General features: G+C 37.7%; 4 protein-coding genes across 4 annotated transcripts; 1 reads left to right on the top strand and 3 right to left on the bottom strand.

Moving 5' to 3' along the window:
- Positions 1-3,162: 3,162 nt before the first annotated feature.
- Positions 3,163-7,181, bottom strand: tafazzin (tafazzin, phospholipid-lysophospholipid transacylase). Its single transcript, XM_059527140.1, has 11 exons — positions 7,098-7,181; positions 6,489-6,617; positions 5,295-5,423; positions 5,095-5,140; positions 4,922-5,007; positions 4,314-4,394; positions 4,183-4,224; positions 4,040-4,102; positions 3,884-3,936; positions 3,715-3,792; positions 3,163-3,612 (listed from the first exon to the last, which is right to left on the bottom strand). Exons 2-11 carry the CDS (start codon positions 6,595-6,597, stop codon positions 3,511-3,513), a joined length of 789 nt encoding a protein of 262 aa, XP_059383123.1. The 5' UTR covers positions 6,598-6,617; positions 7,098-7,181; the 3' UTR covers positions 3,163-3,510.
- A 2,596-nt stretch (positions 7,182-9,777) lies between these two features.
- On the bottom strand, positions 9,778-24,734 carry si:dkey-150i13.2 (mitochondrial carnitine/acylcarnitine carrier protein). Its single transcript, XM_059526972.1, has 9 exons — positions 24,530-24,734; positions 23,894-23,968; positions 23,029-23,156; positions 22,672-22,762; positions 17,135-17,252; positions 16,927-16,999; positions 16,739-16,848; positions 15,432-15,553; positions 9,778-9,904 (listed from the first exon to the last, which is right to left on the bottom strand). The coding sequence occupies exons 1-9, from the start codon at positions 24,659-24,661 to the stop codon at positions 9,842-9,844; spliced, it is 912 nt and encodes a 303-aa protein (XP_059382955.1). The 5' UTR covers positions 24,662-24,734; the 3' UTR covers positions 9,778-9,841.
- Positions 24,735-25,434: 700 nt separating this feature from the next.
- On the top strand, positions 25,435-30,793 carry ndnl2 (necdin-like 2). The gene is made up of 11 exons (XM_059526971.1): positions 25,435-25,578; positions 25,799-25,860; positions 26,313-26,426; positions 28,048-28,111; positions 28,263-28,342; positions 28,421-28,515; positions 28,810-28,889; positions 28,983-29,025; positions 29,119-29,181; positions 29,573-29,687; positions 30,533-30,793. The coding sequence occupies exons 2-11, from the start codon at positions 25,810-25,812 to the stop codon at positions 30,602-30,604; spliced, it is 777 nt and encodes a 258-aa protein (XP_059382954.1). The 5' UTR covers positions 25,435-25,578; positions 25,799-25,809; the 3' UTR covers positions 30,605-30,793.
- Positions 30,794-32,267: 1,474 nt separating this feature from the next.
- On the bottom strand, positions 32,268-60,041 carry si:dkey-96f10.1 (6-phosphofructo-2-kinase/fructose-2,6-bisphosphatase). Its single transcript, XM_059527165.1, has 14 exons — positions 59,884-60,041; positions 57,794-57,919; positions 51,548-51,644; positions 49,457-49,523; positions 48,446-48,520; positions 48,005-48,061; positions 47,648-47,769; positions 47,335-47,542; positions 44,343-44,489; positions 44,088-44,192; positions 42,483-42,612; positions 35,586-35,648; positions 35,429-35,493; positions 32,268-32,729 (listed from the first exon to the last, which is right to left on the bottom strand). The coding sequence occupies exons 1-14, from the start codon at positions 59,936-59,938 to the stop codon at positions 32,670-32,672; spliced, it is 1,377 nt and encodes a 458-aa protein (XP_059383148.1). The 5' UTR covers positions 59,939-60,041; the 3' UTR covers positions 32,268-32,669.
- Between the last annotated feature and the right edge of the window lie 343 nt (positions 60,042-60,384).

The following is a 60,384-nucleotide window of genomic DNA, read 5'->3' as shown; positions in this document are numbered from 1 at the left end:
TGGGGGTTCATTACATAAACAAGACAGTTTTTTATGAATTCATATGAATGGTGGCTTAAATGTTTTGGACTATGCTACAATAAATAATACATGTAAAGTTGTGGCTCAGTGATAACATTGCGTTTGCAAGGTCATGGGTTCAATTCCCAATGAACATATGTACTTACTGATAAAAAAATGTATACTCTGAATGTACTGTAAGTTGCTTTAGATAAAAGTGTCTGCTAAATGCATAAAATATGAGGTTAATTGGCTTAAAAAATTGTTACTAATTCCATTTGGTGTTTTATTCCATTTACATTTACATTTTACATTTATTCATTTAGCAGACGCTTTTATCCAAAGCGACTTACAGATGAGGACAGTGGAAGCAATCAAAAACAACAAAAAGAGCAATGATATATAAGTGCTATAAGAAGTCTCAGTTAGGTTAACACAGTACACCTAGCATGGGATTTTAAATAATATAATAACAAAATAAAAAAAAATAAAAAGAAATAAAAAGAAAAAAAGAAAACCGATAGAATAAAAAAAGAATAGAGCACGCTAGTGTTAGAGGTCATTTACACATACAGACACACACATACAATTGCATAATAAATGAAAAGAAAATATAATACAAAAAGATTAGAAAGGTAGTTAGATTTTTTTAAAGAATAGAATTAGAATAGTGAGTGTTAAAGTTAGGGGGTCAAATAAAGATGGAAGAGATGTGTTGGGGAAGTCGTGGCCTAATGGTTAGAGAGTCGGACTCCCAATCGAAAGGTTGTGAGTTCGAGTCCCGGGCCGGCAGGAATTGTGGGTGGGGGGAGTGCATGTACAGTTCTCTCTCCACCCTCAATACCACGACTTAGCTGCCCTTGAGCAAGGCACTGAACCCCCAACTGCTCCCCGGGTGCCGCAGCATAAATGGCTGCCCACTGCTCTGGGTGTGTGCTCACAGTGTGTGTGTGTGTGTTCACTGCTCTGTGTGTGTGCACTTTGGATGGGTTAAATGCAGAGCACAAATTCTGAGTATGGGTCACCACTTGGCTGAATGTCACGTCACTTTCACTCACTTTTTTTTTTTTAAGCTGCTCGGATTGAGTTGAGGAGGTCATTCCACCAGGAGAGAACATTTAATTTAAAAGTCCGTACAAGTGACTTTTTTATTTATATTGGAATCAACTAACAGACAATATGTTTGGAAAAAAAGTTTAATACATAATATTTAATTAAAAACAAGGTTAAGAAAGGATCATTCAAAATTGTACACAGAATTTACCCAGCCAAATATTATTTGGTAAAATTTCAATCTGATATTGATTTTAGTTGCTCTTTTTGTGTCAGTTGCCCTGAAACTGTGGTGCATTTGTTTTGGCATTGCCCTTTTGTAAAACTGTTTTGGCAAAATGTATGTGATTTTATTGTACAAAATATTGATAATCATTATGTTTTTTAATGGAAATACGCAGTATTTGGCATATTGGAGAACAGCAAAGAAAAGCACAGTCACGTTTACATGATAAATCTCTTTTTTTTTTACATGCAAAATTTCATATTCACAGACGTAAGTTTTCATGCAAAGGAAAATGGAAGGAAATGGAGCATTATATTGATACTTTATGATTTTCTATGAAAGCAAAAGCAATTAAAACGGTAAGAGTTTGTAAACGCTTTAATATTTTTATATAAAATTGTATTTGTATACACCCCTCTGGTGTGAAATTGTTTATTTCTTGTATAATGTTTATATCATGTATAGTGTTTAATTTTTGATTGTTAATAAAAAAAAAAACTTTACGTTAGCACTTTACCCAAACATCACTTTTTTTTAATGTATGGACTGTGCCAAATGCAGTTTTTTAATAATAAATTAAAGAAATGCATTTTAAAATCATTCATCATTACCCTTGTAATTAGTATCTAAGTCAATTTAACCATATTTCTCCACTCTGCTCTTTCTGCCAAGAGGAAAAAGTATCTATTTCACATTTACTCGATTTCTGTTAATATTCTTAACAATTCTGGCTTCAAATATCAACTTACCTATTTCTCATTTTACACCAGCTATATTTCCATTTGTAAGGTTCTTTTCCATTCTGATATTTCTGATAATAAGGAGTTAGATGATGTCTTAAAGTTTATATGTATGATGGGTAAATACCAAGTCCACAAATCTAGATACCCTCCATTTAAACCCAGCTGCAAAATATTGACTTCTGATCTATATTTATTACTGCAATCACTTCAAAATTCTCCACCAATAAAAAAGCTCTGATGACATCTATTATAGAACTGTAAAGGAGTAAATTGGATCATATTTTTCTCTTCTGTATACCTTCATATGTTCTGTTCTTTGGTCTGAATTATTTGTATATTTTGCACTGTATATTATAATCTATGTTATTGTATAGTGTGCATTGTGCAAGAAGGATGTATGCCATGCCTTTTAGATTGATCAGATTTATCTAATAATAATATATATATATATATATATATATACATACATACATACATACATATATATATATATATACATATTTACACACATACACATTATATTTTCACCCCCTGGCTCTTAATGCATGGTGTCTCCTTCTGGAGCATCAAGTGAGCGTTTGAACTTTCTGTAATAGTTACATACAAGTCCATCAGTTGTCCTCAGTGTGAAAAGATGGATCTCAAAACCACACACTTACTGTTGGAAAGATTTTAAAAATATTCTGTCTGTTTCATCGGCTGACATGGTAAACGGAAATTATTATATCCCGCAATGGGCACTAATGCCTATAGGTCTATTCTGAATTAATTCTGTATTTACAAGGTATTTGCATTCAAATAGTGCATCAAATATAAAAAATCTAACAGCTAATATCTTCCATTTAAAATGTCTCAATCTGTAATTTAAAAAAATTACTAAATGCTTCAGCAGTCCCACTTCAAATCAAGAATTTGACTTTGTTGTCACTATAATCACTGTTCCAGCTATGACAACTGTGCATAGAAATCTAACAGGATCAGATGTTTCGGAAATTTCATACAAAGAAAAAAGAGAGAATGACTCAATGACATGCTAGGATGTAAAAAATAAATAAATAATTACTTTCATCGTTCTAAATGCTAACGCTATTTTTGATGGGTGAAGGATTCTGTACAATTAAAATAAAATAAATGACTGTGTAAGAATGCAAAATATCGTGTTTCATAGTCTACAAGGCATTTCCAGTCACTGATATACACACAGCATGTCTCCTGAGGTCCTGCACATTGCTCAAAATTAAATTTACTTTCTCTAGAGGTTTATCTCCTTTACAAAAAAAAAAAAGATCTCTGTCCTCCTTTAGCCCAGGTCTGACTGTCCACATATAAATGAACGGACGCCCATGGATATAAATGTACTTAAAAGGATGCCGTAAACCTCTTATGGTGTAGTTTCTCCTCAGTGTCTATGCTGAGTTGTAAGGCCCGGGTTAGCTAATGGGTAATGTCCTGTATAGCCCTTTAACCTGTAATACGTCCCTTCATGGGTCACGAGTGTTTCCGAATCCTGTGATGAAGTGCCTCCGCCTGGGCTTTCAAACTGAGAAACTCCCCTTGAATAAAGTCTGTCAGTGTTTTCCGCATTTCCATCTGTAGATAAAAACAATGTCTTACTCAACTGTAAGACTACTACTACTATTAGTATTAGTATTATACAGTAATTATTAACTTTTTAAACACTCAACCACCTACCGGACTTGTGTTTTCAGCTCTCAGGGCATTTACCAGATGTCTGACAGTGAACGGCTTTCCAACTACAACAGTTATTCGCTGCAAAAAAGAAAAAGTACACTCAGAGTCAAAACTGTGACAGTGAAAAATATCAGGTATGACACATCACTCAAGCAAAATATGCATTAACCTGTCCAACTCGAGGGACGTATGGTGTTTGATTTGGTAAAACATCATTCATACCTGAAAAAATATTGTACAGAAACATGTGCTCAAATATGAATTCATAAAGATATGTGCTACGATAACAGCTTATGTCATCTGAACGTGTATGTGCCTAGCTTACCTACATGCCACATAGGTAAAATGATTGGGTGAAGAGAGCACTCAGCAATCAAACGCCCGACTCCTAGAAGGATTTACTTGATTAACAACCAAACAAATCAGGCTAAAACTAACGATTTGCTATTACTGGAGCATATATCTTACCCCATTTTATCCTCATGAACTCTCCAGTCATGTTAACTTTACCTGGGAGGAGAAATGTACCATATTTCCTTTAACTTGTTCCACAAACAAATGTTGAGGTTAAAATTATGAGTGTCCTCTGCTGTCTGTACCCTCTGGAAATATGTGTACCCATTCCCCTTGATTCAGCCTTTCAACCAGGAAATCCATTCCCTTCTGATATACTCCATCACCTAAAAACACAGGACAGTTTAATGCATTCAATGAAATGTACCTTTAAAAAAAAGGTAGACACACACACACACACATATATATAATAAAATTGAAAAAAAAAATCATATAAACCTTATCAACTCCAGTGTCTCATCATATGTTTTTTATACTTGGTTAATATATAAATTAGATGAAAAGAAAGCACTGACAACTTTTATTATAATATTATTAAGCATGTGTTCATGATTATAACATCTAACAGTCAGCTGCAATAAGATAAATTCCTCTTCTTCTATCACTGTGCATTTCAAAAGCACTGATGAGTTTAAGATTAAACTTAATCTTTCTTTACCGTCTCTTTCAAACCATAATTACCAAAATTATCCTGCATACATATTAAACACAGGTACTTGTCTCCAATGGCAGCCAAATCATTTTAAATACTTTATATATATGACAGTCCATCCATTTGTACTTTACTTTTCGTTTAATTTAGTCATTTAAAAAAAAAACCTGTGGAAAATAACATGGGCTCAGATGAGTTCACCTCTAACAACAGGCACACATTTCCCTCTGCTGAAGAATCTGGAGTGTAGCTCTCTTGTGAAACAGATGTCAGAGGCAGCAGGTGTCCTGAGCACACACAGATAACAAATGATACCATATAACACGATGCCACACCTTTACACGAGTCTCCAGATTCTGCTTTCATCCACTCACCATCTCATCCTGTTCAAGTTCCACAGATGCCGGAGCTTCAGGACCCCTGACATCAGAATGTGAACAAACACTATAAATGCATTTACATGTTCAACTGCCAAATCTACTCTAAAATGCCTCAGTTATATAAAATGTGGATTTTTTTTTTTTTAAGCCATGATTTTATAATTCAAAAACCAGGTATCTGATGCTCTGCCCACCCCAGATGTGTGGATCATCCATACAGGACTGATGATTGCACACTGTGATCAGAGGCGTGTCCTTAGGACGCTCATCAACCAGGTCCAACAAAACACCCTGGTTGTGCACCACCAAAGAGTTCAAATAATCTGCAGAAACAGATACATTAGGGTAAAATTAACCTTTTTTATCATTTATAATACACATTATTCAAAATCTGGATGTGGAGAAACAGGTCCGTAGCCAGCTTTGAGGTCACCGCTGTAAATGTTTCATGTTCAAAAATGTAATTTGTCCTCTGAATTATTAATTTGCTGTTTAAAACTCCTCACATGAATGTCTGATTGTATATTTCAGTTTAGAACGTTTGCAAGAATGTTTAGCATTTATGGTATGAAAATAATCGCTGCCAGATGGAGGATTGAACGAGTCTAGAGAGAGTTGTGAGTGAGGGCGACAGCGCCCAGATCTATAATATAAAGTAATATAGAAAAGTAATATAGAAAATAATATTAAAGTAATTCTAAGTGTCTCCGTTTTGGACTTGTCTTTTCCACTTAATTTGACACTTTAGAAAGTTTATAATGTGGGAAGTTTAGGGTCAGCGATATCTTATTTGCAAAACATTTGAAATAATATTGGTTTATTTATATTTGTTTTATAGCAATATCTGGCAACAGTGCATCACTGGCACTTGCTGACAGAATAACACATTTGGTAAGGGAAACGCAAAAAATATCTTGGTATTATCTCTCAGAAACTTTAGCAACGCTGCCAAAAACAGTAGCTTTTTAACACTAGTACACTCATATCTGTAGAACAAGTAGGTTACAGAATGAAATGAAAAAGCCTATGCAAACACTAGCCATGAAGAAGTCTATGCTTTAATCAATATAGTAGTTACATTTTCATAAGAGCACTCGACAAAGTTATCATCCATACAGGAATTATTATTCATGAAAACTATAACAGTTATATGTACCGTTGCATGAATAATAAGCAACTGATCAAATTATCCACCCCAGTTAAACTATTAACACATTTTGTCGCAATGAATAGGGTACGATTTAAAAATTATCATCTCTCCGTAAACTGGGAAAATATCTTTCACAAACATCTACATCTCTGTCTCTTTTTAAAAAAAATAGTTTTATAAACAATTTAACGCCAGTTTAAAGCCAGGCTACGTCCATGTGGAGAGACGTCATACTCACTGGTCCACAGGTAACTGTATGAGCCCACCATCCCCATGATCACTCTGCTGGATATTCTCCAGCCCAGGCGGGGGCATTGTGGGAAGGGCCACGTCACCTCCAAGGGCATCGCCACAGCATTCACCAGCTCTGAGATATTACAGCAGAGAATAGACAATACACTGATTTTGATCTACTAGCAGTGACACAGTTCAGCTGCGGAGTACGTTATGTGTCTGCTCCAGACGCATCAGATATAGCGTGTAATACTTTTGGGATAGATCTGTTAAGCATAAGCAAGAGCTTTATGTCCAAATAAAAACAGAGGAGCAGCGTGACAGATGTTTACACAAATCACACAACCTTGAGAAATAGTGTGATGTGTGAAAACACAAAACACTGATAAAAAACAAACACGACGCTTAAAATCTGCTGAATGCTCAGTCAAACAATGAGAAACTTCCTGATTTTAAACTTGAACTTATGAAAACAGGGTAATTGTACATGACTAAATTTACTTATGGACGTAGTTAATTGTACTCCGCTATGCTGTAATAGCAACGTTAAATTGTAATGTGAATTTGATCCATTGTAAAAAAAAGTATAATTGAGAAAATGTAACCCTCCCACCTTCCGTCCCGTCAGCCGATGGGCGCAGAGATGCAGCTGCACCGGAAGTACTATACCATCGCGAGCGCTCATGGGAGCTGTAGTTTTTTAGTCGTCATGGTTCTTCTTCTTCTTCTTCTTCTTTTGGTGTTTTATGGCGGTTGGCAAACAAACGATAGGTGCATTCCCGCCACCTACTGGGCTGGAGTCTGGACCATTTTTATCGGATAATAAAAAAAGATTTAAAAAAAAAAAACTCTAAATCCTGTTAAACAGATCTTCTTAAAAATGTGTCATTAAAGCATTATATGTTTTACAATGATTCAAGCCATTATTCAACAGAGTTTAAAGTGTACCATTTTCTATCTCCAATTTTTTTTTATTTTTCCAACAAAATTGACCCGTATGCCATACGGCCATATTAATTACTTTTGGGTGGTTTGGGGAATTTTGTCAAGGCTTATTTTCTAATGTAACCTATCGCTGGGCTAACTATGATTAGCAATGTGTATTATTTTAAGAGACCATTCAAAGGATGGCACACACATCTATCGCTGTATGTTTGTTTAACATTTAAACTAGCTAGTGCGCTGAAGGTTGGCGACTTTTCACCTATAAAACAGAAACTTGCTGATTTACTGGATAAAACCAACACACCAGTTCAATTGCATAGACCTGATATGAAGTGTGCACTGCAAACACGAGCATACATCATATTATTTATGATCATCTCCGTCCAGTCTGTACGCAGTATTGCATGCAACCACAATTGTCTTCTTGATTTCTGTGAAGGAATGTCTGCTGGGATCCGGTAAATAATACAGATAATACATGGACAGTAGAAAAAACATTACGTTTACATTTATTCATTTAGCAAACGCACACACACACGCACACACACACACATACACACACACACACACACATACATACATACACACACACACACACATACATATATACACACACACACACAATTGCATAATTAATGAAAAGAAAATAGAATATAAAAAGATTAGAAAGGTAGTTAGATTTAAAAAAAAAAAAAATAGAATTAGAATAGTGAGTGTTAAAGTTAGAGGGTCAAATAAAGATGGAAGAGATGAGAATGAGATGAGATCGAGAAGATGGCTAAGGACTCAATCAGCTGCCCGGATTGAGTTGGGGAGGTCATTCCACCAGGAGGGAACATTTAATTTAAAAGTCCGTAAAAGTGACTTTGTGCTTCTTTGGGATGGCACAATCAAGCGACGTTCACTTGGAGAACACAAGCTTCTAGAGGGCACTTAAGTCTGAAGTAACAAATTTAGGTAAATGGGTGCAGAGCCAGTGGTGGTTTTGTAGGCAAACATCAATGCCTTGAATTTTATACGAGCAGCTACTGGAAGCCAGTGCAAATTGATAAACAGAGGTGTGACGTGTATTCTTTTTGGCTCATAAAAAATTAATCTTCCTGCCGCGTTCTTAATTAATTGTAAAGAAAATTGTAATTGTAAAATCACATTACGACTATGAAATGTCCCAATAAAACATAAAACTAGTGTGTGGCCCTTATTTTTGGACTTTTGAATTCTTCTGCTCTCACCCTCCCAGTCAACTCTCCTAAATGAGAAATTGAAACAAACCAAATTTTGCTGAGATTGGACTATGTTTAGGGTTTGCTCAACAAAGTTGAAATACTTAATCTTAATGACAATAACAGCACGTAATTAATAATTATACAAAACCATTAGAAAACTGTGAATTATGTTAAAAACGAGAACACAGAACACTGTCACCATAAACTCACTCACATTATACCTTCAGGGTTTGCAGTAACAAAAGTGGCATCGGGGGAAAAAAGATGTTTAACATCCACTGGCAAACCAACTCCTTATTCTAAAGTATTCTACGATCTGTTATTGATTTTCATTGTTCAACTCTTTATTCCATCTTTATTCCATTATTTAACTCCTTATTCTAAATGATCTATTACAATGATTCTTAAATCTGTTGCTTTTGTAAATGTCCCCCCATCTAGACCATACCAAAGGGGTTATAAAACCATAAAGTCATTGTTTTTTATTCAGAACTCCAGGTGTGCAAAGCTTGAAGCATTGCACCCAAAATAATAAAGAGTCTGAATACTTACATCAGAGTAATATTAGTTTTTCATTTTTAATAATTTTGTTATCATACAGTTTACATAGAGATGCAAGTGACCTGTTGTAAAGGTAACCCGCTATATATACAGTACGACACAGAGATTGTGATTTGCACACATAGTAATTGCTCTACAATTACTATAATTATTTTTATACACAGAAGAAGAAAATAATCTCACATGAGATTTAATGCATGATTTTTTCTTCTACCTTTTTATGACAATTTTAAAAACATGGTTTTAATGCGAATCCAATACATTTCAAATTTAAACTGACATGTTGTAAGTTTTTATATTTGTATTATTATAATCATTAAATTGAAAATAATTAGCATAAGATAACAAATAAGAGACACATGTAAGAGAGGATCATTCAAAAGTAACACGTTACTGTAAACTTGCTGTGGATAAGGCACAGAATTCTGTCATCTGTTCCAAATTAAAGGGAAAGGAAAAGACATACAAATGAAAAATGTATAAAATGACACTAAAAAGGCTGTAAAACAATGCTATATATATATATATATATATATATATATATATATATATATATATATATATATATATATATAAAAGTATTTAAATATCAGTTGTGTAGTAGCCCTCATCGGTAAGTGTGAAATCACCAGTCTGGAGCAATGTAGTTTAAGCACTTTAGTGCAACCTCAAAGCCTAGAAAACAAGCCTGCAAGCAGGAAAAACAGAGAGAGTTACACCATTAAGAAAATAGCATTTCAAAACATATGAACTCTCATTTTCACATTCAGAATCCATTGAATATCAAAATGTAGAATGGAAAATGCATCATTGACCTATTAAAAAAATGCAAACTTGTAAGACAATATTTAATTTTAACAATTTAGAATTGTCAGTATTTCAATGTCAATGTCACCTGTACATGACAAAATAATCCTGGAACAACAGTAGTGCTTATGTTTTTAAGATTGGCTGTGTCCAGTCCCATCAATTCTCTTCTCCCTTTACATAGCCTGCCCAAAAGAAGTTGCGCACTCTTACATTTCATTGGACCACCTATAGCTGTCATAACATTGTGCTTTGTTGTGGCATTGTTTAAATAACATTATGCAACATCACAACATTTATTTCCATCAAGAGTTGCTTTTTTTGGCCTGGATCTTGTATTGACAATGGGAGAGTTTAGCCACTCCAGCACAAGTAAAGTGGACTCCAGCACATCCTCAAGACATTCAGTAGAGTTCAGCTCGGGACTGGTGATCATTTCATACATGAAAATGATTCCTCGTGCTCACTGAAGCACTATTTCACAAATTGAGCCTAATGAATTTTGTTGTTGTCATGGTGGAATGTGTACATTGGTACATCCTCTGACATGGTTGTTTAAGAAATGGAAAGCTACACACTGCATCAGTTTAGGCTAAAAGAATAATTGCCAAACATACAACAAGACGGAAACATAAAAATCACTGCAATAATTAATCAAGATTCTTCAATATTTGCTTATTTAAATCCAAATAGTGATTTTTTTTTTCTTTTCTTTTTTTGACCAGGCAGTGTACATTTGAATGAGTCTACATATCCAAAATTTCTAAGTTTGTAAACAATGTATCCTTAAAATTTCTGAATATGACACTGTGACCGGCATTGGAACAATATTCATTCACTTTGTTTACCTGCAGAACTGTGAAAGTGCAGATGCTTGTTGTTGTTGTTGTTGTTGTAAAAAAAAATAAAAAAAAAATATTTCTGCAGAATGGTTGATTGTGGCAAAAAATTTGGAAAATAGGGTTTAATCTTAATGTGCATGTAAATATGAAGGCACTTTTTATTTTTTGTTGTTGCACACAAGTGTATGAACACTGTAGTATGTCTTGCTAGCTCATATATAGCCAAATCCTTTTAAGCATTAATAAACGGCCAATTTGCATCACATAAAGTTTATTAGTTTGTTTAGGTTAAAAATATGTAATCAAAATGGACGGAACTTTTATATGCAATTGAAATACATAAATCTTAAGAATTAGGCCTACCCGGTAAATATTTTTTTGAGTGTATCTTGAATTTTGGGTGCATGTAACTGCATTTTCATAGGCTACACCATGCAGCCTTTCATAGTTCTGCATCATGTTCATGCCTTATTAACTTCTGCAAATGAACGCATTAAATCGACAGCTCTAGTGCCAGCCCTTATAAATATCCAGTGAACATTTTTCACTGATTCAGCTGTCATTTTATGGCAAACCTATCGTAAAAGAGCAAATATATATATATATATATATATGAAATAATATAACTATTATGATATGATATAACCACTCAATAGCTGAAAAGGCAAATGGAGCTCTCGAGTCCATATATTGTCAGTTCATAAGAATTTATGAGTCAAATAAAGCTGACTTGAATTGGCTATTACAAATACAGTGATAAACTGTCTCACATGAAAGACACTGGGCCATAAACGTACTCGGTTACTAATGTTAAGCTTAGATATGGAACGAGTACTGCGTTGTAAGCCATTCAGGCTTAGACACTATGGGGAAAAAGTAATTTTCTCCAATTTATAAAGTCTTTTTCAATCACGCAGTGAAACTGCAAGACCATTGGTTCTTGGAGTATGATAGAAATGAACCAATGGCAGCGCGAGCCTATGGTGAGTGCGCCCGCCAAAAGAGGCAGGGCATTTTGCTTTATAAGCAGGTGTCTCACCCACGTAAACTGATTTAATTAAACTGAAGTGACAACATGAGGTGTCCCTGCGTACAACACGTTCCCTTTCGATACTACACTCGGACTGCGTGAGATGGGCTTGTAATGAATACGTAAAGTATGCCAGACCAACCGGGGATGTAGTTACATCAGTCATCTTGCTGGCCTCCTACAGTTCAGGCGCCAAGGGGCCTGAGAAGGTGTAGGGGACTTAAACTTACACCAAGGACCAGGAAGCAATCCTAGGCTGGACAACAAGCTCAAACCGACCAAGATGGCAGGCTTATGCTGACAAGACCTGCCTTTGCAGTGCAGGAATATGCAGATTGTAGAACCTGACAAATGTGGACAGCGAGGCCCAGCCGGCTGCCGCACAGATTTCTGCAATAGTCACGCCAATGGGCTAGTTTGCTTATCCTCGCATCTTGGATTTCCGGTCTTGCGAGTGTTTGCATAGATATTTCCTGTTGTGCTAAACGCCAGTGCAGAGAACCGGAGAAATCCAAATATTACCTTCTATATGCTTACAGGATTTATAATATCGCTTCAAATGCAAATAGGAGCCAAACTGCTATTATTACTATAAATGTTAACTGAGCCAGTGCATTTGAAACTTGCGTATGTTTGTGAGTGAATGAAATACACTAATGTTAATCCCTACTGTTCACAAAAATAAAGTTGAACTCATGGTGTGTACTCGTGTGTGGTGTGTGGGCTGCGATTTATCTTCATAAATGTCCTCTTCTCAATCGTGCATATAGTTTGTTTCATCATTATTTTCACAACATATTTTAATATTTTACACAGTTAAACTCATATCAAACATATTTTTTTAAATGAAAAAAAAAGTGCTGTAAAATTATACAACTAATATGACTAATTTTTAATATTTGTTTTGTCTGATAATAATGCAAAATAAATCATAAAAATATACATGCGCTGCTTATAGACAGATAATGATTTATGCTGCAGATCTGTCACAAAACAGATATTGATAAAAACACACAAATGCAAACACTGATCTTTTAATTAATGCAAACCTACCATAATTGCATTATGTTTAAATGTACAGTCACAGTTATAAATTATGTTATCAAATACAGTTAATAAAACTTACATGATTTATCAGAAATCTCTGTCTCGGTTGAGAGTCGGAAACGATCGTAAAGATAACAGTCAGAACAAAATCAGCTCTCCAAAAAATGTAAAGTGTTGCACATTTAAATGTTTTGTGTTTGAATCAAAAGATCCCTGTGTACTGATTAACCACTGATGCTGATCCGCATAATTAACAAAAGAATAAAGCAATCTCCACATTGTAGCTTGATGAATTTCCACACAGAGGTATGCAACAACGTAGGGAGGATGTTTTGTCATGTCTTTGATATACCACTATCCGCTGTTTAATTTGAAAACATTAATGACATCCATCTAGCCAAGTTTCGTATGTATGTTACCCTTACAGTAAATGCGAGCATCGCAAGACCGGAAGTAAGTACACACTCGCTTCGTCAAAGCTCACCGGCGCCATCTTGTGCATAGACACACGAGGAGGCCATGCCCTTTGTGGAGTGTGCTCTAGCCCCTATCAGACATTGGAGCCCGGAGGATGAGTAGGCGAGAGCTATTGCACCCACTATCCATCTGGATAGCCTAGGCTTCGAGACCTTGGAGGAAGTAAAATATTTTAAGTCTTGGAGGAAGGAAAATATCTGAAATATGTCAAGGATCTTCACCCCGGGTTGTGTACTAGGCAGTGAAAACCGACAATTTAAGGCTATAGAGGCAGCTTGTCGACAGAGCTCTAGCCCCCAATATGGTATTCATGACATTCTCTGGGAGGTTTACTGACTCCCGTCGAGAGGCCATGCATGAAGAGACCACAGCTTGGGTCTGGGGTGGCATATCGTTCCGTTCGCTTGAGAGAGGAGGTCCCGTCTCAAGGGGATCGGCCATGGCTCTGCTAGCAACAACTACGATAGGTCCGGGAACCATGGTTGGGTCCTCCACAGAGGGGCTACCAGGAGGACCTTGTGGGCATCCTCCCTGATTTGTCTGATGAAGAGGGAACAGAGCGATTGGGGGGGGACATCAGAAAGGAGGAGACTGGGCCAGTCATGGGCAAAAGCATCCTTGACTTTTGAAAAATAGATTGAATGAGAATTGTCTTCAAAGGCAAAGTGGTCGACCTCTCCCCTCCCAAAGATGTTTCAAATCCTTTGAACAGTCTGGGGATGTTCAACTCCTCCAAAGAGAAATTGTCCCGGGACAACATGTCCACCCCTGTGTTCCATACGCCCTTCATATGCGCTAAGCAGGTGGTGCTGGCCCCACTCTAGGATGCTTTTCACTAGAGTGAATAGGGGTTTTGAGGAGAGCCCGCCTTGGTGATTTATGAAGGACAGGTTCCCTTCCAGGAGTGGTCAGAAAGCGTAGAGCAGTGGTTTTCAACCTGTGGGTCGCAATGGTATTGCAGGTGGGCCCTAAGTTATAACATAATTTCATATATATAATTAAATAACAAAAAATAAATATTAAACTGTAACTATGCTTTCACTGTTCAAGCTCACTGATTGCTCCCTCCTGACTGCTTGCTCCGCTGATTGTCTACCCGCTGCCGAGTTCTACCTGGATTTGGTTTCCCCATTTTGCTGAGCTGTGCCAGCCTGAGTTATTTTCTGCTCATTGCCAGTTCATTCAATGAAAACTTAGGTTAACAATCTAGCTTCTGAGTACTAAGTTATTAACCCAACAATAGCGGGGTCAGATAATTTTTTTGCAGTGGGCCGCGCAAACATATGTGTTTGGTTGTGTGGGCCACGAGGTGAAAAAGGTTGGGAACCACTGGCGTAGAGAGCTCGACATACAGCCACCATTTCCAGGCGGTTGATATGGAGCTTGCTTTCTGTACTCGTCCAGATGACAAAGGTCGGATGGCCTTCGCACAGGGCTCCCCAGCCCGCCTTGGAAGCACCTGTGGAGATGACTTTCCGCCCACCAACTATCCCCACAGCTGCCCACTGCCTGTACCAGCTGGGGTTCTTCCAAGGGGCCAGGGTTGAACTGCACTCCTGGCTCACCTTGATCATGTGTCGACCGTGCCACCAGGCATGCTGGCCACCACCAAGCTGGCCATCGAATGCCCAATAGCCTAGGCAGTGGCCTTAGTAGCATGCAGGGCCAGGTACGTAGCACTGCTCAACTCCTTAAATGTGGCGCCGTCTGGCACCAACAGCCATTCCACGTTCGAAGTCACTTAAATCCCCTTTCTTCCCCATTCTGATGCTCGGTTTGAACTTCAGCAAGTTGTCTTCACCACATCTAGATGCCTAAATGCACTGAGTTGTTGCCATGTGTTTGTCTAATTAGCCATTTGTGTTACCAAGCAATTGAACAGGTGTAACTAATAAAGTGGCCATTTACTTTACAACTTCTACTAGAACTCTGTAATAAACATTTTCATGACAACAGGCAAATTAAGTGCTGAAATTGAAAAATGTATTGGTAGCACAAGTATGTTTTCTCACCGCATTAGCAGGAAATGCTCGTAACATGACTGCACTCAAGCCTTTGTAGAGAGCATGGGCTCCTTCCTCCCGTAACAGTGTTTTTAACACATCTCTCAAACCCCGGTAACGCTTGTCAGTGGCTGCAGGACAGAAGACAGAGCATTGTCTGCATTTTCTGTTAATCACAGACTACTACAACTGCTACATGCTTTTGGTATTAAGTGCAGCACTTGGTAATTGTGAACAAAAGTGCATGATTGGTAATTGCGAACAAAACAAACTGTGAAAAAAAAATGTTAAAACCATTAATTGAAGTAAAAATAATTTAAAATACAAATATTTGGCAAAGAATGAATTTGCATTTTCATTAAGTCCGCCTGATTTACGCAGCAAACATATTTTGTTTGTTATCAAAAAAATATCTCCTCTACAGAGACTTTGCTGTTATTATTGATTCTATTTGAAAGTCTACCGGGAGTAAGGGCTACAAAAGCGTGCATGCGCAGTAACGTTTGTTTATGTTGTTGCCGTTGAAACCGTCTATAAAGTGCAAATTCGTATTCTCATGGGAAAGACATGAGAATACAGCAATGAGTGACATTAGATATTGAGCCACACAAATAAGGAAAAGGCTATTCTGCAAGATAATGGTTGCAACATAAATTTAAAAGTGATTAATCCATGAAAAATTATCCATCACTTCAATCAGACACCACCTACATAACCATAAACTTATTTGAGAGGGTTGCATAATTAGGCCTTTGATGTCACTATACAGCAAAAGCACTAGAAGTTTGCAAAACATTACTGGGATTTTTCTTTGGAACCATTGCCATCGCAAAACAAAGCTTTTTTATGTTTATTTTTTATTTTATTTATTTATTTATTTTTTAGAAAAAAAATTGGTTTTGGTGACCAATAATTATGGCACACATACAGTATATTTAAAAAAATATGTGTTTTGTATTTTTAAAAAAGTGCATTTTAAATGAAAAGCCCAATAAGATAAACAGTAAAGACATTTTTCCTAAGACTATTTGTTCAAATTTACCAAGAGTGCATATGTTAGTAAATGACACAGAAAAACGCATTATACTTTACTGAGGAAGTAGATGAAAATCAGTGTTCAGAACACATTCGTGTAAATTCTGTGAAGCTAACGTGTTATTCTTGTGTTTATGCCATGCCCGTAAATATAGAAAAGGAGGTATATCTACACTATACAGTGTGTTTGGCATATATGATACTTACTCATATTTATTTTTAAATATACGATAATACTTTTTTGGTAAGACAATACTTAGATGAGAATTTGTGTGGTGTACCTGTTTGGTAGTTTGATTTAAGCACATCTGCAGGCAGAGCAATCAGCCAGTTTAACATGCCAGCAATCCCACCTGCAAGAAGAACTCTGGATGTGCTGAGGTGATGAACACTTTAAAAAAGTGAAATGAACATTAGCTCTAAATCCTGATAGTGTTTATAGCTAGATCAACAAAGTAGTGACTCTCACCACTCTCCTTCTGGGGTCAGAAACTTTTTTAAGTATTCATATGTTAGAAAGTATACACCATTTGAAGGCACATCTAAAAGAAAAAGAAAAAAAGATGCATCCATAAAGGCCACCCATTATTATTAGTTTACATGTCAGGGAATATATCATGACACACATATTTCACAAGATCACCTATTTAAAATATCACACACATATACACACACACCTCTGATTAGGGTAAGAACAGTGCCCTTGTAGACACTGCGAATTCCCTGTTCCTTATAAAGTTTTAGTGCACAATCCACTGGTCCAGTGTACTTAAGCTGACTGGCCGAGGACTGGATCTAAAACACATATGCATATGTCAATAAACAAAAATCATAACATTACAGGATTTTACATGATTATAGGGGTCATAACCTGAGAAATCATAAATCCCTTGATCTTTTGACAAATAAGAGGTCATTGTACTATAAAAAACATCCTGTAAATTTCAGAACTTGTTACTTTCTCATTAGTCTAAAAACAGCTTAGATTTAAACCAATCTGCCAAGACTGTTCTATGATGTAAAAGTGTGGATAAGCACCGCCTCCACAGAAGATCAACACCTACATCGCTGCTGTTTAGCCCCGCTCACCGATTCTAGATAACTGTCTGTTTAGCCCCGCCCACCGATTCTACATCACTGCCTGTTTAGCACCGCCCACCGATTCTACATCACTGCCTGTTTAGCACCGCCCACCGATTCTACATCACTGCCTGTTTAGCACCACCGACCGATTCTACATCGCTGCTGTTTAGCCCCGCCCACCGATTCTAGATAACTGCCTGTTTAGCACCGCCCACCGATTCTACATCACTGTCTGTTTAGCTCCGCCCACCGATTCTACATCACTGCCTGTTTAGCACCACCCACCGATTCTACATTACTGCCTGTTTAGCACCACCCACCGATTCTACATCCCTGCCTGTTTAGCTCCGCCCACCGATTCTACATCACTGCCTGTTTAGCTCCGCCCACCGATTCTACATCACTGCCTGTTTAGCACCAACCACCGATTCTACATCACTGCCTGTTTAGCACCACCCACCGATTCTACATCACTGCCTGTTTAGCACCGCCCACCGATTCTACATCACTGCTGTTTAGCCCCGCCCACCGATTCTACATTACATATGCATATGTCAATAAACAAAAATCATAACATTACAGGATTTTACATGATTATAGGGGTCATAACCTGAGAAATCATAAATCCCTTGATCTTTTGACAAATAAGAGGTCATTGTACTATAAAAAACATCCTGTAAATTTCAGAACTTGTTACTTTCTCATTAGTCTAAAAACAGCTTAGATTTAAACCAATCTGCCAAGACTGTTCTATGATGTAAAAGTGTGGATAAGCACCGCCTCCACAGAAGATCAACACCTACATCACTGCCTGTTTAGCACCGCCCACCGATTCTACATCACTGCCTGTTTAGCACCGCCCACCGATTCTGCATCACTGCTGTTTAGCCCCGCCCACCGATTCTACATCACTGCCTGTTTAGCACCACCCACCGATTCTACATCACTGCCTGTTTAGCTCCGCCCACCGATTCTACATCACTGCCTGTTTAGCACCGCCCACCGATTCTACATCACTGCCTGTTTAGCCCCGCCCACCGATTCTACATCGCTGCTGTTTAGCCCCGCCCACCAATTCTAGATAACTGCCTGTTTAGCCCCGACCACCGATTCTACATCACTGCCTGTTTAGCCCCGCCCACTGATTCTACATCGCTGCTGTTTAGCCCCGCCCACCGATTCCAGATAACTGCCTGTTTAGCCCCGACCACCGATTCACACATGTGTAAATGATCAGAGAGGCAAACCCAGGGGCCCGTTCTCCATACATCGCTTAATACATCTGAGATGATTTGAAAGATGCCAGATCTTCTGATCGTGATAACTGATCTCTAGCTAGTTTGGTTCTTCATACTAATTTGTGGATTTTATTAAAATACCTGGATTAAATTGTCTAAGATTACTGCTCATTCTCATGTTCCCCATTAGGTACAGATTATTGATACTCAAAAGCACGATCAGCAATGCAGCGATTGGCTGGCGGCAAGACAGCAATATAATGATGTCATACAATTAAAAAAGACACCTGAAATTTCTGGACTTTTATAAGGAAACATATTATTACATGATTCACGATTTCTAGTATTTGTACAGCTGTTACATTTTTATTTCAATGTTGTAATTAGAAATTCATTACATTTTATCTTCAAAGCAAAGTAAAAGTTCCTTAAGGGTCAAGATCAAGTCATCTGCATCTCCTGCGCTCCATCAAGCCACTCCAATAATATTTGTCACCACTCAAATTAATGCACTCTACATGATTTGTATAGCATGTGTGTAAGACTCTAATACAATTATAAATTTTATGACAAATAAATCATTCACCAAGTAAAACTGTCTGTGTCTATAGTAACCCATAGATAACACAACATAACAATATTATTTTTAAATACATTTTTTTTTATTCATATTATTCTAAATTATTGTCCCTGGATTAGTAGGGTACTCTTGTAATGAAGTAGCAGTGGCTGGGACAGATTTTAAATAACAGTTCCACTTAAAAAGATGCAATCTAATCCTGTTTACATGAAATGAGATGCTCTCAAGCAGGTTTAAGATTACGGACCTGTTGCTATGACAGCAAGTCCAGGATCAGCTTTAAAGAACCATATAATCCATGATCATGCCAAATTGTCAACAGTCAAATCCAGTTTACTGAGTTAGTGATGTATGAAGAATGATCCTCTGCTCTGCACAGAAACCAAACAATAAATAGGCTGCGAACACAACATGATGCTGTGCTGTGCCAGGATGTGGAAAAACACAATTTAGCATTGCCTTCCCTCTGATCCTAACATTAGGAAAGAGTGGACTTTATTTTTAATTATCCAGATTTTTCACGATCCAGACCATGACAGTAAGAACTTGGTCCTTTGTTCACTTCATTTTACCATGGATTCGTTTACAAACAAAGCAAAATTTGATGCAGGATTTTCAGAAAGATTGAAACTAAAAGACGATGCTGTGCCGACTCTATTGGATTCGACAGTTATGTCACAACACACAAGTGTGAGTAACTTTTTTTTATGTGATCACTATTGTTTTGTCTGTTTTACATATCGTTTTTTACCTAAATTACAGCAGCATTCATCTATGAAGGATGCACACTGTAAATCTAACACAACTATTAGCCAATCATAGCAGTGGGTGTTATCGTTCCTCCAGGCCTATTCAAATAGCGTTTTAATGGGGGGGGGGGGGGGTGAATGAACATGTAATATGTAATAGTTGGAATGTAATATGCAAAGTGACAGTGCAATATGTAAAATGGCAATGCATTTCTGTATTTACATTTACATTTTCCAATACATTTGTGCAACGTTTGGTGCAAAATGAAAATGAAAATTAAATTACATAATTTTCATTTGCCATTTCACACACTAGTTTTAATATGTAAAATGAATACTAATTTTAATGCTTTATAAGTTGCAAAATTAAAATTAAAATGTATTACAGAAATTATTAGATATGTATAAAATGTTCAAGCAAAAACTGTTGGCAAAATTATTATTCAAATGCTATTTTTCTTAATTGCATTAACACTCACAGTCAAGACACTTACGATTGCATTTTAATTCAATGCCCTGCAATGAATGTAGCAAAATTCCATGTGCACATTGAAAATGCATTCCGAGCCGATCACGTGTAATGTCTGAAACCACGCTCACTGTTAATTAGCATAATATTTGAATCAGATGTAGCTGGGCACATAATTCGTGCTGCTGAGACCTGCAAATTATTTCTAGGTTGTAGTATTGTATGAATATTGTGCACTGATAAATACAGTGCAAATAGTTCTGTCTCCTTGGATAACAGTGAAGTGGAAATAAATGTAGTTAAATTTAAATAGGATTTTTTGGGAAGGTAAGTCTGGCCAGTTATACAGCAATACGAGTCAAACGAGTCTGAAGATCTGAGCTGAATTTGGTGAAACATTAAAGTTCTAGTCTGTGTCAATTACTCTCATAATAAATAATAATAATAATGTTACCAGTATTTTTCGGACTATAAGTTGCATATTGCATATATGTATATATGCATATATACATATATAAATCGCACTGGACTAAGTCGCATTTATTCAAAACCAAGAGAAAACATTACCGTCTACAGCCGCGAGAAGGCGCTCTATGTTTTCAGTGTAGGCTACAGGAGCACTGAGCAGCACAGAGCGCCCTCTCACGGCTGTACGCTGTAGATCTTGGTTCATTTCTCTTGGTTCATGTCGAATTCATTTTGATAAATAAGTCGCACCTGACTGTAAGAAGCAGGACCAGCCAAACTATGAAAAGAAGTGTGACTTATAGTCCGGAAAATATGGTAAATATATGTTGTCTTTCTCAAGCCCAACAAAGAAGACTAAAAAGAGAAACATCATTCAATTTAGTATGTAATAAAACGAATATTACTAATTTATTTAAGAAATGTAACTATATTAATTTTCACAATTATTTATTAATGTCACACACACATACCTAGTGCCTTATGACTTAAAAGATGAGAGTGGTAAATGTTACAGACATGGAACTGATCAGTCTATTATTGATTTTTATTTCCACTTCACTGTTGTCCAAGGAGACAGAACTATTTGCACTGTATTTATCAGTGGGACAATATTCATACAATACTACAACGTAGAAATAATTTGCAGGTCTCAGCAGCACGAATTAAGTGCCCAGCTACATCTGATTCAAATATTATGCTAATTAACAGTGAGCGTGGTTTCAGACATTACAGTGCTTCACTCGCACTGACTCTTATTCTGCCTGAAAGAATGAAAAGACCGAGTTGAAAGTGGAGCGATTCGACCAATCAGATGAAAGCAGCGTTTCAGCTCCGCCCACAAGTGCGAATGAAATATTGAAGCCATAAACCGAAATGATCAAAACGTACACGGACCAACGGTCTTGTCCATGTTCTCTCACTTGAATCCTCTTCTTGAGATTTGAGTCTCTGACCTTCTGCAAGCCCCGCCTTGCTCACGCAGTGATTGACGTGGCGGGAGGGGGCGGAGACATGATCGGCTCAGAATGCATTTTCAATGTGCACATTGAATTTTGCTACATTCATTGCGGGACACTGAATGAAAATGCAATCGTAAGTGTCTTGACTGTGAGTATTAATACATTTAAGAAAAATAGCATTTGAATGATAATTTTGCCAGTTTTTGCTAGAACATTTTATACATATCTAATAATTTCTGTAATACATTTTCATTTTAATTTTGCAACTTATAAAGCATTAAAATTAGTTTTCATTTTACATATTAAAACTAGTGTGTGAAATGGCAAATGAAAATTATGTAATTTAATTTTAATTTTCATTTTGCACCAAACGTTGCAAAAATGTATTGGAAAATGTAAATGTAAATACAGAAATGCATTGCCATTTTACATATTGCACTGTCACTTTGCACATTACATTGCAAATTGAATATTGCTACCCATATGCTTCCATACAAGTGAGCTAATACAATGTGGCTATGGTAATGTGATAATTGTTTAAAAATGTGTTCTTTTGTTTGTTGTTTTTTCTTAATTTAAGTATCTTTTTTATTCCCGAGTCTTGTTTGGCCATGTGAATGGTGTCTATGGACACAGGTGTATTTATGACAGTAGTGTGTTTGCCCTGCCTGAAGTAAACACTTGATTCTCTCGCCCGGGGCCACGATCACAGTGGTGAATACTCCTGCCAGCATCCCTGCCAAGTAGATCTGCGTGTTCCTGACAGAGGGTCAAATCAAGTCATAAAAAGGAGAAGCAGAAAAGAGAAGCATCAAAATATTTTGTCTATACAGCATTTATCCACATACAGAATATAAAACTAAAAACTATATGAACAAGCTGCTGTTAACATAAACATAAAAACAGCCGCTAGTTTTTGTTGAGACTATACACTTATAAATTTAAACTGTTAAATGTGACACATATTCAGCAGAGCTGACATCACAAACATCCCCTTTTTCTCATCGCCCCTCTCCTGTACTAACGTGATTGGTACGGTGGGGTCACTTTGCAGAAGCTCCTTTCCCAGCCCAAAGCCAAAGAAATTCAAAGCCATCATTGGGGTAACCCCGGCTAGCGGGACACCCATCCCTTTATACAGGCCAAATATTCCCTGCAGACATTAAAACAGGGTAAAGGTGATTGAAAGTGGGGCAGAGAAAGAAAGAGTGTATGGTAATCAAATCAGTGCTTCTCAACCACAGAGTCACATGCCTGTTATGATAACTTTGCGGAAAGAAAGAAGTCAAAATAAACATGCTTTTAAAATCACTTCTTTTATCTTTTGTTGTTGATTCAAAGTATTTTTAGGCAAATTCATCTGTCACTCATCATATCCAAATAGGTTTATCCCAAGAGTTGTTATTACTGGAATAAATGTACTGATAATTTAAGCTGAAGACCTTTCTTGTTAAATTATGATAAACAAATTCGGTACTGTGCCTGGTTCCCAGCTGAAATCTGAAACCTGACAAACATCCTGTAGCAAAACCAGCTGAGAGTCACTGAACAAAACTGCTCAAACTTGGTATCAAATGTCAAGAAAAGGGTATTAAAGGTGTTGTTTGCGAACTTTCACTGGGTTTATCTAATGAAACAGACACATGCCCTCTCTTCCCAACACTGCCCTCTTAAAACCAGTCCACTAATCTAATGCCGGTAAACTCTGAGGATGCCAGGCTTTTTGAGTGCGTTCTGTTAGGGGGGGGGGTTAAATGCATGTGCTCCTCCCCGGACTCTTTACAGAGTCTAGGGTTGTCACAGTAACAGAAGTGATATCCATGACACCTATTTCATGTAGTATAGACACTTTATGTGTGCTAAGAGCTTTTGCTTTCAAAAAGCTATTACCTCTTTGGACACCGTCTTTCGTAAGCAGTCATATGTTCCTCTGTAGACAGCACATTCCTGTGTTTGCAGACGGACCTGTCGAAACATGGAGATTCACATGGTATAACTCACAGCAATGACACTTTGCTCTTGGGAGTGTCTTAACATCAATGTGAGATAAAGCATAGTCTAACAAATACTGATAAAGCACTATGTCAGAAGAAGCAGCCGTTATCTATGTCATTTGCTCCCTGTATGTCTTTAGATAACATATCACTATAGTCTCGAAAGGTCTCATTGCTGAAACTTATGTGTGACCATATAACTTCATTTGTCTTTGAAACATTAACCATCACAAAAATACAAAGCCATCAATTATTGAACGCTTTGTGAAACAACACACATTTTTAAGTCCATGATGTTAATATTTGACAGCTGAGACAATTCTGTCACATGAACCAGAACATAATTAATGTTACATAATAATTGTGATGTATTCAGATCTTGTAAGTATTTTCCTATTTACTTCTTATAGTGAAAAAAATTATGCTAAAGCAGATAAAAAGAAGTAGAGTATTATGAATTACACCCTTGTCAATTCATCCTTATTTTCATGACAATTATTATGCAGCTTTATCCTCTTGGGTCAAGTTTTACCTTGATAGTGTCCAGCGGGTGTCCAGCGAATAAGAGACAGACACCACCGACCCCTCCAGCCAAAAAGTTCTTCAGAGGAGAAACCCTTCTGTCTGACTCTACTGCATCCATCATCACATCTGTGCTGACCATTCAAGAAACCGTCGGAGCTGTTTGCGCGCTCTCTTTTACGATCATCTGCTTTGAGTTAACTTTTACCACTGTTTCCTTGAGCTTGCAGAAACACATCCAATCCAGTTGCCTCCTCTAACGGGCATAGATGTGAATTGCATGATCGTATGATTCACATCCATTAGCTATTGCTAATAAACTGGATGCATTTTACTTGCTTGCTTTTATATGAATCTTTTTTTTTTTTTTTTTTTTTTTTTATGAAAATAAATTATACGAATTTTTCATTTAGAAACAGTATAATATAGCAAAAAGCGACTGTGAAAATGTAGAACCCACTCCAAATCCGACTTCAAAAAAAAGCGTAGAACTTATATAAACTTATTATATATAATTAATTTTTTTATTGATTTCTTTTTTACTTTATTTCTTACAATAATTAGGAGACGTTAAGAATTCCATCGATATATTGTCCAAAAAATACACAGTCCCGGTAGACTGCAATTGGCAAATCTGTTTCGCCAGAATCCTATTTTTACAGTTGCAAATTAGGGGGTGCTCTCGCTTTCGTAAATTTCGTAAATTTCCGATTAGTTATATATGCATTGCAAATTACTTAATTTGGACAACTTAAAGGACATTTTCTCAATATTTATTTATTTATTTATTTATTTTTCACCTTCAGATTCCTGATTTTCAAATAGTTGTATCTCAGACAAATATTGCCCGATCCTAACAAACCATGCATAAATGGAAAGCTGATTTATTCAGCTTTCAGATGATGCATTGCTGTGATGACGGGAGTTGTCCAGCAGGGGGCGGTGTGATGATGCTCAGCTGTCGGCGGAGCGCTGTTCATAAGTAGCAGAAGAAATCACCGGGAAACTGCGCTTTCATGCTAACAGAGCAGTAAATCGAGAATTAAACATCACCGACAGGTGAAAACTGTTTTAAACATCTCACCCTACATCGTTGTTGTTGTAATCTACATAATTTAGTCAGATAAAGCATTATCTTTAAGTAAACCTGCTAGTCCTGATGTTAATGCAGTCTTGTGTCTTTTGTTCGTAACATCCGAAGGGACAGAGAACGTTAATTGATTCGTGTATTTTATCTGTTCACATTTGTGTCTATTTCTTTATGTATATAATTCTGAAGGATCGATCACCATGTCCCAGAGGAAGAGAGCGGTAACAGCTTCACAGAGCAAAACAAAGAGAGTAAGAAAAACACGGATAACAAATTTACAAAGTTATGAATGTTTAAATTATGTAATTAAGTTATTTTAAAACCTTTTAAAGTGTACTCGTTCACATTTAAACCGAAGTAGAACGGCAGTATATGATCATCTATGTAGAAAAATAACGTTAAGTGGAAACCAATATTTCAATTCAAGACGGTTTTTTCAAAGTGCTGATCATACATTCAAATAGTTTTAATCAATACATTAAATAGTATTTATGCGAAAATTTGCGTAAAAAAAAAAAAAAAAATGTTTTGTTAATAAGTCATCTAGAAATTAACAAAGACATTAACAACACAGCGTTAGTGATAATGTGTGTGTGTGTGTGTGTGTCTGTGTGTGTGTGTGTGTGTGTCTGTCTGTCTGTTTGTCTGTGTGTGTGTGTGTGTGTGTGTGTCTGTTTGTCTGTGTGTGTGTGTGTGTCTGCAGCGCTCTCAGGTATCTCTGGAAGAGGATGACGAGGATGCTAATTTCAGCCAGATAACCTCATCACAGGTGCAGCGAGCCCGAGAACACTTCACGTCTGACCAGCTCGACCGCAAGGTACCTGTCAATCATTCGTGACATTCAGTTCTGCTGTCATAAACTCTGTGTGTGTGAAAGTCTGGTAATCACAGATCTGGGCTAGTGTGGCTCTGCCTGCTGTAGTATACACAGGGTACTTGAGTAGTTTAACAGAGTTTGAATAACACTGAACATTTTAGTTGGTGAAATTGTTCGTCACTGCTATTGTAACTACCCAAACAAACAAAAAAAATTGCCTTATGCTTCTCTATAAACTAGTCTGTTGTGTTCCAGAACAGTGACAGTTTTCTTAGCCCCAAACCATTCAAAATCTTTCTTCAGCTGATTTCTTTCTTCCAGGATTTTTCTCCTTTTAACGCAGTAATTGGGGCTCAGCGTAGACCATTTTTACATTTTAAAATAAAGTCATGTACATCTTGAGGTTAGTACATTTTTATTTGGGGGAGGACTGTTCCTCTAAGAACACAAGCAAATTATAAACTTTCTTGATGATGCAGTACCAAACATACTAATAAATGGAGGGATGGGGGGCATGGGCCACACCCCTGGGGGTCTTTCATACTTTCTAAGTCTCAGTAATTTTTCTCTTTATCTACACTAGACACTTTTATAAACACTCCCTGCAACAAAGACTCAATATGATAATACATGTTTTACTTGTGCATTGCACTCTAAATCATATTGCACTCTGTGCTGCTTCCCCTAAAATATCTCTTTTGCACATTTTCTTCTGCAGTATTTATGTACAAGTTCCTGTACTGTCTCAGATTATATGAATGTATAGTCAGCTAGATATAGTGTATGTATAGTCAGATGGTCAAATGTTTGTGTAGCTTTATAATTGTATTTCTTATACTTATATTGTTTTATGTTTATGTGTTTAATCCTTATGTTGTGTTCTGGTCATTTTGACCCGGAGATCATTTTCTCTCACCCAAAAATATTACTTAATGTTATCCAGTTGGACTCAGATTTACTGACTTAGTTCACACAGGTTATAACTAATTCCACCACAAAAATGGTTAATTTACATAAAACGTTTTTTTATTTTATTCAGCCTCGTTACAATTGTGGTGTTCCCGGTCAAAAATGACCGGCCTACAAAAAATAGCTTATAAATCTGTTTTTATGCAAAATTATAACCTAATATTATTATCAGTGTTTTTGTCAACTTTTTTTCTTTCATTTAGGACTGTTTTTGTGTATGCCTCATTAATCTAAGCTTAAGTACATCAGTTTTTGAGTGGAAAAAAAGCATTATTTGTGGAAAATTTTGTCAATATTAAATGCACTGTTTTTATTTTTCAAAGTAGACTGCTCCAATGTTTAACCAAGAAATTAGTTTTGAAAAGCTTTTATTTTGTGCAAAATTGCTAAATTGCGGGGGTAAAAAATAAATACCGTATTTTTCGGTCTATAAGTCGCACCTCAGTATAAGTCGCATCAGTCCAAAAATACGTCATGATGAGGGAAAAAACATATAAGTCGCACCGGACTATAAGTCGCATTTATTTAGAACCAAGAGAAAACATTACCGTCTCCAGCCGCGAGAGAGCGCTCTGTTTTCAGTGTAGACTACAGGAGCACTGAGCAGCATAGAGCTGGATTTTTAACTGCTTTTTTCTGTTTTTATGCCAAGGTGGCTGAGGTGGTCCAGTTCATCTTAATTAAAGACCAAAAAAAAATACCCATTCGAAGAGCAGGTTTGTCTTCTGTGGTCAATGAATTAGATCTCCACTGCTTTATAACTAAATAATTATTCATAGAAAATTATATTTATGTTGTATATATATATATATATATATATTTAATACATTGTGTTTGTGTTCACTCTCTTTTGACTGATTTCTGCAGACATTGGCAAACATGTGATAAAGGAATACAAAGCCATCTATTCAGAAATCATAAACAGAGTTTGCCGCAAGTTTGATCAGGTACAAACAGATGGAGCATACAGTGGCTACCATAGGGATGTGAATTTGAACAGAGGTAAACTTCTGTGTTTGATGCAGGTGTTTGGATTAAAGCTGGTGGAGATTGACCCCAAAAATCACATTTATATCCTGATTAATAAACTGGAGCCCATTAATGGAGAGCCAGTGAGCATGTAAGTAACACACAAGATCCGTGATCACTTTGTTTTTCAGTGTTAGTTAAGACTTCATGTAATTCTGTACTTCATTTTGTCCATTCATCAATACATTGTACTTCTTGAATGGATTCACAGCAGATCTGATCTCTTAAGCTGTCCATTACAATTAAATGGAGATAATAGACAGACTGCCTTACTAACTTTGGGCTGATGCATGAATCAGAAATTGTTTTTGTGTGATTCTCTCACACACTTCTGCACTAGTTTTGCTGTCTTGGGTATAATGAGGTTCCTTCTGTCTACACACAGGCGTCCTGGAAACCCAAAGACAGGCCTGCTGTTTGTCATTCTGAGTGTCATCTTCATGAAGGGAGGTGTCATTAAAGAGAGTGAGTGATGCACCATTCACACAGTCATGTTTACGCCATCACTGACCAGTTTCTGTGGATGGTTTGTTAATGTGTTTTCCATGAATGCTGTAGATCTGGTGTGGAATACACTCAAGAAGCTGCGGGTGGATCCAGGGTTTGTGCATTAGATCCTTTTGAAAAACTAAATTAAAGTTTTGTTGTTTTCTGGAGGAGGGGGTTCACTTCTGATACCTCTGTATTCAAACAGGGAAAAGCATGACGAGTTTGGTGATGTAAAGAAGGTGATCACAGATGAGTTTGTACGGCAGAAGTAAGTAAAAGTGTCTTTCAGAAACAAGATGATTGGCTTTCTATAACCAGTGCAGTGTAGCACCTGCTCTTTTGATTGATACTCATCAGTGGTTTACAACATATTAGTTATTAGATAAGGCTGTAAGAACAGCAACTGATGTACTCCGAGGGTGTGGGTTTGAGTCCCAGCAGATTTGGTGTGTTCAGAGCTGCTGTTCTGTAGACCATGGACAGGTGGTTTATATCACACCATAGACAATGAAGGCGTCTAATGGAATGAAGACAGAAAGATTCATGTCCTTTATCAGATGACTCCTGACATGCTTTTTGGGCCACTGAACCGTTTTACTTTTCTTTTCTTTGCTTTTCCTTTTACCAAAGAAATGTCATTTTTCATGTGTCTTCTTTAGATATTTGGAGTATGTGAAGATCCCTCACACAGAGCCAGTGGAGTATGAGTTTCGCTGGGGTCTGCGGGCAGAGAAGGAGGTGTCCAAGCTCAAGCTACTGGAGTTTGTTGGAGAGGTTTGTGCAGTTTTGGTTCTGCTGCGTTCATCAATACAATTAACCAGCCTATCAGTAACAGGCATTGATGAAATCTTTGATTACAAGTCCACACAGCACACCCATCCTTGATTATTATACGAAGAATCCAGCTATTTTCTAGCCTGTACATACCTTTTGAAAGTCTGTAGTCTCTTCTTTTATTTCATATATATGAGCAAAACAAAGTTATCATGTTCATAATATAGCCACAAGTAACAATTATCTGGGTCTAAACAAAAACGACTCATGCAGACAATAGTTATGAACGGAGCAAATCAAGTGGAATCTGATCATTTGATTATGATTTTCCATATGTGGTCCTAAATCTGTTACAGATCTGATGTTTGGCAAATCAACTTCAGTCTGAACGGTCAGATAGGAATTCGTTCAACTTTTATATTCCTGTACATCAATTAACTGTTTATTATGGGGACCGCTCTATACAAGCTAAACTTGAGAGTTGGCACCATACATTTGTAAAAACTTTGTACATCACTTTTTTTTTTCTGTTTACTTCAGCACATGCTGTCTTGTTTATCGTTCTTTTACACATGCAGACCAGTGCACAAAATTATTTAGACAGCGTAGTCTATAATTGCTTCATGCACAATTTGGTGAAGACTGGATGAACGACCTATTAAGGAGTTTGAAAAAGTAGGCCCTGACATGTTCATGAGATTGACCCCTACAGTGTCTGTTAAACATCCATCATTATTTATTCATGAGGTTAATGCCTTTCACTTGAGGACATCAATTCCTCACCAATGAATAAAATCTAAGTTGTAGTAAGTAATAAGTGTTGGCATGTGTCTCTTCTCTCACAGCTTTTTGATCAGGATCCTCAGAGCTGGACACAGCAGTTCAGAGAGGCCAGTGCTGCTGAGACCAGCAGCTAGAGATCATGAACACCTTGGGATGTGCGTTTATTAGCCATATTTAAATAGACCCTGTTATTTAAACTGAGGTTGAAGAAAAACATGCTTTCCTATGAAACATTTTTTGGAGCTCTTTTGTCAAAAAAATTACACTGGTAAAATATTTTAATAACGATGTTTCTTGATTATAAATAAAGTTATTTTACAATTCTTTTGTTATCAGTGTTCACAGTGTTATTTTACAGAAGTCAGTGTAGAGATAATGTTGCCAAAATTGTGCGGACACCCTCTAATATTTTATAAGTTTGACTATTCAGGCCATTTCTGTGTGGACAATTCAATGCCACAAATTAAAAATGCTACTCCAGATCATTTTTTTGGTTCTAAGGCATGGGAATGATAATATCTGTGTGCACAGAAATACATTTTCAAGACTAGTGTGGAAGAACTTCCCCTGCACAAAGCCCAGACATCAGTGGGGCTCAGATCTTAGGCCATACCAGTAATGTTCTCCCAGACTCTGATTCAGGAATGCATTTCTACGTGCTTTCTACACAGCAGCAACATTGGATGTAACAAAGAGAGGCTACAAATCATTCATGACCTTAAAATTCAGCAAGTGCTCCACACAGATATCTAGGGTCTCATTTATAAAATGTTGTGCAGAAACCATGCTAAAATTGATCTTACAATCATCTCGCAAATATGCATATTTATCATTTATAGAATGAACGCACGCCTCTCTCAAATGTGAAATATATGAAACACAATTGAACTTGAACTTGCGTGCAAATGAATGGTTTCAGCTCTCTGCCTTGTAAACGACTCCTAATTAATGTCATTAACATAAAATATCACAGGTAATCATCCAAATGCTTTAATTTAGAACAGCTCACATTTCCATAAACCTGCAGTACTCCAACAAGAAAATAACGTCTGATCAGACCCTGGCACAACGCTGAGCACATTTCCACATCAAAGACTAAAGTTTTTAGAGATATGAGCGTTGGCCTGGATTTAAGCGTACACAACACTCTTATCAAATCTGATGAAGTGTACACAGGGTTTATAAATGAATACAAGTTCCAAGAGATCCATGGCATCATTTATAAAATATGGACTGTTTTCACATTTCCGGGTTTCTCAGCAGCGGAAGTCATCATAGTTGGGTTAACTTCAAGAAACCGTGAATGGGAGAATACCACAACATTTAGTTTTTGTATTCCTACTTTCTTAAATAGCAAAAGAAAAACTCAATGAACGTATTCACAGCTTTCAAAAATATGAGATTTTTTTTTTTTTATTTGATGCAAAGGTGATTTAATACAAAATATAGTGTATTGGTCTCTATATTTCCTTCCAAGCAGTTGTCAGCTGTTGTTACGGTCATCTGCAGCTCTTAATGTGGCGCGTTAGCATCTTTAGAGAGGGAGAGAAACAATGCACCCGGAGTAGAAAGGGCTTGAATGACGCATGTTTGGATGTAGATACACATTTTTACAGGATATAGCGTCGAAAGATTTGTGTACTGTGTACTGCTCCTTGTATGGTTAAATGGTGCCACTGTTGTAAGTTTCACAGTTGGAACCAAGTACCAGTAGACGGTCAGATATTTGAGACTGTCAAAAGCTAACAGATATAAAATACAACACTTTAGACTCATATAAGACAACACAACATAAAATTACTGTCTTCACTTTTAATGAGTTGCAGTTTTGAGAGATATGATCTGGTGATGTCTCTGGACTGAGAGTAATTTGGCTCATAAAGCAGGAACATCATAACAAATGCACAATTAGACCTTCTAATCTTTCACTTTACACATACACCTTCCATAACTAATACATTTTTATAATGACATGAATGTATAGATCTAATTAACTGAATCTAAAATAGTTGGCATTTCTCGTTCACTTATGTAATTTTATACAAAATCTGAGTTACACTGTCACACTGTTGACGGTGAATAACACCACTCGCCCTAATATTACTGCAAATTTTAAACAATTATTCCCAAGGCCAGAAGGCCCTACAAATATATGAAATCATTTAGAGAACTGAACTGGTGTATTTCTTGTGGTATTGTCTAGTCGTGTTCTGGTACAGTCAGTAAAGCCTCCTCTGGATCTCTGTCCACAGCCACATTCTGAAACATCACAACAAGATGATGATCAGTATCACATAAACCCACATCTAAGACAAAGACAGGAGGCTGCTAAAAAGGAGAGGATAAAATGTGCTTTAATTAACATTTGTAAATGCATTTGTAAGTTCTCTAATAATGATGTGCCAAATACTATTGTTATATGTTCATGCAAGATTACAATATGATGAATATAAACTATTTACTCAAACTTTGAAAAAATTATGTGTGATTAATGTGTGATTCGTTTGGTTAATTTGTAAATCATAATGAATTATTTACATTTAAAATTTTCTACATATAGATGTTTTCCCAATTTCAACTGCTTTTTTTCATCAGAATTTTTGTAAATATCTGAATGAACATAAAAAGATCCAGAGCGGGAGTCAATATCAAAAGTAGCAGTCAGTATGTGGTTTGTCCAGGCTTTATGTACTTTGAACTTAATGAACTGAGAAAGATTTGCCAGTTGTTGCTGTGAGATTTTACTTCACTCTTTCACCAAGCACTTGTCTATCCTCAAATACATCTGGGGGTTCATATGGTCACATGTGGTCTGGCATTACAAGGATGACCAGCTGTCCTTCCCTGGCTTACTTTACATTACAGACATTGCAGTTTATTGCTCTGCAGTTCTCAAGCCCCCTGCAGCAGGACCAACGAATGTTAACACAGGTTAGCAGAAACCCTGAATATCTTTCCTCTGCTGTTTTTCAGTGTCAGTAGAAAGGTCTCTTTACTGTCCTAAGTTATTGTAACTGTGACATAAAAACTCATTTGACTGTAAACTAAGTGTCTTAAAGGGGTGCTATTATGCTTTTTCAACTTAAGTTAGTCTGTAATGTTGCTGTACAGTATGAGCATAAAAAAGATCTGCAGTTGCAAAGCTCAAAGTCCATTTCAAATTTAGATATTTAACAGATATACCTTTTCAAAAACTACAACAAACGAATCGTTTAGACTACATATTTTACGGGATTTGTGATATCACAAATATTGACAAATGGGATGAGACCTGGTTGAGCTGCACTAGAGAAGGAAACAAGTGTTATCACTATGCTGGAGACACGCTAGCTTTCCCAAGACAGACAAACTTAAGAGTGATTACAATCATCCGGGTTTAAATCGGCTCAAATTGAATTGATTTTCCAATATTTAAACTGGAGCTAACAGCAGGCGGCTATGGTAAGGGGCATGACATTTCCCGACCAGATGCCGAGTGCTGCCAATCACAACACACACTGACCCAGCTAACCAATCACAGCACATTTCATATTTCAGAAGGCGGGCCTACATTTGTTACAGGAATTATTCCAGCTGTTCATGCTAGACTGGTGAGAGAGGAGTTTTAATTATGTAAATATTTTTATAAAATTAATGTGTTTTTCGAACAACCTAGTATGAGAGCCTGTTCTAGTACACCCCCCAAAACAATATCAAGACTTTGTAAAAGAGCATAATAGGACCCCTTTAAGGACTGTTTAAGGATTGTTGCTAATGGTAACACGCATAAAAAACATTTAAACATTTTCTAATAAAGATCTGTACATTTTATTTGGATTTTACAAAATTATCTGCCCAAGTAAATCACTTGTTTGTGGTGCCTCTAAGGAAAACAATGGTTAAGGTATAGTCCAGTTTCTGACTGCAATGCTAATTTGTCACAATTGTACTTATGCACAAGCTGACAATGAAAATTTGAAAGAAGAATTCGCCTGCTCAAAGACTAGACCTGAACCCCATTAAACACCTCTGGTAACACCTTGGTTTAGGGACCAATTCTCTCTATTAACTTGTTGCTTTTTAGCATGCATATCACTAGCATATTGGCTGTTTATTGGTATAATGTATAAATCCTACCAGCAAATTAAGAGTTTATTCAGGGAAAAGTCATAGTTAACATTCAGTTTATAGTAATAATTGGTCCCATAACTAAAGTGTAATCCACCTCTGGGATGATTTGGAGAAATGAGCAAGGCCCCATAATCCACCATCAGGATCTGACCCTCACTAATTCCTTTGTATGTGAATGGTAGCAAATCCTACAGCCATGATACAACATATGTCAATAGCTTTTTTTACCCTAAGACTAAAAACTAAAAACGAACAATTTAAAAACATATAACATGAATACAGTAAGAGGATAAACAGAAAATACATTCATGTTTAATCAGTTTTACTCACAGGATACTGAATTTTGAATACTGCCCATCATAGACTGCTATGCATTAAAACACTTTTTTTCCCCTCATGCAATTTCCCAAAACTTCTTAGATTTACAGTTTTTAGTCTGTATTTATTGTATTTATTTATTATTTAATATAACTGTAGTTATCTGTTGTGGAAAAAAAATTCTAACCATTTGTATTTAATCTATATCTTTAAAAAAGCTATACCAAATTATTCTCTGATTATCCATTAAGATAAATTGTACTAAGTCAGAGTCAAATGTATTAAAATCAACCATTACAGTCGCAAAATAAAAGATTAATGTTTTTATATCATCAAAGGCAAATACTTTTAATTAGATGTAAATAAGATGAAATACTTCTTAAACGTAGATGGAAAAGTTACTTTATTATTCTGTGTTTTGTACTAATAAGTGAACTGAACGAAAATGGCATTGTTGAAGATCTGTTGTAAAATTATTGACTGCTCTTTAATTGATAAACATTACAGTATGAAAGTATTACTGTGCTCACCACAGGTCTGTCTCTGTGTGTGTTAACTGCTTCAACATTCAGGAAAATAGACTCAACATCACAGCCTGCAAATACATTAGAAAAAACAGATAATTTTATGATCCAACTGATCTATATTTTAAAAGCTATATTTCAGAAGAGATTAAGAGAGTCTGACCATAGGCAACAGGGGTGAGTTTCAACACCGTATGCAGAGGACACTTCAGATAAGGCAGCTCTTCTGGAGGAACATCAGGTCATTAAAACACTCAGCCAAATGTACATGTACACCCTCGACTGACAGTTTTCTATCCAAGCAATGTTGTAAAAGTGACATGCAAAATGTGTGTGAAATTCTTACCTGGATTTCTTTATTGATTAATCAGACAAACACAATCCAACTAATAACACACAAGCAGTAGTACTGTTACATTTTTCACCGAAGACATTGACTAAGCATTACCGCGTATCCTGATTTTAACAGTTGGTGGATCCTATTTAGCAGAATCACAAAATCTACCAAATTTTCTTGTAGCTGCTTAAATATACACCACCTTTTAGGATACATTGGGGTAAAGGCACAGAATGGGGTCAACAAGTGCAGGTGCATAAAAGTGTGTAAAAAGTCACCAGTTCAATCCAATGTTCAGTCACATGAGTATGTAACTAGATGAGCAACAGAGAGTAGATCTTTACTCCCCAATGCTAAAACTAACTCTCTTGGATGTACAGTACTATATAGGGCAGTGAAATCATGTACTTTTTTTACCAAGGTCATTAATTATTATAACATGGAAAAAATATTTTGGAAGGCACACTGTATTATTGTATTTATAGATAGTTGAGGCATAAGAATTATTTGAATGAGCAATAAGTTTCATAGTAGGTGATTTATATATTAAAAGGTTGAAGAAATGATTAAATTGGTGCTCATGGAATGTGAAAAATGTATTTAATATTTTTTATATGTATGTAATAATGTATGAATTTTAAGTGTTGTGTGTACCCCAGGAAGACTAGCAGTGCTTTTGGGTATAGCTAATGGGGATCCAAATAAATTAATGTGGACAAAGTACACAAATCCATTACTTGGGTGAAAGTACAGATACTGCTGGTCGAATATTACTCCATTACAAGTGGAGGTTGTAAAGACAGATTTTTACTGAAGTAAAAGTACAGAAGGACTTGCTTATAAAAGTACTTAAGTGCCAAAAGTAAATTACCTTTTTTATGTCAGTGCACTGCTTTATTATTATTGTATGTAATACTTTCAATACCAACAATATAATAAAACCAACTAATAATCTAATCTAATAATTTTAGACTGTAGTATATCTTTAGAATATAGAGCTTTTAGAATGTTAAATACCTATACCCACAAAAGACTGCTTTATAAGTTATCTTCCTGATGTATCCACATTCCTTAGCATATCCAAAACCTCAGAACAACTTGATGATTTAACAGAAACTATGGACTCTCTTTTTTCTAGCATTTTAAATACAGTTGCTCCTTTACGCTTAAGGAAGGTTAATGAAACCACAATGACACCATTGTATAATGAGCATACTCGCACCCTAAAGAGAGCAGCCCGAAAAATGGAGCGCAGCTGGAGGAAAACAAAGCTAGAGGTATTTCGTATTGCTTGGCGGGAAAGTAACCTATCCTACAGAAAAGCATTAAAAACTGCTAGATCCGATTACTTTTCTTCTCTTTTAGAAGAAAACAAACATAACCCCAGGTATTTATTCAACACAGTGGCTAAATTAATGAAAAATAAAGCCTCAACAAGTGTTGACATTTCCCAACATCACAGCAGTAATGACTTTATGAACTACTTTACTTCTAAAATTGATACTATTAGAGATAAAATTGCAACCATTCAGCCGTCAGCTACAGTATCGCATCAGACAGTGCACTATAGACCCCCTGAGGAACAGTTCCACTCATTCTCTACTATAGGAGAGGAAGAATTGTATAAACTTGTTAAATCATCTAAACCAACAACATGTATGTTAGACCCTATACCATCTAAGCTCCTGAAAGAGGTGCTTCCAGAAGTCATAGATCCTCTTCTGACTATTATTAATTCCTCATTGTCATTAGGATATGTCCCCAAAACCTTCAAACTGGCTGTTATTAAGCCTCTCATCAAAAAACCACAACCTGACCCCAAAGAACTAGTTAATTATAGACCAATCTCGAATCTCCCTTTTCTGTCCAAGATACTAGAAAAGGTGGTATCCTCACAGTTATATTCCTTCTTAGATAAAAATGGTATATGTGAGGATTTCCAGTCAGGATTTAGACCGTATCATAGTACTGAGACTGCTCTCCTTAGAGTTACAAATTATCTGCTCTTATCATCTGATCATGGTTTTATCTCTCTATTAGTTTTATTGGATCTTATTGCTGCGTTTGACACAATTGACCACAACATTCTTTTGCATAGACTTGAACACTTTGTTGGCATTAATGGAAGTGCATTAGCATGGTTTAAATCGTACTTATATGACCGCCATCAGTTCGTAGCAGTGAATGAAGATGTATCATATCGATCTCAAGTGCAGTATGGAGTACCTCAAGGCTCAGTACTAGGGCCGCTACTCTTCACGCTTTATATGTTACCCTTGGGAGATATCATCAGGAAACATGGTGTTAGCTTTCACTGTTATGCTGATGATACTCAGCTCTATATTTCTTCGCGGCCCGGTGAAACACACCAATTTGAAAAACTAAAGGAATGCATAGTCTATATAAAAAACTGGATGACGAGTAATTTCTTACTGCTAAATTCTGAAAAAAAACAGAGGTGTTAATTATAGGACCTAAAAACTCTGCTAGTAATAACCTAGAACACTGTCTAAGACTTGATGGCTGCTCTGTCAATTCTTCGTCATCAGTTAGGAACCTAGGTCTGCTATTTGATCGCAATCTTTCCTTTGAAAGCCACGTTTCTAGCATTTGTAAAACTGCATTTTTCCATCTCAAAAATATATCTAAATTACGGCCTATGCTCTCAATGTCAAATGCAGGAATGTTAATCCATGCATTTATGACCTCAAGGTTAGATTATTGTAATGCTTTATTGGGTGGTTGTTCTGCACGCTTAGTAAACAAACTACAGCTAGTCCAAAATGCAGCAGCAAGAGTTCTTACTAGAACCAGGACGTATGACCATATTAGCCCGGTCCTGTCAACACTGCACTGGCTCCCTATCAAACATCATATAGATTTTAAAATATTGCTTATTACTTATAAAGCCCTGAATGTTTTAGCACCTCAGTATTTGAATGAGCTCCTTTTACATTATAATCCTCTACGTCTGCTACGTTCTCAAAACTCAGGCAATTTGATAATACCTAAAATATAAAAATAAACTGCGGGCGGCAGATCCTTTTCCTATTTGGCCCCTAAACTCTGGAATAACCTACCTAAGATTGTTCGGGAGGCAGACACACTCTTGCAGTTTAAATCGAGATTAAAGACCCATCTCTTTAACCTGGCTTACACATAACATACTAATATGCTTTTAATATCCAAATCCGTTAAAGGATTTTTAGGCTGCATTAATTAGGTAAACCGGAACCGGGAACACTTCACATAACACCCTATGTACTTGCTACATCATTAGAAGAATGGCATCTACGCTAATATTTGTCTGTTTCTCTCTTATTCCGAGGTCACCGTAGCCACCAGATCCAGTCTGTATCCAGATCAGAGGGTCACTGCAGTCACCCGGATCCAGTACGTATCCAGACCAGATGGATCAGCATCTAGAAAGGACCTCTACATCCCTGAAAGACAGCGGAGACCAGGACAACTAGAGCCCCAGATACCGATCCCCTGTAAAGACCTTGTCTCAGAGGACCACCAGGACAAGACCACAGGAAACAGATGATTCTTCTGCACAATCTGACTTTGCTGCAGCCTGGAATTGAACTACTGGTTTCGTCTGGTCAGAGGAGAACTGGCCCCACAACTGGTTTCTCCCAAGGTTTTTTTCTTCATTCTGTCACCGATGGAGTTTCGGTTCCTTGCCGCTGTCGCCTCTGGCTTGCTTAGTTGGGGTCACTTCATCTACAGCGATATCGTTGACTTGTTTGCAAATAAATGCACAGACACTATTTACAACCCGAATTCCGGAAAAGTTGGGACGTTTTTTAAATTTTAATAAAATGAAAACTAAAAGACTTTCAAATCACATGAGCCAATATTTTATTCACAATAGAACATAGATAACATAGCAAATGTTTAAACTGAGAAAGTTTACAATTTTATGCACAAAATGAGCTCATTTCAATTTTGATTTTTGCTACAGGTCTCAAAATAGTTGGGACGGGGCATGTTTACCATGGTGTAGCATCTCCTTTTCTTTTCAAAAAAGTTTCAAGACGTCTGGGCATTGAGGCTATGAGTTGCTGGAGTTTTGCTGTTGGAATTGGTCCCATTCTTGCCTTATATAGATTTCCAGCTGCTGAAGAGTTCGTGGTCGTCTTTGACGTATTTTTCGTTTAATGATGCGCCAAATGTTCTCTATAGGTGAAAGATCTGGACTGCAGGCAGGCTAGGTTAGCACCCGGACTCTTCTACGACGAAGCCATGCTGTTGTTATAGCTGCAGTATGTGGTTTTGCATTGTCCTGCTGAAATAAACAAGGCCTTCCCTGAAATAGACGTTGTTTGGAGGGAAGCATATGTTGCTCTAAAACCTTTATATACCTTTCAGCATTCACAGAGCCTTCCAAAACATGCAAGCTGCCCATACCGTATGCACTTATGCACCCCCATACCATCAGAGATGCTGGCTTTTGAAATGAACGCTGATAACATGCTGGAAGGTCTCCCTCCTCTTTAGCCCGGAGGACACGGCGTCCATGATCTCCAACAAGAATGTCAAATTTGGACTCGTCTGACCATAAAACACTATTCCACTTTGAAATAGTCCATTTTAAATGAGCCTTGGCCCACAGGACACGACGGCGCTTCTGGACCATGTTCACATATGGCTTCCTTTTTGCATGATAGAGCTTTAGTTGGCATCTGCTGATGGCACGGCGGATTGTGTTTACCGACAGTGGTTTCTGAAAGTATTCCTGGGCCCATTTAGTAATGTCATTGACACAATCATGCCGATGAGTGATGCAGTGTCGTCTGAGAGCCCGAAGACCACGGGCATCCAATAAAGGTCTCCGGCCTTGTCCCTTACGCACAGAGATTTCTCCAGTTTCTCTAAATCTTTTGATGATGTTATGCACTGTAGATGATGAGATTTGCAAAGCCTTTGCAATTTGACGTTGAGGAACATTGTTTTTAAAGTTTTCCACAATTTTTTTACGCAGTCTTTCACAGATTGGAGAGCCTCTGCCCATCTTTACTTCTGAGAGACTCTGCTTCTCTAAGACAAAGCTTTTATAGCTAATCATGTTACAGACCTGATATCAATTAACGTAATTAATCACTAGATGTTCTCCCAGCTGAATCTTTACAAAACTGCTTGCTTTTTTAGCCATTTGTTGCCCCCGTGCCAACTTTTTTGAGACCTGTAGCAGGCATTAAATTTTAAATGAGCTAATTAAGTGGATAAAAGTGTAAAATTTCTCAGTTTAAACATTTGCTACATTATCTATGTTCTATTGTGAATAAAATATTGGCTCATGTGATTTGAAATTCCTTTAGTTTTCATTTTATTAAAATTTAAAAAACGTCCCAACTTTTCCGGAATTCGGGTTGTAAACTGAACAGAGATGACATCACTAAATTCAATGATGAACTGCCTTTAACTCTCATTTTGCATTATTGAAACACTGTTTTGCTAATGAATGTTGCTCAGTTGCTTTGACGCAATGTATTTTGTTTAAAGCGCTATATAAATAAAGGTGACTTGACTTGACTATAGAAATGAAACAAGTGAGTTGACTATATATATATATATGTATGATATGTATGTATATTATTATTATTATTATTATTATTTAACACCCTTACCGACCCCCACAAAAGCAGCATGGTAGTGATCTCATATAGCTCTGGCAGTGCACACATCTACCATTCATCCCAATTTGAACCGAATGGACACTGAAATTTCTGTAAATAGGAAGAGAAAATCTTTTTTTTTTTACATTTAAAGCCCAGCAACACAACTGTAGCTTGTATAGCTTTACTACAGCAACACTGCTTTAACAAAACAGCAAGATTCATTTATTTGCGATATTTGTCGTAGTTAAATTAGTGAAGTTAAAGTCATAAATTTTCAGAAAAAATAGTAATCACAGATTCAAAAACTGCACTTAAGTACAATATGTACTGTTAGTACTGTATTGGAAATGTACTTTGTCCACTTCCAAATGTACTGTCCACCTCTGCATATTAGCATGTACATAAAATGCCAAGCATCAGATTCAAGTGGCATAAAGACTTGGACTCAGGAATGATGGAAATGTGTTCTGTGGAGTGATGAAGTGTGCTTCTGTTGGGCTAATCTAAACTTGGAGAACAAGCCTGGATGCACAGTGCAGTTGAACGTAATCCATGGTGACTGAAGAGTTTGTTGTTTGACAAGAATCAGTGAATTTCCAGAAGTACAGACACGTTTAGTAACAGAACTACCAGATAAAGGTAAAGCGCTGCTTTGGCAGTTAATTCACATATTTAATAGGTTCAGTCCTCCCAAAAAGAGATTTATGAACTTCTCTGGTAGCAATTTTAAAAAGGATTTTTGTGGAGTAATTCAAATTGTGTCCCAAGTCTACTTTTTTTTTATGATGTAATTAGGCTGTGGTAATTGTCACAAATCCTTCTTTCAAGCCTGAATGAATAAGGGAAACTATCAAATTATTTGGATAGTTTTTAGTTTGTTTGCTTGTGAGAAAATAATGATAGGCCTAATGCTCAAACCTAAGTAACAAACTCCAGAGTACATGGATAGGATGTGTGGACTTGAATAAAGATCACAACACTTTTTAATCAATACAGAAATCCAGGTCGTTCCAAAGGGTTCGCAGTCTTTTGATTGCAACTGAACTACTCAAGTATTGGAGTAATGTTCCAGTAGTATGTTCTGAAAGACTTTCTCTACCTGAAGTTTTGTCTAGGAAGTACGCCAGCAGACAGCGCATGACAGCCTGATGACAAATGACCAGAACATTCTCCTGCCGCTCAAGCTCCATGATTACAGGCTCTAAACGCTGAACCAGATCCTCGTAGGACTGAACACACACAAAAACACAAGCATTGCAATACAAATAAAACATGCATAAAAACACCTCACTGTCATTTCAGATCAATTGTGTACCTGGTCTAAAAAAATTCAGAGGATAGCTCACCCCACCCTCACAAATGTGAAGACAAAACATTTTGATTGCCTCCTGGTTGCTGGCTGCAGTACAGGGGTCCATTCTTAGTGACGTGACATTCAGCCAAGTATGGTGACCCATACTCAGAATTCGTGCTCTACATTTAACCCATCCGAAGTGCACACACACAGAGCAGTTCTTCATACATCACTTGCCAGATCTTCTAATCTCGATAACTGATCTTTGGCTAATTTGGTTCTTCAAATGAATTTGCAGATTTGATTGATATATCTGGATTAGGTTTTCTAAGATTACTGCTCATTCTCATGTCCCCAATTAAGGGCAGATTATTGATACTCAAAACCACAATCAGCAATGCAGCGATTGGCTGGCGGCAAGACAGCAACGTATTTTCATCATATAATTAAAAAAGACACCTGACAAAAAACTTTACACATTTCTGGACCTTTATAAGTACAAGCGAACAAATATACATATATATTATAATAGATAAATGAAATGTGAACTGTAATTTATTTATTTTTTTTACATGATTCACGTTTTCTAGAATTTGTACAGGCTTTACATTTTTATTTCAGTGTTGTAATTAGCAATTCATTTAATTTTATCTTTGAAGCAGATTTGTTACGTGACAGCATTAATTATATTTAAATTACATTTTAAATTGTTATTATTCTAAATTATTGTTCCTGGATCAGTAGTGTATTCTTGTAATGAAGTAGCAGTGGCTGGGACATATTTTAAATTTCAATTATGCTTAAAAAGATGCAATCTAATCCTGTAGCACATGGCTAGTGTGGCTTTTCATTAGTCGTGTGCTTTTGTGTTGTCTTGTTTTGGGATGACATGTTTTGTGTGAATACACGGTTCACAATTTATTTTTTTCATTTAGGCAAAATATACATATAATCTGAATTATTTAAAACAAGTGAAACTGAACCATACATAAATTTGAAGTCGGGGATGTAGCTCCTCTACACATGAGTGAGAAGATGGAAGCTCTTCATTCATGTATAAATGTAATAGCCTAACGATCATAGTCTGTGTTTGGACTTTACTCTGTTGATTTACATTATTAACAAGTTATTGTTGGTGATCAGAGAGATAATAATATATCACTAATTAAAGACTATTTTATGATAACAAGGAGGTGTAATTTTCATACTGGTGAATAATTATCATAATTAATAAAAACTAAACCCAGAGTCATTTGCTTTATTTGTTGTTGAAATTTATGCATCATCAAAGTTCAATACATTTTCCACAAGAGATAGCATAAATGCAAACTCCAGCAGTGAACCAACAACATTTACAACTGGCGTGTAACCTATAAATTTCAAATTTTTCTTGCCATGACATATACTCACTTCACCCTTTGGATAGCGGTACCGGTATTTGTCTTGGTCTCTGAGAGCAAACTCCTCAGGAAAGTGATCCTGAATCTCTTCGTAAGTCATCTCCTCACACACACCCTGCACATGAACACATGACAAATATCTCTCAGTCAAGAAGACACAAATGCATTCTGCAAAAGAACCAAAACAAAGGGCTACTGCCTGGGATTTAAAATCAGCAAATGCTTACAATGTCAAATGTGTCACAAGAAACAGGACTAGACTCACAGCATCAATCTCGTTCAGTGCTTTCCACTGTTCGTAAGGCACTCCAATTGCCTCTGCGGTCTGGATCGTTCTCCTCATGTGACTGGTCCAGATCTTCAAGTCCAGGATGCACTGACCCCTGATGTATGTGCCTAGAGCTTCAGCAAACTGACAAAAAATATTTTTAGCTTGTTGCTGTGCAGAGGTTATGGATGTTTCTAGGGCATTGCCAGGTAATTTTATTAGGGGTGACATGGAAGAGGACAAGTAAGGTGGGTTACTGCTCCACTTAAATCAGTCCACCACAAATCTCTATACTATTATGGGTAGGGTTTAGGGCAGTCAAATTAAAATTCAAACATTCATGAAAAAAAGGATAATAAATGCACAAATGAATGGAAAAACTTGCATTCAATGTTATGATGTGATGCTCTGAAACTATGTGAATTGAGGCTTTTCTTACAGCTCTCAATTCAAATGTGCCTCCAACATAATCTTTAGGCAAGGGGTGCAGAGTTTAGCTTCAACCATAATCAAACAAACCTGATCCAGAAAATAAAGACTCCCGGAACTGAATTCTGCAACCTTGCTTTAGGCAAATATTAGGTGATCAGTTACATAGCCATAACCCACTGACAGTGTACAACTCAAGGATCCCAACTTTGCACATCTTTTATGCAATCTGACATAAATAGATGAAAAGTTCCCTTTTGAGGGAACTCACACTGTGTAAGAAAATATGCTATGGGAATGTCTCAGCGTGACTGTGGCCATGCTACTGAATGGTTTGCGATTGTAGCTCCATGTAGCTTCGCTTTTCTGTTGAATCTCTATCTTACTATCACTCTCTGTTGTTTAAAGGAATAACATATAACTTAATTCCCACCATATTTCTGATTTTATATATCAAACTAATCTGATTAATTTGATCATTCGCTTTTATTCTAAAACAGCGAGTGCAGCGTGTTAGCCGGTTAGCTTGTCATCCGCATAGCTAATCAGATCTATTGCTGTTTTCTTCTTTGTTTCTCACTCCATTTTCTTTTCTCTCTAGCTCCGTTTCATCATACAACAATGGTAAGTCAGTATCATTCATCAATCATGTTGAATAATGTCTTCTTCTCCTTCTATTGTTATTTGCACCACTTGCCACATGTATAGTTTATTTCTCTACGTCGACAATGAGGGATTCACAAGTGATAAATTCAGGGAAATATTTAGGCTGCCAGAGAAGATTTCAGAATTAGAGACACTCATCCCAACTTTAATTGAGTACAGTAAGAATGTGAGGGCTGTAGATACAGCTTTGGATGGGACTAGTCCTGTACATTGTTTGGTTCCAGTTACATAGCCTCTGCAGCAGGGTGACTGGGTGACTGTGATTGTGACATAGTCGCTGGTCAAAACACTGCTAAAACCAGATGATTACATTATTTTAAATGATTCTACCCCACAAGATTACTGTTATAAATATGTGCCGCGTCGAAAAGGTAAAAGGGGAGGTGTTGCTTCAATTTATAACAATATTTTCAGTATTTCTCAGAGGGCAGGCTTCTAATCTCAATATTTTGGTGCATTGATCTTTTCTTCTCCTCTGACTGGTTCCTCAGTCCCTGCTGCTGAAAAAAAAAAGCCCAACCACATTAGGCTGCTACCAGCACACTTTACCTTTGGGATCGTACTCTGCAGGGAATGAGCAGAGCTGGATTCCTTCAAAAATGATGCTTAGAATTGAGGTTCATCAGACGAGAGAATCTTGTTTCTCAGTGTCTGAGGGTCCTTTTTATGTGCTTTTTTGCTTATTCCAAGTGTGTTTTCATTTGTCTTCACTGAGGAAAGGATTGAGTCATGATGTTTAGTTCTAGAAAGAGTCCTGGTTGTTTCAAACTTCTTCCATTAAGTGTAACAGAGACTACATGCTTCTGTGACCCTTCAATGAAGCAGAATTTTTTTTCTGAACCTTTCCCCAGTTGTGTGTCTTGATGCAGACCTCTTTCTAAACTCTACAGGAGGTTTGTTTGACCTCAGGGCTTGGTTTTTGCTCTGATGAGCATTATTAGGTGTTAGACCTTTTATTAAGATGAGTGTGCCTTTCCGAATCATACCCATTCAATTGAATTTGCCACAGGTTAACTTCACTCGAAGTGTGGTAAAACTTACCAACCAATTTTTTTTTCTTTACCATTATGGTGTATGGAGTTTAGATCGATGTGGGAAAAAGTACATTTAAAGCAGATTGACACAAAGTAGCAACATAACAAAATGTGAAAAAATATAGAGTTATGAACACTTTCACAAGGCAAAGTACACCTAAAAGTATGCTGCTGCACAAATAGCATTTATAACAACCCGTAGCAGATCTATACAAGTGGAGCTGGGGAAAGAGGAGGGCTTCAGAGAAACCCTGAGAGCACGCTGTGATGTGCTCTAGTATTTAAATGCAAAGCAGCAAGCACTTTGGCAGTGTATGCAACTTGAATCAATCAAATTGTGCCAAGTAGTTAAATGCTGTATATGATCGGTTTGCCTTAATGACCTGTCAGTCTGCGCAATCTAGAGTTTTATGACAGAACTTAGCTATTATTCAGAGGCCATTTAAGTCTTACATTAATTTATTTGAAGAGTTTTGTTTGCATTTACCAAATTCTTGCCCTAAAAATAGCTTCCCTTTTTTTTAAGCTTACCTAAACATTGTGTGATGTTACTTTTTTTTTGTAATAGAATTTACAGGTAATTATTTGACAGACAAAATATTTAAAATTGGATAAAATAAAAATGTATATAAATCCCTTATAAATATAATTAATGTTATATAAACAGAAATGTCAAATACCTCACTCAAGAAGCATTAAGACGAAGGAAAGAAGTAGAACACCTCTCTTCATTATGGTATTAGTAGTGACATTAGTAGTAACAATAAACATAATAATTCATTAAAACGTTATAGCCAGCAATTCAGTCTAAAAGCCCTGCTCAACACTATTTGCATTATTTTAATCAGATTTACACTAACCTTCATTCCACGTGTCGAGAGGCCGGGGTCACTTCCGATACGCCCCAAAAGGTTGAGTTCACTCTCTCCATGACGACAGAGGTAGATAGTGCGAGGTGTGACATGGATGTTCATCAGATAATAGACGATCCTGCTCTGAATATGATCTTGAACCTGATTAGCCAGGTACCTACTGCCCACATTAAAGATCTTAATGTATGACAAGTTCCTGTGGACACAAAGAGAGAGGACAGCAATGGTGAGGACTTCCACTACAGTCATGTCAAACATACAATCATGTTTGTCAAATTCACTCAGCGTGACAATACTTCACCTGTCTTTGTCATCGTCTAAAGGAACGTATGTGAGTTTGTAGCAGTCTATTCTCTTAAGGAAGTCAGTCACAGCCTCCTCTTTATCACAGTTAACATAATCAGGACTACTCAGCTTCACTTGCTGCAGATAAACAAAGGTCTTTTATAGAAAGAAGGGCATGTATGTTTGTTTAAAGACTTGCCAACAAAACAAATATTTACTCCAATACAGACAATTGACCAGGTAATATTTTAAAATGATGCACCTCATTAAAAAGCTGCTCATACATACAGCCACAATAAAACACAAAGATCAATAATAAAAAGTAAAAAAAATAAAAATTAACTTTTTAACGTTCTTTTTAAAGTTTCTTCACCTTGATGTTTTCTGCAATGATTTCTGGGTCATCACAAAGAGACTCAACAAAAAACACCTACAAGAAAGACAAACCTACTTTAAAAGTTATATAATGTGGAAATATTTACTAAATATACTCAAGAAATTAGGTCGGAATTTGGTAACACTTTAGATTAATAAACATTATTCACTATTAATTAGTTGCTTATTAGCATGCATATTGGGTGTTTATTATTTCTTATAAAGAACATCTTAATACATGGCTATATTCTAAATTCCTTAATCCCACCCAATACCTTAACATTATTACTACAATAACTTTACTTACTACAAACAAGCAGCAAATTATAAATTTATTTAGGGTAGACTTTTGGCTAACAAGTTAACACAGGTTCCCTAATCTAAAGTGTTACCATTAATTTGATGAATAGTAATTCATCAGTTCACCTTTTTCACTCACTTTATAGCCATTCTCTTTAGCAAAGGCGAGGATCACCTCTCTACGTTCTCTTGTTGTGTTGGTCGCATCAAAGACCTGAACATAAATGTGCTGAATTAGTCATACCATCATTAAAAACCTTTAATTTTTCTTTAAAGATTTTGCTGCTTTAAAAATATACTGTTTTCAACATAATAAGAACCAAAATAGATTTAAGCAGCAATTAGGGCCCAAGCACAACAGAAGTAATTGAATAGCCGGGCAATGGCAGGGAGCAAATGAAAATGAGCAAATAAAGACACTAAACAAAAATGGTTTCAAAAAAAACATCAATAAAATAACTTGTAATATGAATACTAGTGGCCAACAGACAAAATGGGTGTGTCAAAAAACATATACTATGGGATTCTGTGGGAACCAGGGAATAAAAAACAGATGCAAAATGGTTCAGCTCTTCCACTGTTCCACTTGGTTTGCTGTACTGAATCTAAGGAGACCTTAAAAATTTATATTTTTCACATCTCTTGTCCAATATGTGTCATTGTGTCGAAACTGCTTACATACTGTACCCTCAGGTCATGGTTGTTATAACCAAGTTTGCTGAAAATTCAGCTGCATCACAGGAATGAATGTTACATGTTAAAGTATAATAAAACAAGAAACCCGTTATTTTAAATCAAAATAATATTTTAAAATGTTACTGATTTTACTCTGTTTTTATTAAATAAATGCAGTCTTGGTGAGCATAAACGACTTCATACTTAATTTTTATTTATTTATTTTTTTATATATTTTAAAATCATAATTATTTCAAACATTTGGCAGGGGGTGTATAAACACACAGGAGCATTAAATGGAGTATACTGGAGCATTAAACTACTATGATAACACTTATTGCCTTACCAGCTTTAGTGTTAATTGTTCAGAGAAAGATAAAGTGTCTGTACATCCCTTCTCAAATCACTGATTTCTGTATAACATCAGTAAATTATCCATGTTTAGGTGAGCACGTGTGTGTATGCTGTCACTTACTGCCACTTGTCCATGATCCTGAGTGAAGTAACAAAAGACGTCCTTCAACGCCGCCAGAGCACACGCTCTAAACACACAGTTTACAGAAAGAAAGAAAAAAAACACAGAAAATGTGTACAGTCGTGGCCAAAAGTTTTGAGAATTACATAAATATTGGAAATTGGAAAAGTTGCTGCTTAAGTTCTTATAAAAGCAATTTGCATATACTCCAGAATGTTATGAAGAGTGATCAGATGAATTGCATAGTCCTTATTTGCCATGAAAATTAACTTAATCCCAAAAAAACCTTTCCACTGCATTTCATTGCTGTCATTAAAGGACCTGCTGAGATCATTTCAGTAATCGTCTTGTTAACTCAGGTGAGAATGTTGACGAGCACAAGGCTGGAGATCATTATGTCAAGCTGATTGGGTTAGAATGGCAGACTTGACATGTTAAAAGGAGGGTGATGCTTTAAATCATTGTTCTTCCATTGTTAACCATGGTGACCTGCAAAGCAACGCGTGCAGCCATCATTGCGTTGCATAAAAATGGCTTCACAGGCAAGGATATTGTGGCTAGTAAGATTGCACCTAAATCAAAAATTCATAGGATCATCAAGAACTTCAAGGAAAGAGGTTCAATTCTTGTAAAGAAGGCTTCAGGGCGTCCAAGAAAGTCCAGCAAGCGCCAGGATGGTCTCCTAGAGAGGATTCAGCTGCGGGATCGGAGTGCCACCAGTGCAGAGCTTGCTCAGGAATGGCAGCAGGCAGGTGTGAGCGCATCTGCACACACAGTGAGGCCAAGACTTTTGGAAGATGGCCTGGTGTCAAGAAGGGCAGCAAAGAAGCCACTTCTCTCAAAAAAAAAACATCAGGGACAGATTGATCTTCTGCAGAAAGTATAGTGAATGGACTGCTGAGGACTGGGGCAAAGTCATATTCTCCGATGAAGCCCCTTTCCGATTGTTTGGGGCATCTGGAAAAAGGCTTGTCCGGAGAAGAAAAGGTGAGCGCTACCATCAGTCCTGTGTCATGCCAACAGTAAAGCATCCTGACACCATTCATGTGTGGGGTTGCTTCTCATCCAAGGGAGTGGGCTCACTCACAATTCTGCCCAAAAACACAGCCATGAATAAAGAATGGTACCAAAACACCCTCCAACAGCAACTTCTTCCAACAATCCAACAACAGTTTGGTGAAGAACAATGCATTTTCCAGCACGATGGAGCACCGTGTCATAAGGCAAAGGCAAAGTGGCTCGGGGACCAGAATGTTGAAATTTTGGGTCCATGGCCTGGAAACTCCCCAGATCTTAATCCCATTGAGAACTTGTGGTCAATCCTCAAGAGGCGGGTGGACAAACAAAAACCCACTAATTCTGAAAAACTCCAAGAAGTGATTATGAAAGAATGGGTTGCTATCAGTCAGGATTTGGCCCAGAAGTTGATTGAGAGCATGCCCAGTCGAATTACAGAGGTCCTGAAAAAGAAGGGCCAACACTGCAAATACTGACTCTTTGCATAAATGTCATGTAATTGTCAATAAAAGCCTTTGAAACGAATGAAGTGCTTGTAATTATATTTCAGTACATCACAGAAACAACTCAAACAAAGATCTAAAAGCAGTTTAGCAGCAAACTTTTTGAAAACTAATATTTATGTAATTCTCAAAACTTTTGTCCATGACTATACAACCGTACAATACAGTTGATAAAACTGTTAGTTCTGCTGCTTATATCAGATTGGGTGAATGGTATACTGATATAGGGTGAATTCCAGTTGCAAGTGAGCATCCCTGTAACCAAGCAGAAACTCAAAAGGAAGTCAAAATGGAAGTCTAGTGCAACTGGCTCTCAGTGGTTAAGATTTTTCAGAGACCCTTTCGCCAGCTTACATTACATACATTATTACAATAAAAAGTATTTTTAAAGAAAAATCTTTATTAGAAACACAGTATCATTCAATCAAATTATGGATTCAGAAACAAATACTGCCACATTGACTCAAAGTTGAACTTTGGCTGAATCATAGCCTTTCTGGTATATAGACAAACAGCTTAATAACTCTTGTTTAGGTGATAATGATTGGATAAAAACTCCTGAGTTTCTCACTTGCGAATTTTCATGGCCTCTTCATTGTCTGGGCGGAAGAATTCAAAACTCTTGTAGGCACGTACAGCATCTCTGCGGTACTGTCCAACATTAAACACTGTTAAAATAGTTTCACATTAGTGATAATGTATAGTGCAAGAAGTAACGCTGCATGACTTGATTTTAACAACCAAGGCACAGTTAAATATACATATTTTAGGACTTCTTGAAAAATAACCAAACATTTTGCCAAATTTGCCCAATTAAAAGTGAAAATTCCAGAAATAACCATATTATTTTGCCAACAAAAACATATATATTTCTAATATCTACCAATATATTAGCCAGAAATGACATGTATCAACCACTAACTGTGCTATTTGGTCAGTTAAAAGAAACCGTTATCCAAAGTTTTCACTGACCAGCTTAAATATATATTTTTAAATATTGATTTTGATGGTTGCAACACACATTTCAAAAAAGTTGGAACAGAAGCAAAATAAAAGTGAAATGGTTATCCACCTTATTTTTCCTGTGAAGAAGTCATGGCCATTTTGTAAATTTAATAATTTTTCTGCAGCCTGGAATTGAACTACTGGTTTCGTCTGGTCAGAGGAGAACTGGCCCCCCAGCTGAGCCTGGTTTCTACCAAGGTTTTTTTGTCCATTCTGTCACCGATGGAGTTTCGGTTCCTTGCCGCCGTCGCCTCTGGCTTGCTTAGTTGGGGTCACTTCATCTACAGCGATATCGTTGACTTGATTGCACAGATACTACTGTATTTAAACTGAACTGAGCTGAATGATGACATCACTGAATTCAATGATGAACTGCCTTTTTGCTTTTATTGACACACTGTTTTCCTATTTAATGCTGTTCAGTTGCTTTGACACAATCTGTATTGTTAAAAGCACTATATAAATAAAGATGACTTGATGACTTGTATGTGGCTTTCGGTGTCACCTGCTTCCAGCTATTATTAGCTGTATAAAAACCTTGTTTTGCAGCCTGATATTTCAAACTGGTGTCTTACCATATTATTTTAATGTATTATCCTAATTATGAACACACTGGTTTGTAGTGCAAACCCCTTTACCCTTTACTTTACTGTTATTCTTCTCGTTGTTTCCCTACTGCGGTTTATAAACTGGAAGTCTCGCACACTGACAGAAAACAGAAAAATAAGGTGGATAGAATATCCAAGTTAATCTGTTGAAACAGTCCACAATAAGAAGGTGAAATGGTAATAGTTAAGGGGATCATATTTGGGTGTAAAAGGCAGCTTTCAGTCTTTGCAAGCAAAGCCACTTTGACAAATTTCATGGGATGAGTGTCAAACAAATAAAGTAAAAAAACATTTCCCAATGGAAAATCGCAAAGAGTTTAGGTCTTTCACCACCTTATTGTGAAAAGGTTCAGGGAACCCAGAGAAATCACAGTACATGTAGGGCAAGGCAGGAAATCTTGGGTTAATGTCTGTGACCTTTGAGCCCTCAGATGGCATTGCATAAGAAACCGTCATGCTGCGGTGTTAAATATAGCCACATGGGCTCGGGAGTAATTCAGAAAACTGCTTAACCACAGTCTGCTGCTGCTTCAAGAAATGCAGCTTCAATCTCTGTTACGCAAGGAGAAAGCTGTACATCAAATGTAGAGATGCCACCAGGTTCTCTGGACCAGACCTTAGATAGTCATGTGTGCTGCACTCATGAGTCCACATTTCAACTTGTTTCCGGGAAAAATGGATTTCGAGTTCTCAGTCCCAAAGACCAAAGGGACCATCCGGACTTTCATCAGTGACAGAAGCAAAAATAAATATCTGTCATGGTATGGAGGTCTTTCATGGGAAGTCCATGGTTATTAGATCAATACAATGCCAGTTCTCAGTCTACATGTGCTACAGCAGCAAGGTATCGTCTTTGTATAAGCAGCTGAAGTCTTCTATAACGCAAGATTTGACCATAATTTTGTCACAGTGTCTGGGTTGTGTTCCCTGGGTTTCCACTAGATGTCTCCCTTTCCCACGGTGTCTGTCACTTTATGAACCTTCTGTTCCCTTATTTGGTCACCTTCCTCCTTGTTTGGGTTAATTGATTAGTCCCCACCTGTCTCCAGTTCCCTCATTCCCTCATGTGGGAGGGACCAGAGCCGCCGTCTCACCATGGCGGATGGAAAAGGCCAGCGCCACGACCCATGATGGCTGCAGGGCCAGTGCCACTGCACAAGATTGCCGCCAGCCCAGTGCCACGAGGCAAGATGGAAGCCAGCCCCGCGCCACAGCACAAGATGGCCGCCAACCCAGCGCCGCTGGGGTGCATGGCCACCAACCCCGCTCCACGAGGCAAGAGGGAAGCCAGCCTCACACCACAGTACAAGATGGCCGCCAGCTCAGCGCCACAGCACAAGATGGCCGCCAACCCAGCACCACGAGGCAATATGGACGCCAGCACAGCGCCACAGCACAAAGTGGTCACCAATCCAGTGCCACGATGCAGGATGGCCGCCAGCTCAGCGCCAACGCCCAAGATGGCCGCTGACTCATTCTTGGAGTATTTATCCATGCTGTCAAAGATCCTAGAAATGCCCAAGACTGTTCACGTCACGGCTGCTGAGCCAGCGCCACGACCCAAGATGGCCGCCAATCCAGCGCCACAGCACAAGATGGCTGCCAGTCCAGTGCCACAGCGCAAGATGGCCACTCACCCAGCGCCAATGCCCAAGTTGGCCACCGGTCCAGAGTCATGGCCCAAGATGGCTGCTTGCCTAACACCGCTGCACAGGATGACAGTCACACCTGACCCTCCAGAGTCTAGTCAGGTTCCAGTTGACTCTCCAGAGTCAGGGCTAGTCACAGATGACCCTCCAGAGTCAGGGCTAGTCACAGATGACCCTCCAGAGTCAGGGCTAGTCACAGATGACCCTCCAGGGTCAGGGCTAGTCACCGATGACCCTCCAGGGCCAGTCACCGCTGACCTTCCAGAGTCAGGGCTAGTCACCGTGGACCCTCCAGAGTCAGGGCTAGTCACCGTGGACCCTCCAGAGTCAGGACTAGTTACCGTGGACCCTCCAGAGTCAGGACTAGTTACCGTTGACCTTCAAGAACAAAGGCAAGTCACCATTGATCTTCATGAACAAGTGCAAGTCACCAATGATCTCCATGAACAAGTGCAAGTCACCAATGATCTTAAGGAGCAGGGCCAGGCCACCAAGTCAAGTCAGCATTGATCTTCTGGATTCCAGTCCTAACATCATGGAACTACTGGAGCCTCTCCTCGTCTCAGCTGGATTACCAGAGTCTCTTCACGCCTCTGGGGAACTTCCAAAGCCTCGTCACGTCTCGGCTGACCGACCAGAGTCTTTCCTCGCCTCTGCGGAACTCCCAGAGCGCCCGACTGATCCTGTCATGGCCACAGAGGCTACTCTTAACTTGTTCAGATTCTTTGTTTCAGACTTGCCCAACCAGACTCATCCTCCTGTTGACCCGACCACACGGTTATGGTGGTCTTCTGCTCCACCCTGGGGGACTCCGGTCTCCACCACACGGACGTGGTGGTCTTCTGCTCCGCCCTGGGGGACTCCGGTCTCCACCACACGGACGTGGTGGTCTTCTGCTCCGCCCTGGAGGGCTCCCGCCTTGACCACACGATTGTGGTGGTCTTCTGCTCCACCCTGGAGGACTCTGGCTTCAACCACAAGGATGTGGTGGTCTTCTGCTCAGCCCTGGAGGGCTCCCGCCTTGACCACACGATTGTGGTGGTCTTCTGCTCCGCCCTGGAGGGTTTCTGCCTTGACCACAGGGGTGTGGTGGTCTTCCGCTACCCCCTGGAGGACTCTGGCCTCGACCACTAGGACGTGGTGGTCTTTTGCTCTGCCCTGGGGGGCTTCATGTTGTTTTTTGTTTTTGTGTTCACTCCTGTCCCTGTTCCTCTCTGTTAGTCTGGCCCTCCGTCCCTCCCCCTGAGCCTCCACCTGTCCGCCTCCCTCCTGGTCTCTGTTTTGTGTCTTGTCGTGAAGCGTCTGGGAGCCGCTCCGTAGAGGGGGGGTACTGTCACAGTGTCTGGGTAAAGTGTCTGTCACTTTATGAACCTTCTGTTCCCTTATTTGGTCACCTTCCTCCTTGTTTGGGTTAATTGATTAGTCCCCACCTGTCTCCAGTTCCCTCATTACCTTCTGTGTACAGTCGTGGCCAAAAGTTTTGAGAATTACATAAATATTAGTTTTCAAAAGGTTTGCTTCTAAACTGCTTTTAGATCTTTGTTTCAGTTGTTTCTGTGATGTACTGAAATATAATTACAAGCACTTCATACATTTCAAAGGCTTTGATCGACAATTACATGACATTTATGCAAAGTGTCAGTATTTGCAGTGTTGGCCCTTCTTTTTCAGGACCTTTGCAATTCGACTGGGCATGCTCTCAATCAACTTCTGGGCCAAATCCTGACTGATAGCAACCCATTCTTTCATAATCACTTCTTGGAGTTTGTCAGAATTTGTGGGTTTTTGTTTGTCCACCCGCCTCTTGAGGATTGACCACAAGTTCTCAATGGGATTAAGATTTGGGGAGTTTCCAGGCCATGGACCCAAAATTTCAACATTCTGGTCCCCGAGCCACTTAGTTATCACTTTTGCCTTATGGCACGGTGCTCCATTGTGCTGGACAATGCATCGTTCTTCACCAAACTGTTGTTGGATTGTTGGAAGAAGTTGCTGTTGGAGGGTGTTTTGGTACCATTCTTTATTCATGGCTGTGTTTTTGGGCAGAATTGTGAGTGAGCCCACTCCCTTGGATGAGAAGCAACCCCACACATGAATGGTGTCAGGATGCTTTACTGTTGGCATGACACAGGACTGATGGTAGCGCTCACCTTTTCTTCTCCGGACGAGCCTTTTTCCAGATGCCCCAAACAATCGGAAAGGGGCTTCATCGGAGAATATGACTTTGCCCCAGTCCTCAGCAGTCCATTCACTATACTTTCTGCAGAAGATCAATCTGTCCCTGATGTTTTTTTTGGAGAGAAGTGGCTTCTTTGCTGCCCTTCTTGACACCAAGCCATCTTCCAAAAGTCTTGGCCTCACTGTGCGTGCAGATGTGCTCACACCTGCCTGCTGCCATTCCTGAGCAAGCTCTGCACTGGTGGCACTCCGATCCCGCAGCTGAATCCTCTTTAGGAGACGATCCTGGCGCTTGCTGGACTTTCTTGGACGCCCTGAAGCCTTCTTTACAAGAATTGAACCTCTTTCCTTGAAGTTCTTGATGATCCTATAAATTGTTGATTTAGGTGCAATCTTAGTAGCCACAACATCCTTGCCTGTGAAGCCATTTTTATGCAGCGCAATGATGGCTGCACACGTTTCTTTGCAGGTCACCATGGTTAACAATGGAAGAACAATGATTTCAAGCATCACCCTCCTTTTAACATGTCAAGTCTGCCATTCTAACCCAATTAGTCTGACATAATGATCTCCAGCCTTGTGCTCGTCAACATTCTCACCTGAGTTAACAAGACGATTACTGAAATGATCTCAGCAGGTCCTTTAATGACAGCAATGAAATGCAGTGGAAAGGTTTTTTTGGGATTAAGGTAATTTTCATGGCAAAGAAGGACTATGCAATTCATCTGATCACTCTTCATAACATTCTGGAGTATATGCAAATTGCTATTATAAAAACTTAAGCAGCAACTTTTCCAATTTCCAATATTTATGTAATTCTCAAAACTTTTGGCCACGACTGTATTTATACCCGGTCTGTCTGAGTATGTGTCACGGAGTCCTTGTCTAATGTCTTGTCATTCCATAGTCTTGATCCTGCCTTGTGTTTTGTCTGTTCTTGTTTATTTGGATTCTCTGGTTTTGACCCTGCCTGGACTGTTTACCCTTTTGGATTGCCCCTTAATAAATATCTTACCTGCACTTGGATCTCTCCGTGTTTCTTGTATCACCGAACGTGACAAATTTTTCCCCATTGTGCCCCATTTCTTTAGAGTTGTTGCAGCCATCAACATCAAAATTAGTTTATATTTACAAAATACAATTTACTCAGTCTGTGAAGACTTTAGAGATATTTTATTTGTATGTTTGTCAGTTAAATAAAGTTTAAAGAGAATTAACAAATCACAGATTCTTGATTTTTATTGCATTTTACAAAATGTCCCAACCTTTTTCGAATAGAGGTTGTAATGTGTACAAGAAGATTTGGTGCTTTACCTGCTAATCTGATTAATTGATTAGTTCATATAATGTTTCTACAGTATGTGTAATAATTCTCACCCCTGGTGGGAACTCCAATCCAGTTGAGGTAGCGTGTGAGTTTCTTTGAGATGTAGGTCTTTCCACGGGCAGGCAGACCAACCATCACAATCATGGTGGGCGAGTTGGTGAACTGTGGTACTGATGCTGAAATAAACACACACAACATGTCTAAAAACACAAACAAAAACTCATCAATTTTAAACACACTAGATATTAGTCTAATATTTCATTGTCATACAGAAACAAATTCATCATTTGATATGGTTTTATAATGGATTTTGTAAACTGATCTCAATGGAGATAAAGAAACATTGCTTACACTCCCACTCATTTCATTGTAATTCACATCAGTGAAAATATTGTACTCATGCCTCTTGTATCAGTGGTCTCTGTGTTTGTTTGTGTGTGTGCAAAGGGTAGTGAACTGGACTTCAGTGAGGTGAACAGCCCTGAGGACATAAACTGTAACACATTGCATCAAACACCATTAAAAAACACACAAAACAAACACAAAACTGATATTTTATTAAAAATAATTGCAAACAAATTCTAGTATTAGGAAATATCCTCTGTATCTATGATTTTATTTTAAAGTGGTTTCACTATGCAATAAACTTTCTTTGTGAGCTACTTTTTATTTTCTTTTACATATAACATTATAATGATTAAAAAAAAAACAGACAGATAATCAATCATTTAAAGAGTCCAGTAAAAAGAGGACAGAGAAAATGGGAAATAAATCTTTATATAATCGTATGTTAGAGTAAAAGCATCAATAGTACTTTGGCCTTTTTAATTCGTGTTGTTGTACATTCACAAATCACTATTTTAAGGAGGCTATGGATCCAATATGTTTTTCCACAAGTGGTGTAAACCAGTTCTGAAACTATGCAATATACTTTCTTATCTCTCACTTAGGGAGTCCCATAAATATAAAGGTTTAATGAAAAATAGTTTACAGAGGTCTAAAATAAAAGTTGTTTCAAATGTTTTACAAAGAAACATTTAAAAAGTTCACTTAGCAAGATACATTTTTTAACAGTGTAGTTAACTGATAGCCTACTTTTAAAACTTGATAAGACCACAGAAATAGAGTGAGGAATGAGACAGAGATGTTTCTTTAGACGTATGACTTACAGCCTCTTCGCCGTCTCAACCTACTGCTCACCCATGGCACCCAGATCTTCTCCAGAGGATTTTGTGTCAGTTCAATTTGATACATGTTTGAGACAGCTGTGTCTGAGTATGGTAAGTGCACAAAGAGACCAGTAGAGCTGAAGTCTTCTCTTAAGAATGTATGTGTAGCCTTGTCCACTCTGAAGCAGATGTGTATTTGAACTGGTGAACCCTGATGGAGGAGGTGCATCAAGCACCTGACACAATGTCACACAAAAACAGCCTACACATATTCACCACAAAACAGGCGAGAGTATGCCACTAAAAATAATCATTAAAAATAAGGCATTCTTTCCATCGACATGGAGTAGAAGTCAATTCATCTAGAATTCCCAGAAATATGAAGATACGGTCTAATTTAAAATAAATAAAAAACAGCAACTATCATTTAAAATAATAATAATAATAAAGTATTTTTTAAAATACTAGTGTACGTACATTCTGACTTTTTTGCTCATATAGTTCTAACTCAAACACAGCAGACAGATGCTCTCTGTCCGGATGTGTGTTTATCCATAACACATTTGACACATTTGTAAGAAGACATCAAAGCCCTGCCAGCACAGATACCAATGTATGTGTGTAAAGGTTTGACTATGTTTGTGAGGTCCAAAATGTCCTTACTAATGTAGTGAAACATGATAAAAACCAACTAGAAAGCAGAATCTCACTAGTTAAAAAGTTTTACAGATAGGCCAGATATGTTTTATTTAAATATAGTGTTATGCAAAGGTTTCTGTAAATGGTTATTTTTAGGGGCAGGGGCCGGGTTAGGCAATAGAAAATACCAATAACTTGATATAAAAACGATGGAAGTCCTCCTAGTGAAACAAATGTGTGTGTGTGTGTGTGTCTGAGAGAGAGAGCGAGAGTATTGAAAACGCAGTTTTCATGCAGTATCTCATGCTCATAGATATGTATTTCAGTCTAACCTGTGCTCTCGCAGCGCGTTCTCTTTCTCATGACGGCTTTCTCACGACGCTCCATTAATAACACACATTAACACAAATACCACACATACAGACAGAATGCCAACCATACTGCTCGAAGACTGGTGACTTGAATATTCACTAGTCATGATTACGTCGTTTGACTCCTTCCAATGGCGAAGGGCTGGCTCGCCATAGCAGCACTTGCAGTCCACGGTCATGTGTTTTTGAAGGGAACAGTGCTTAAGCTCTCAGGAGAATTATGTGTCTCATCACACTTGGCATGATTCCCTGACTGTTTTGTATCTGAAAACATAACATCGACGCAATTTCAACATAATGCATAACTTGATTCTGTATGGTGGTGGATAATAATAATAATAATAAGCGCCTTTATATGTAAGACCTCAAAGCATAGGGAAAAAAAAAACAAATAAAACATTCTACAATATAATACAAGCAAAAATATTAAATACAAATCAAACAAAAGCAAATAAAACTATT

The sequence above is a fragment of the Carassius carassius genome, chromosome 37 (genome assembly GCF_963082965.1).
Source record: "Carassius carassius chromosome 37, fCarCar2.1, whole genome shotgun sequence".
NCBI classification, from domain to species: Eukaryota; Metazoa; Chordata; class Actinopteri; order Cypriniformes; family Cyprinidae; genus Carassius; species Carassius carassius.
This window is presented reverse-complemented; position numbering and strand designations above follow the sequence as displayed.

Coding starts and splice junctions, on each gene's coding strand:
- si:dkey-150i13.2 (XM_059526972.1), bottom strand. CDS start 24,661: ATGGTCAGCACAGATGTGATGATGGATGCAGTAGAGTCAGACAGAAGG. Junction 17,253..22,671: donor GAATCAAGTGTTTACTTCAG/GCAGGGCAAACA, acceptor TATGTGTTTTAG/ATCCAGTCCTCGGCCAGTCA. Junction 17,000..17,134: donor TGTTCTTACCCTAATCAGAG/GTGTGTGTGTAT, acceptor TTTTTCTTTTAG/ATGTGCCTTCAAATGGTGTA.
- tafazzin (XM_059527140.1), bottom strand. CDS start 6,597: ATGCCCTTGGAGGTGACGTGGCCCTTCCCACAATGCCCCCGCCTGGGC. Junction 5,141..5,294: donor GGATGATCCACACATCTGGG/GTGGGCAGAGCA, acceptor TTCTGATGTCAG/GGGTCCTGAAGCTCCGGCAT. Junction 4,225..4,313: donor GGTACACATATTTCCAGAGG/GTACAGACAGCA, acceptor TTCTCCTCCCAG/GTAAAGTTAACATGACTGGA.
- si:dkey-96f10.1 (XM_059527165.1), bottom strand. CDS start 59,938: ATGGAGCGTCGTGAGAAAGCCGTCATGAGAAAGAGAACGCGCTGCGAG. Junction 44,490..47,334: donor TCTCGACACGTGGAATGAAG/GTTAGTGTAAAT, acceptor ATTTTTTGTCAG/TTTGCTGAAGCTCTAGGCAC. Junction 35,494..35,585: donor ACTCACCCCTGTTGCCTATG/GTCAGACTCTCT, acceptor ATGTATTTGCAG/GCTGTGATGTTGAGTCTATT.
- ndnl2 (XM_059526971.1), top strand. CDS start 25,810: ATGTCCCAGAGGAAGAGAGCGGTAACAGCTTCACAGAGCAAAACAAAG. Junction 28,890..28,982: donor GGGAGGTGTCATTAAAGAGA/GTGAGTGATGCA, acceptor TGAATGCTGTAG/ATCTGGTGTGGAATACACTC. Junction 29,688..30,532: donor TACTGGAGTTTGTTGGAGAG/GTTTGTGCAGTT, acceptor CTTCTCTCACAG/CTTTTTGATCAGGATCCTCA.